We start from the raw sequence: 72,089 nt of genomic DNA on the forward strand, positions 1-72,089 counted from the left end.
TCGACTTAATAAACATCACTTGTTTGCAAGAGCTAGGTAGATAAATAGAGACATTCACAGTGCCCCTGTAAATGTGTTCTGTTTATACTGGAACATGGTTCTTTAAAAGGGAGAACTAGTTAGTAAATAACACTTCTCCAACATATCGCGCAATAGTTAGTGAGTGTTTCCATGGATGATTGTTTTCATATAAAGATGAAAATATGATGCATCATTGTCTTGTCTCACAATACAGCAAGAGTAAAGACCATTTCTCATTAGACCAGTGTTCAATACAGTGGTGGGCCTTTGGTATTCAATCATATTGCTCTTTGCTTATTACCACTGAAGGTGGCACACCATTTGCATCAAACAGGAGATACCGGATAAGATCCATTTTTGTGTGCATTTGTTTATGTAGTAGTGTGTGATTTAAGAATAAGACATCATAATCGTACTAGATTTTAACTTTCGTAACTTTGATCACAGGATATCACATGTTTTTGTCAATTCACAATGTCCGCCTCATCCCCATTCTTTTCCTAGTCCGGTGGTGTGAGCGGATTCATGAGGAGCTTCATCGCCGAGGTGAACGCCATCGTGAGACGCCACGTGGCGGCTCTTGGTGGCAACGCCTTGGTCACCTACACTCTGGTGGACTGTCTTATGGAGGACAACCCTCACAAGAACCAGGTCAGCACCACTTTGCCTCGTTCATGAGTGAAAGGGAAAATGAAATTCTCAAATACTTGCAGAACTGTCGATTTTTGTTCTAAAAATGTACACATGTGCATTAGATTAGAAATGTGTGAAATTCTGCTATGATAGCACAATTTCAGTTGGGTAATGACGAAAATGCAAAATTTATTAAAGAAAAGATTCACCAGAAGTACTCCAGTCTCAGAGCATACCCCATTGTGGTTGGTACATGTATGCAATTTTCTAAAATCAATTAGTGATGATCAACAAATTCGGTCTGCAGCAGCATCTTCCACTCTTCTGCTTTAGAATGAAACACTTGCAGCTTGTTTGAAAAATGTGATTGCTAGGGCATGATCAATCATCATGTAACAGTCTACCTTCCCACTGCTGAATGGGGAGGCTGTGTCAAGAAAAAAAAAATCAATTGAAAACATTTTACCCTTTTGATCTCAAAATACTCCAATACATCTCATTATCCTAGCAAATTGCATTAGCCAGACAAGTTTCTTGGCAGACTCTTTCGATGTATTGCAAGCAACTTCCAAAAGGTGGGAGATGAATTTTAGACCCTTCTGAGAACTATGGTTTGGCTTTAGGCCTTTATTTGCATACACAAAATCTGTGTATCACCATCTAAATCCCTATTTAAAGCAAAAAGATATTTATCCATAAATTCAATCCAGAGATGTTCTCTATAGTTCTAATCATTTATATATTCATTCATATGTGCATTCATTCCTTAATTTGTTTTGTCTGTGGTGTTTGTTTGCTTGTTTATCCATTCATCTATTTATCTGCTTGGAGGAGAAAGGATACCATGTTCTTATATGTCACATAGAATCATGTCGTCAGAATAACGGGAGACAGTTTCACTGTTTAACCAGTTGAGGACTAATCCCGAGTATACTTCGGCAAGTGTCTATGGGAAATGCGTGTTGTAGCAAAATCAGCCTGTCCTCAATGGGTTAACTGCTGCACGAAATACCAGTTTGGTGAAACCAGATGATAAGAATGTCATATATTGACTGAACCCTTCTCAATTCCTGGAGTAGATATTATTTCACGATGCAACTTGCACAGTTCCTTGAAAATGAAAATTATTCTTGAAAATTATTACTTCAGTTGACAATACAAACTTTCTTGTTCACTGCTGATGCCGGAAAAGAAACCACTCTCTGGTGTATAAAGTAAGAGTGAATTGGTTTTAACTCAGCATTCAATCTGTAAGTCTGTGAAGAGTTTGTTCATTGACAATATCCCTGCAGTTTCTGCTAATTTAATAGTTTTAAGAGTCTGTTTCCAAACCAGATAACATTCGTGATGTGAAATCTTGCTTGTGATGTGTGGTATTGAAGACTCACCTTTCTTGGAATGGATGTTTGTGCACAGTGCCAATGCCTGATCAATGTCTGCGGTGATGCGGTCCACATACAGTACGACGACCTTCTCTCACTGCCGGATGAAACCAGCGGCAGCAATTCTCCAAAGATTTCATCTGCCTCCGGGACCAGAAGCTAGACCAGTTCCAACTTCATAATTTCCCCAACCAGCGTAGATCTTGTTTAATAGTGCTTGGGATCAATGCAAAGGTTATATCCAGAACTATTAGATATGGACAATGGAATGGATCTTGAGGATGCCTCTGTATTTCTTTTCCAAATAACTGAAGAAAACTGTGTATCTTGAAAGGATTACAAAGCACATTTCCAGATGAGAGCATATATTTGACCAAGTGAATGAACCTGAAGAAGGAATTCAAGTATATTTTCTTCAGGACTGAAGGAAGCTGTGAGGAATCCAGGAATGGAATTCAGCGAATATTTCCAACAATAATTGTGTAGGTATGACCAAATAAATTGTTGCAGGAAAGGCACAAAATGTTACCAAGAAATCAAGGACTTAACAAAGCTAATGGTATTCAAATCTAGGACAAAAGCATCAATATTCAAGGCATTAGTACTTTATACATTTGCACAAAGCCCAATGCTACAATGTATTTAACTGCTGAACCCAAATGACATGCAGTTTGCCACATGTTTATGTCTGTGAGAACTTACACACATTTCAACTCATATTCTCTTAATGCTTACTATGACTCCCCCTTTTTCACTGTGTGAACACTTTAATACGTGCAGAGAACATCATAATGGCTACATATGTGTAGATGTACAGTTTGTGATATGAACTCTCAATTTTCTTTGTGTAACATGAAACAGGCAGCAGTAAATGTATGTTTCAAAACAAGACTTACTGTCAAAGTGGAAATTTGCGCGGTGTTGAAATTTTCGCGTATTTTGCGCAACCAGAAACTAGCGCGAAGATAAAAAGCACACAATTTTTTTTTCTTGCCATATGTTCCAGTAGTTGATGTCTTGATTCCACGGAATTAAAACATGCGAAACTCTTCTTACCAGGCCGAGCACGAAAAATTAGTTGTGCGAAAATATCCACTTTTACAGTATTCAAAATTTCATGTCTAGCGGTAGTACTGTTCTAGAGGTACTTTACAGAGAGACAAGTATGTTGTTGTGCTGTGATTGCAGCAATATCCTGCATTTTCTCAGATGTTAGTAAGAACAAACTTGCAATATATTTGCTCTCCTGCCCATATTGACCTATGCAAATTTGCCCACATGTACACAGTCATGGAAGGGCAGGGGTGGGGGGGGGGGGGGGGGGAGTAGACAAGGACAGGGAAATTGCTGGGATGAAGGCCAAATATTTGTACACTCGGAAGAGCGACTGTAAGGAGTAAGGAGTGATATATCTTACTATTATGCTATTATGCCATTGTAGGTGTCGGTGTAAGGAGAACAATATATCACTCTTGCCATGAGGTGTATGCACACATTCTATGCTATAATAAATGCATTAATTCTGAAGACTGCCCCCCCCCCCCCCCCCCCCCCCACCGTGCATCTAGCATACAGTCTAAACATCCATGTAAACACTCTGGTAGGATTGTGTCCCAATACTTCAGTTTGACCAAGTTAGCAAACTAATGCATGTAATATATTTGATTCACAATTGATATGGATAATTGTTCGCTTGCACAATTTTATATTGATTGTTCAGGCCCCCCCCCCCCCCCCCCCGCCTCGAAAAAAGAAGAGGTTTTTTTTTTTTTTTCCTTAGAAAGAATTTTAACAAAAAGAACAGCTTGTATTGTCTAATATTTGGCCAGTGTGTCTTGCCCAAGGTAGATGCTTGCATAGCCAATGAAAATCCAGATCGTTGAATTTGGTCAAAAGCCTTAACTATTGATTGATAAATGTAAATGTAATATGCGGGCCAGTTTATTCCATTAGGCGAACAGTAAGTCATGAGACAAAGGCGATGTATATTGCTGCTACTTGGCAGCTTTTTCTCGGCATACATGCATTGGTTTGAAGGGAAATATAAATGTATTATATATACTGTGTATGCTTGGATAAAGTATCCAGAAAAATCATTTGATAGTTCATTTAGCAAATGCAGAGCAGTATTGTGCAGTATAACAATAAAGTAATTATCAGTATACATGAATGCTTGACAGTGACTTTGTTTGTATTCTCTTCTTACATTAAAAAATAAAAAATGTGAGAGTTCAGGACGGTTTCACTGACTGCATACATAATCACTGTGAGAAGATTTAATCAGTTTGTTCACGTGAGTGCTTGTATGTGTGTTTTTGTTTGTTTGTGCTTGTGTTAGAAGACATCCCAATAGTATACTACAGTAGTTCTTTAGCTATACTGTATGTATGTGATCAAGAACACTGTAGGAAGCAGAGCCCATTAATTGCAACACTTGGGGCCCCATTTTATCAAAAAATGCAATCGATTATAAATTTCCTGTCCACACAGGCTGCCATAGACTTACAATAGAAATCAACCTTATAATCAATTATAACTCTCCATAAAACAGGGCCTTGGTTCTATAAGTCGATCAATCCGAGAGTAAAGCCAACATCTCAAGACAAGGAAAGACAAAGTGCAGTAGTTTTTGTGAGTAATTTCTTTATGTGTCATGATTGTGCAGTAAACACTGCAATAGACGTCCATGTAGCTCACTGAATGTATCTGTGCCTGTACGGTGTCTTGTAATCCTTCACCATGAAAGCCATTTAAACCTTTCTGTGTTTAGGACAGTGTGTACAACACCGTGGGATTTACTGTGTCGATCATCACTCGAAGCACACAACGGGTTAAGCAGGGGCGGATCCAGGAATTCTGTAAAGGGGAGGCACCATTACAAAATTAAATGGGGGTGCACGCCCCCCCCCCCTTTTCTTGTTATTTCTTTTGTTTTTATAAGAAATAAAGAGGGGATTCACGCTCGGTGCGCCCCCCTCAGGATCCCATCCGTCTCCTGAGTCGGTCTGCTCAAGTTTTGAAATCAAGTGTATAAAATTTTTTAATGATGTGTTAGTAGTGTTTGTCCCATCTTAGAGCTAAAAGTCCTACTACAGAAGCGCCATGAGAGCTGGTTACCTGATCAACGCATTAGTGAAGTTTAGATTCCGTCAAGCATACAGAAGATCGCTAATTTCAAATCGAATGTATCAATGAAAATACTTGAACGCCATGTTACTAAAAAAAGAAAAAAAAAAAGAAAAAAGAAAAAAAAAACTAACAAGTAAACAAACAATGTTTTCAATCTGCGAACATTCTTGGACTTTGAAGCTCAGGCCAGAAGTTGATGAGCTACGAACTGGTTTCTTTATAATAAACACCAGATTTCTTAGTTTCCAGCAAGATTGATAATCTGAATTAGCAATTTTCTGGACTTCACGATGGCGACTCTCACAGAAAGAAGGTACATGTAGTGCAAAGTCGCAAGTATAGACTGAGCTAGCAAATTGATCTTCACTCAGATTTTACTCCTTTCATATTTATGTACATGTAGTTACATGTCAGTGTTTACGTTACATTGAAGCTCAGGCCAGAAGTCGATGAGCTACGAACTGGTTTCTTTTTAATAAACACCAGATTTCTAAGTTTCCAGCAAGATTGATAATCTGAATTAGCAATATTCTCGACTTCACGATGGCGACTCTCACAGAAAGAAGGTAGTGCAAAGTCGCAATTATAGACTGAGCTAGCAAATTGATCTTCACCCAGATTTTACTCCTTTCATATTTATGTACATGTAGTTACATGTCAGTGTTTACGTTTTTCATCTGGGGTTGATTGAGCCGTGGTACAAAATACAGTATGTAATTAACGAAGGGAGAATATGCATAAACATCACAAGCCCAAGTACAAGATAGTATGCAAAACAAATTGTAAATGGGTTTACTCTTTACTGTATAGAGCACACATTAGTACACAACTGTATAACTGATTATGGTATGTTATTATGCTAATATAGTGTTGCATATCGACACAGTGGTATTTTCCTGGCTTGCTGCCTCCCCGCTCACATCGCCTATGACATCACATTCTTCCATTTAAATCTGGATGTTGGATATATGATAATATCAGATAAGAACGCCATGGACAAACCAAGAACTCAAGATGTAGGTCCCACATTATACCAATTGTACTTTTCTGTCATCCATCTTACTTGTTACCAGTAATTATTTTCAGCACCATCCTGAGTTAGCTTCAAAGTTATGATTATAGGAAATCATTATTTCTCTCAACTTACGAGGGACCGGATAGTTTTTTATCTGTTTTTACAACTTATAATCAAGGGAAACGCTGTGAGATGTTAGGCAAGGTACGGAACGGCAGGGAACACCGTAGGCTGTCCTTGTCGAGACGTATCGTCTTTAAAATTATCCCTCCGAGTCAAGAGCCAGTGATGGGTGGAAAACGAGAACGGAGACGATGTCGACGAGGCCGATGTTTTGTCGGCCGAAACTCATCGTCCAAAGTATTACTCATGAGGTGCTGCCGAATGGTGTCATTCTGGTGAATGTTTGTCCTTTGGGATTCACAACTGTCTTTGTCACTTTCCGATGAAGAATTAGACAGAGCAGACGACCCGCCCAGGCGATGGTTTGGCGCCATTATCCCAGAGGATCGCTCCGATCGTCTGAGCGCGGCTTCTCCAGCTAATCCCAAGGCAATCGACTGTCTCTTAGCGAGTATCATTGTCTCCCTGATCCTTTTCCGGTCGGCTTCCCTCTCCCTCTCCGCTCGGCCCCTGCAAGCCTCAAACCACTCTTCCACGCTCCTACTCTTCGTAGTTCGTACGCGGTGGATCTCTTCCCGAGTGCGCTGCTGCTCAGCGACCATGCCCTCGAGCCGGCGGCTCTCCTGGCGCGACAGGGCGTCGAGATCGAAGTCGAGCCGCTTTCGTGCTGCCTCGTTGCTCCGCATTGTCTGGAGTTCGTTGACGCTGCTGGCTTGTAGCATGGTGGCAGGCATGATCTCCGCTCGTGTCATCGCGTTCAAGCGATGAGTGCGACATTCTAGCAGCTTATCCATGACGTATTTGAATTTCAAAATATCATGCAGAGCGGATAATTTCACTTTTGTTCACTATGACAAGAATGCGATACGTTTTGTCCTTCAAAAAAGGTTTTTGTTTACACAAAAGAGCACATTTTCGGTCATTGCTTAGAAATAGTCAGTTGATGAAATCGGCTTTGCGACATTGTGTTCATTCACCATCTAACTCTGATGTGAACTTGGCGATACAGTCCGCAGTAAATCCTGTAGGAAAATGTCTACATCTTTTCGCTTCATGCACTAGCCAAGCTGTGAGCTTTACACTCAGCTCGCTTTTACTCTTATCAAGTAACATTTTGCCCTCAAATACACCCATTTACTGCTCCGGGGACACAAGCATGACTTCTGTAAAATCTGATCGCTTTTGTAATAGCTTCAATCCTTTCAGAGCACTTGGTTATCAGTCAGATCATTATGAAAGGAAAATCCGTAGAATACAACTTCGACGGGCTTATCGCGTCCAATCTTACTTTTTTTTTCGCGAGTATTGATTGTTAAGTATCATTCCTTTGACGGGATGGTTATTGATGTGCAGTATATCAAGTCAATATAATTATCTATCCACGTAGCATTCTCTACTTGGTGTATAGGCAAGGCGAATGGCGAACTATCTTCTTTCCACACCACGGACACGGCGAAAGAGTGATGTGTGTGTGAGGATACATTACGATTTAATTACTTCTCGACGTTCTGAAATTATGAGACTCAAATAGCCCAGAACAGCTGCCACATACGACTTCGTGAACGTTAAACCGGATGCCAGGCGTCGTAAGATTCCGTCGTTGTTGTTCCCTTCTTTTTCTTTGATTTACACCGTAATTGATATCTCGCTCACTCGTCTTGACTTTCAAGTCTTCGAAGAAGGCAATAACCAAAACGTATGGCATTGGTATCCAGCCGTGGATATTTTATACCTTCGAAATCGACTACGCTTTCTTTTGCTTTGATGATTATTGAATGTTTGACGACCAGAGCATAAAGAACGCGATCAGTCAGAAGAAATTTTCAGCTGGCTGTGTATTGACCGAACGTCCTGTGTGTGGGGGAGCAGGCACGAAATACGTCCATTTCATTGCAATTTTTTCTCCATCATCCCAAATGTGCGATCAATGCAAAGCATGGCGTAGAAACATTTAATCCCCTTGTGAGAGTAGAGTAGTGGGATTTTTTTGTTGTTGTTGGTCAATTCGATACGTGGTATTTTGGCACTGCCAAGTCGGTATTTGAATTATTCCGTTGAAATGTGTAGGCCCTAGATCAAGAATTCATGCTCTGTTTGATAATGCGAGGAGCATTAATATGCACACACACACACACACACGCGCGCGCGCGCACATAATTATTAAACATATTCACAAGTGGAAATGTAGATTACATATATATATATATATATATATATATATATATATATATGTGTGTGTGTGTGTGTGTGTGTGTGTGTGTGTATGTGTGTGTGAAAAGTGTATGTATGTAGTCCTACACGCGTGAGCAATGAAAGCGTTGCACCAATTACAGATTACATTTAAAGGGATTATTGGTTGAGGTGAGAATTCAGCTTTTTATCTTTTGTTAAGATACTTAGAAACCACTTTATGGAATGTTAAAAAGCATACATTTCTAAGAAGAATTCTAAGTTTATTTGATGAAAATCGGTTTGGAAATGGCTGAGATACCCTAAAACAAGGTAGTACAAATCGAGCCTTGTAAAATGCGGGTCCCACCTTTTATAATGATCGCTTTGTTTTGGCTATCTTATCCAGTTCATTGCACAACTGATTTTCATCAAATAAACTTTGAGTTCCCCTTAGAATTATGTGCTCTTTCATACTTCATAAGAGGTTTCTCATTATCATAAAAAATATCATGAAAAACAAACGTTGGAAACCCAAAGGCCAGCTCAACCAAAATTGTACCATTCATTTGATACGGGATATATTAAGCCTATTTGTGTGTAATTGACCGGGTGTCATTCTGTCCTGAGCAGAGCGTTTCTAGTTATCTCGTCTAAGTGCAACAGTGATAGAAGGTCTTAACTTTGACCAAGTGTGCGGGTCTATATAAGAACGATATGTGATAACATAGAAGAGCGATTCATCATAATGTACGTACATAAACCCTATGCCGGATTTTATTCCTCCACGAATGTAATAATCACGAGCCAAATACACGCCAGATGTGGAATATGCCAACGGAGCATACGGCTTATGAGAGGTACCGAACACACCGTTAAGGGCTGCAAAAATAGAACGGGCGGGGGGGGGGGGGGAGGGGAGTGATGTAATAAAATGGCACTGTTACGCTCACTCGGGATGCCGAAATCATAACGATTATTTGCTCTTGCCCGTGTTTCTTTATCATGTTTATAATACCATGTTTGCTGTTGTGTGCCAGAAATACATAGGGGAGTAACAACGAGGCAAATCGCACGCATTTTCTCGGACTATACAATGATCATGTACCAACACCTGGAAGCTTGGATTCGAGGCTTGAATCAGAGAGTATACGCAGTCATGCTAAGACTGAGTTACTAATTTTATAAGGTTTTGTCTTCATCATAGCGTGGTATAATGCCAGCTACTGCATAGAGTGCCGTTTTACCTTTTCACACGAAAATCCTGACGGGAATAACTATGTCAAGAGACACGACCTGCCTCGTGGTTTACTTGTCCATGTACTTGATGTGGTTGACGGTCAGTAGAAGTCAAACTGAAAACACAACGGGTAAGTAGCAATTATTGTTTGATTCCCCTCCCCTCCCCCGTCCATTGCATTTAATCGCTGTAGCTTCGTCTTAATGAAAAAAAAAAAATGCAGAACGACAGAATTTTATACTCTTTCCCTTTCCCCCTCTTTTTTTCTCTCTCTCTACATATACATGTGTATCTTTATTTATTCATTTATTTTTGAACATGACGTGTTTACATTTATTTATACAATATATATATATACACACATACAGAGTAGGCCCTATAAAATGCCATATTGCTTTTTAAAGGTGTAATGTAAAACTTGACACACACGCATATATTATATATATATAATATATGTGTACATATTATGCGTGTATGTGTGTATACTAATATGCTTTGGAATATTATTTGTGCGTGCATGCGCGTGCTTTGATTATTTGTGAATATGATTGTTTGTTTTCTATGAAACATGATTGACACTCTTGGCAAGAATTCACTTTGAAAAGTCTTTGATGCGTTCGGTAAAATCATGCCTGTGTCACAATTTTAGATGTCTCTGAAAATCAGTTGTATAAGACACCATCATTAAAAGTCCTGTGTATGGAAGTCGACATGGCAATATTCACAGTCTTCCGTGAAAAGGATTGTTGCCTGCATCTAACCTAAATTTGATTAACAAGTTGCCTTACATCCACGTAAAAACCGAACTAATCAGTGTTTTAGTATTAGCCATGATAACAACTTCATGGGCAATGGTACTCGGGCTGGATTCAAACCTACAACCTCCTGTTCATCGGACAGGCGTCTTGCCCACGGGACCACCGAGCTTCAGCCCGACAGCAAAATGCTGGTTCTAATTTTTATGGTATGCAGCGGGTATTCATTCAAATTACCATGAAATCGCGTTGGTTTAATTGAAACTGATTGTCAGTTGCCCTATACATAGACGCAGAATAAGCAACTGATTGCTAATCACTACCATAAAAATATCTCGACGTAAGGACGTCATTTACTTGGAGCTTTAGATTGTACACAATGTACCCAATCAGTATTCATGCACGATCATTACACTAGATAACTGTGTGGAATTGAATTTAACGTTGGGTCTTATATGGAATGATAAACCCTTATAATATATAATAGGTGAAAAGGACTTGTAAGTGTAAGAGCAGGAGGAAGGTAGAATCACTATACGTATTACATCAAACAGTGGTAGATAAAGAATTCATGTGTAGTTATGTCATGCAATAGATTCAAATTCAAATTCAGATCTATTTTTTTCCATGAAATAAACAGAAAAATTATATACAATGTATAAGCGGAACATATTTGTAACAATTGCAAAAACGTATAGATTAACAAAATACATGTGAAAATGAGATCACATGATATAGATACCGACATGGCGACCTGCAAGTTCATATCTGTGTGGCGTGCTTGTGTGTGCTTTCTGAGCTTTATTCGCAGAGGTCTCATTTTGATTAGACCTACGCGCGAATGGTTGCAAGACAAGATTGTACATACGGCTCCCCGTTCCTTGCTGATTTTATCTGTCATAACCAGTATGTCTATGGTTTGAGAGTAAAAAGACAGGTGAACAAGACACCACAATATAATTTCAGTGCGAGGAACTGAAGGCTTCAAAAGAGATACAGATTTCAGAATATTGACTCATTTGACGTCATTTTTTTTTATTTTTTTTTTATGGTGAGTAAGCAATTTAGACTGGTCTCGTGTTTGCTCATCTCCTGTGTACTTCTCTCGCAGAGACTGAAGAGTGACTAATATAGATAAAGGGACATGTAATGTAACGACCGTAAAGACCTTTGGTCCGCCGTCCCTTCGTAATGGTGAGCAATAAGGAATAGCTATTAAACCTCTATCAGGCCCGTAATTAGGGATTTTATGGGGTTTCAGAATTTAAAAAGAGGACCTTTTAGTAGTTTAAGTTTAATATGTTCAGTTCCGTTATTTTACGCATACCGAGCAATACCAAGAAGTAATATGGGGCGGGACCCCAGCCTGAACCCACCCCCCCCCCCCTTACGGGCCTGTCTATTGATAAAAGGTGATGACGTTGATATATGTTGGAATTCGACCTGATTCAACGTATTTATATGCTAGCAAGGTGCAAGTGGCCTGCAAATCGCAACATTAAGACAAAGAATTACTACAATTGTATAAACCTACTTTGATAAAGGACGTTCGTTGATATGAACATGTAGGAATTAGACCCGATGTAACGTACAAGCAAGCTAGGTGCAAGTGATGAACACCGTCTTAATAGACCTGCAATATTCTTTTGAAGGGCCAACACATGCTATTCATCGTCATGAATTACTCATGAAATCATCAGAAAAGCAAAGGAAAACATAACTCATTTCACCGGGCTCTATACAGAAAACGACTCGATTCTTAACAACAGGGGATAACCAGCGTTTGAATTTTTGTTTCGTCACACACTGTAACGAGACATCAAAGTAACGTGAACAGGTTACTAGGGTTTAATAAACGCAGAACAATATTTTGAAAATTAAAATAAGTTGTGAACATTCAGCAGTCGGTCCAGCAGAATGGATTACAGTGCATTTATGGTGCATTCATTCTCCGAGTCGTTTTTTGTTAATGCTGTGTACTTTTGTATAAGCGTAACCATCAGTTTTTCTACCGTGATTACCCTACAACCACAATCACTACCCCAGAACATTATTGTATGAGGTTACAAAACTCTTCGAAGCACGAGTCTACAACCGTTTTCGATCAAAAAATGAGCCCAGTTCATTTTAACAGTTTCACAACTACTGAAGAAGTGGGTTCACAGACCTTGATTTGCTTCCTCATAAAAAGCAGCTACATGCAAATAATCATACAGATAATCGTTGCCGACTTGAGCAACTCTGATCTGTGCCGTTCATCAGCTGTCTATGAATGTTGAAGATGATATCTGTGCTTTTTAATGCCCTGAATATAATAGACTGAGTACAGTCGTCGTATAACAATTAATTCTCTCTTCGGTTGAATTGCAGCTCCCTGGTCGGTTCAACTCGTCGACGGCAGCGTTGACTCTGAGGGTCGTGTTGAAGTCTTTCTTGACGATACTTGGGGAGCAATTTGTGACAATCTGTGGGGACCCAATGATGCTGCAGTCGTCTGCAAACAACTCGGATACGTCGGGGCTGACGTGGCTCTGGTAGCTTCACCATTTGGGCGAGGAAATAGCCCCGTACTCTTGGATAAAGTGCAGTGTAATGGCCTTGAATCCAACATATCAACCTGTCAGCATGCCGGCGTAGGCGTCAAGAGTTGCCACGAATCAAAAATTGCTGCCGTAACGTGCACAACTCAAGGTAAAGAGCCATGTATGTCGCATTCCTCTTTTAGATGCATCCATTGATTAAGTCTTAAGTTGATGAATGCATAAATGAAATGAGCAGCAGAAGGCCACTCGCTTCGAGCATTCCATAGTTACAGTTCGTAATTCCGAAGAATCCAACTATAGATTTAGGGGGTTTTTTTGCCGAATTTTCGTTATTGATTCATAAAACGTAAAAGGGTTCCGGCCTTTTTTTAAGCTTCGTCAATCCGAAAAGGAAATTAAAAAAAAAGGTTTGTCAATTTAAAAACGATGTATATAGATATTTTTTACGTTAACGGACCTTATTTAATTTTCAGATGAATGAATCTACGGAATAACGAAACGTATTTCATTTTCGAATTTACAAACCCTCTGAATGACGAACCTTATTTCACTTTCGGAATTACGAACCTTGGGAATAACGCTACAAAATATAATAATATTCGAATCAACGAACCTTTTTCATTATAGGTTTAGTGAACATCGAGGTAATCAACGAAACTTATCTAGCATTTTCGGATTATGACTCTTCGGAATATTCGGCAACATCACCCATTCGTAACAACCCCATCGTCCTGGGATGTGATGAATCTACTTATTTTCGTATCTTAATTGTTCTGTGTACGAGTAAAACCGGTAACTCCAAAAATGAAGAAGTAAATGAGGTTTAACTGATTTTCATATATAGCTTTCGGACTCGTGAATTTTGCAGATAACCTAAGGGTAAAGAGGTAGATACATAGTGTGACTTGATGCTTATTTTGCTATGTCAATTCCTGATGCCGATAAGTTATGAATTTGTGTGCTTCAAACAACGGCGTAAATCCGTACTGAGGAGTGGGGGGGGGGGGGGGATGGTCACCATCACCACGATTACAAGCCCATAACCGGACCGGCGCAGCCCTGGGGGGGGGGGGGGGGGGGAGAAGCTTGGTGCCCCCCCCCCACACACACACACGCACACACTTTACAGGGATCGGATGTCCCGCTCTTTTGCACGAAATATAAAGTGGGAGGAAAGTGGCAGCAAAAATATGAAGACTTTTTGTTCTTGTTGCTTTTTTTTTTTTGCTTGTCAGATGACTTTCGGCGGAAAATCAGACCTTAAAAGTATGAAAACATTTTTTTTTTTTTTTAAATACCTGTGAGAGGGAGCGGAACGACCGAACGGGGGAGGGTATGGGGGGGGGGGGTATCCCTCTCCCACACGTGGAAGATTTTGCATTTTCAGACCTGAAATTCAGCGATCTGGTGCACACTTTTGGTGAAAATTTTGTTTTCTTTTCTTAAAAAAAACAATAAGAAAATGAAATATTCACAATATATTATTGAATGACTAAATCGTGGGATTTCAGCTCTTGCTCCGCCTGTGCGACATCACTGTGAAGGCCTACTAAATAATGGGGCCTATCACCGGCGTAGACAGGATTTGTATAGGAGGAGCGGTTATGTGAGGGAGCGAAGCAAGCGGGGGGGGGGGGGGGGGAGGGAGGGAGGGTATGGTAGGGGGATTTCCCCCTCCCACGGTGAAATCTTTTTGCATTGAATATTTTGACATTTTACAGTCCCCAAACTGCCGTTTGTAACTATATTCTTCGCTTTGGAAATTAAGGGGGCGGATGCGCACCGGGCGAAAACTGCTGGCAATTACTGGCAGCAACATCAGGAGAATGGCATAGCGATTAAATGCGAGCGAGCGAAGCGATCGAGCTTGAAAATTTTGATATTTTACAGTCCCAAAACTGCCGATTGAAGCTATATTTTTCGCTTTGGAAACTAAGGGGGGGGGGGGGCGCACCGGGCGAAAACTGCTGGCAATTACTGGCAGCAACATCAGGAGAATGGAATAATGATTAAATGCCAGCAAGCGAAGAGAGCGAGTTTGAAAATTTTGATATTTTACAGTCCCAAAACTGCCGTTTGTAGCTATATTTTCGCTTTGGAAATTAAGGGGAGCTGCCAGTAATGTTGCTGCCAGTAATTGCCAGCAGTTTTCGCCCGGTGAGCCCCCCTTAATTTCCAAAGCGAAAAATATAGCTACAAACGGCAGTTTTTGGACTGTAAAATGTCAAAATTTTCAAGCTCGCTCGCTTCGCTCGCTCGCATTTAATCATTATTCCATTCTCCTGATGTTGCTGCCAGTAATTGCCAGCAGTTTTCGCCAGATGCGCCCCCTTAATTTCCAAAGCGAAAAAATATCTACAAACGGCAGTTTTGGGACTGTAAAATATAAAAATTTTCAAACTCGCTCTCATCGGGCGAAAACTGCTGGCAATTACTGGCAGCAACATCAGGAGAATGGAATAATGATTAAATGCGAGCGAGCTTGAAAATTTTGACATTTTACAGTCCCAAAACTGCCGTTTGTAGCTATATTTTTCGCTTTGGATATTAAGGGGGCGCACCGGAAGAAAACTGCTGGCAATTACTGGCAGCAACATCAGGAGAATGGAATAATGATTAAATGCGAGCGAGCGAAGCGAGCAAGCTTGAAAATTTTGACATTTTACAGTCCCAAAACTGCCGTTTGTAGCTATATTTTTCGCTTTGGATATTAAGGGGGGCGCACCGGAAGAAAACTGCTGGCAATTACTGGCAGCAACATCAGGAGAATGGAATAATGATTAAATGCGAGCGAGCGAGGAGAGCGAGCTTGAAAATTTTGACATTTTACAATCCCAAAACTGCCGTTTGTAGCTATATTTTTCGCTTTGGATATTAAGGGGGCGCACCGGAAGAAAACTGCTGGCAATTACTGGCAGCAACATCAGGAGAATGGAATAATGATTAAATGCGAGTGAGCGAAGCGAGCGAGCTTGAAAATTATGACATTTTACAGTCCCAAAACTGCCGTTTGTAGCTATATTTTTCGCTTTGGATATTAAGGGGGGCGCACCGGAAGAAAACTGCTGGCAATTACTGGCAGCAACATCAGGAGAATGGAATAATGATTAAATGCGAGCGAGCGAGAAGAGCGAGCTTGAAAATTTTGACATTTTACAATCCCAAAACTGCCGTTTGTAGCTATATTTTCGCTTTGGAAATTAAGGGGGCGCATCGGGCGAAAACTGCTGGCAATTACTGGCAGCAACATCAGCAGAATGGAATAATGATTAAATGCGAGCGAGCGAAGAGAGGGAGCTTGAAAATTTTGACATTTTACAGATCCCAAACTGCCGTTTGTAGCTATATATTTCGCTTTGGAAATTAAGGGGCGCATCGGGCGAAAACTGCTGGCAATTACTGGCAGCAACATCAGGAGAATGGAATAATGATTAAATGCGAGTGAGCGAAGCGAGCGAGCTTGAAAATTTTGACATTTTACACTCCAAAAACTGCCGTTTGTAGCTATATTTTTCGCTTTTGAAAGAAAGATCTGCTGCACACTCTTTGATAAATTAGGGAAATATACGTCAATGTCAAAATTGTACAAAGTTTATCGAAATGGATCCTGTATAGCGGAGCTTTTGCATGTTTATGATTGGAATACAACGATCTGGTGCAGAGTTCTGGCGATTTTTCGACAATTTTCCATTAAGAAAGTTCGAGATTTGTCCTCATCTCGGGAATTGCTTGGGGGATAAATTATTTGTCTGCCTAAACACTTCCGCAGGGGCGGGGCAAATGCCCCTTTGCGCCCCCCCCCCCCATAGATTCGACGCCCCTGATCTTCCCTGGGTATTGCCCATAGATGTATCCTGACTGAGTCATTAGTCACTGTCGTTTCTCAGGAATGATTCAGGAAATGGAGGGGGTTCAATTATGGCGATATAGTTTTTGTTACTGTTTGTTTGTTTGTTTTCGTACATATTTTGCAGATGGTCCCCAGTTACTCGCGTCATAGCATGTTTAGGCCTACATGTAGGCCTATATTGACGTTGTCAACGTCTGAGCCATACCTTACAGTGTATGTCAATGTTACTTTCTTCGCGAGCGAGCGAAGCGAGCGAGCGCTTGAGAAAATGATGTATACATTTTCCTACAAGATAGAATACTGTTCAGCTCTGTTACCTGTCTGAAGGCCGGCGTACAAACGTCATGCAATATGCCAAAATTGATACAATCACATTTCTGCTTCCTCCATTTTTTCCCCTTAAAATTCAGGGGGGATGATTGTACAGGCCATCCCCCCCCCCTCCTCCATTTCAGGGGGGGGGGGGATATATCCCCCCATCCCCCCCCCCCCGGGATTTACGCCCATGGCTTCAAATCAAGTGACATAATACCCACACTTCAATAATATTGCGATCATCAGTCACGAGCAAGTTTTTCATGTGGGAGTTTTCTTCAACGTTATCATTAGGAAGCCTTCGGCTGGTCAACGGCTCAACACCTTCTGAGGGACGCATAGAAGTCCTCAGCGAGTCTGGAGAATGGGGAACTGTGTGTGATGACGACTGGGATATCTACGACGCACAGGTCGCATGCCGAGAGCTGGGTTATCCCGACGCGTTAGAAGCTCGTACAAACCCTTCTCCATCTCGTTCTGAACCACCTTTCGGTCAAGGAACAGGCCCGATTCTGCTCGATGGGGTTGCATGTAGCCACTACTACTGGCAGAGACAGAGACTTTTGCGACATTGTCCAGTGGAAAAGGGGTGGGGAATCCATGACTGTTCCCATAAGGAAGACGCAGGAGTGGTGTGCGACGACATAAGTAAGCTTGAGAATTGTTTCTTACCCCTCTCCAGTGTTACCACCGCAACACAGTTGCGCCCCTGAAACCCACCCACCAATAACGCAAGCGGTGAATCAATGTACCCCATGGGGTACAATGCGGATCAAGAAGATTCATTCGATGTCTGCATGAGTACTCCTAAGATCCACGTTGATCCCCCAATCATCATACAAACACACGTACCAAATGTTTGTACCTTTGTATGAGCAGCGATCGAGGAGTAAAGCTTCCATAAAATTAATGTTCGACCAATGAGGTAGGGTGATTCCTCCCTCGTTCGACATAAACTTACAGAAAGACGAGATGATTATCGTCGTTGATTGAAGTAGTACCGCTAATCATTAAATCCAGTTTTGTGCATCGATGTCGCGCCGTTCCAGAAGTATGAATATTACGTTCCATGGACTCTCATCTTTGTTAATTTGGCATCATCATGTTTGCCGCTTAAGCTTTCTTCGTTTTTTATAATTTCTTTGTTGATTTTAAATTGGATTTTGCAATCCCATTTACCGGTTTTTAGCTGTTCGTCTGGTGGGCGGAGACTACCCGGATGAGGGTCGAGTGGAGGTGTTCTACGGAGGCACGTGGGGGACGATCTGCACACACGAGTGGAGCATCGAAGACGCGCACGTATTCTGTAAACAGTTGGGACATCCACTGGGAGCTCGCTCGATAAAGGCAGTGCCGAGTGTCGATACACCCGTGTTACTAGATGGTTTGCAATGTAACGGAAGCGAGGCTAGTCTTTCTGACTGTCCGTCAAGTGGATGGGCCAACAATGAGAACTGTAATGCCGAGTCTGCTCAGATGGCAGGTGTCGTATGTAACGGTAGGATGACAGGCCTTCCTTTGATACATCTTCATAATTACGTTCTTTGTACATATAGGAATCACTTTGTGTCAATCTCTCAATACATGCGCTGCGAATGTAAACAGAATGAGGTTTTATTTGAGGACGAAAAAACATGTAAACTCATATCATTTTTCTAATTAATCTTCATGTACTCAAATCATTTTCCAAATCAATCTTGATGTTCGTTAAATTATTTCCAAATTAATCTTGATGTACGAAGTTAACCAAATGTTTTTATTTATAGGACACAATAACCCCTCACGAATACTCGGTGGAATAAGATCAAATAGTGATTGTTTTACGTCTGGCCTGTTGGTAGAAGTTGATAGAAACATGATCTTGCGTATTTTGTACTTGCGAGGTGCAGTCTCTTGACGGTGTGTTTGTGTTTTATGTTTGTTATATTTGTTTGTTTTTATCACCAGTTCCTAGTGAAGTCATAGACTTACTCAGTGGATCGAGCTCCTTTCAAGGGGTCGTGAGATATCGAGAAGACACTACTAACGGTTTGATCTGTGACGAGGACTGGGGGAGCAGGGAAGCAACCGTTGTCTGTCGCCAGCTGGGATACACGGAAGCTAGCAGCTCGAAACCAGTCTCGCTCGAGAGTGTGAAGGGAAATATATTTTACAGGGATTACCAATGTGAGGGGACGGAATCTCAGTTACGCGACTGTGCCTACAGGACACTGAATTTCGCGGAGTGTGATTCTGATCACATTGCTCAAGTCACATGTGGACCTCCCAAAGGTAAGATCAAATCATTCCAACCTGGAAGAGACCTGTGATCAATATCACTATTACACTTGCATTCTCGTGAAAATTCTAGCGATAATATTATCCAAGGTTTTGGCCTCCGGCATATACAGGATCTACTCTTACTAATCAATGTCTTTTCTCTTTGGTACACACTACATCACGTACGGCAGCCTTCCTTCACTCTTCTTATGTAGAACCATCATACTGTTACAAGGAAAAAGTATAGCTGTAGGGTAGTAGGCCAATTGGCTGCAAAGGGGTTTATCTACGTAAATGATGTAAGCCCTTATTAATTCATCCAATCAAATTCGCGACGCTGTTCACTTTTATTGCACAGCCATAGCAAGTGAAGGTTTCGGAACCTCATCTAAATGCTATGACAGCCAACTAAAAATGTAAAAAAAAAAAAAAAAATTCCTGTAATAACCATCGTGTTTGAGTCATTGGATTGACACAGATCCAACATGATTAGTATTTTCTCTGTAAACAAATGGTAAAGATCAATCGTTTGTGGCCAGTATACTCGCTGACTCAGGGACCATGGTACGTTGTTCGTATTGGTGGATATATCCACAAATCACGCTAAAATGCAAGTTTATTGCCCAGTCATTTTTATACCGAAAGTAACTTTTGTCAAACTTGGCAATATCATTTCTGTATCCAATGAAGTAATCTATATAAGCCGGAGTTGCGCAAGCCAAGATTGATATGTTTTTAAAACATGATTCCTGATTCCCATCGTCCACAAAGGGGGTATGGAGGATCAGACAATTTGACTGGAAAGTACCCACAGGGTGATTGGTTCTCATTAAAACTACCTGCGTCCGAGTTCGTGATTTCCGTTTTGCTATGGATAGTTATACTAGTATTAAGTTATCGTCTTCAAACAGTGCAACTTTAAGTCGCATTGTCGCATGTCACGTCAAAATCAAATAAGCGAAGTGGATGTTAACTAACTGAGGCGATTCTACTAGGTGTTACAAAAACATTTCCCGCTTTTGATTCTTAATAGTTCAAAAACTGTATATCAGATAACACTGTCATTGATATGAGTAATAGCTGAAAAGTGTACAATTTAGTCGGAGGTGATTTGAATATCAAAGCCTATATTAGTTTCATGAAATCCATGATTTATTTCAATGTTAGGTTCCAGATTTTGATATTTTAACCCTCTGTACAAAACTTGAATTTGACACAGGAACCAATGATGTGTATGTGAGTGTGTGCTTACAATGACCCTGAACAATGGACATGGCTACCACCTGTTCAGAGCTCTGCTCAAAGGTACATGATTTATTAATTATTCATGTGGATTGCCCTGAGCAGTGCTCGTCTGAATTCATGACAAAGGGTGAATTGCATGCACATTAAAAAAAAAAAAGTAAACACATGTTTCCATGTGCTTGCATACACCACATTTTAGAATGAATAAAGACTAGTTGTGAAAGTGGAATTCCTCATGTAATAGAGCATTCCAATCCAGGCCATTGTCCAGGACCATTGTCTGGGGCCCGTTGCATAAAAGTTACAATTATGGTAACTTTGCCATCCAATGGTAACTACCATGGTAACAATACTCAACAGCTAATCAAAATCAAGAATTCCATGGAAGTTACCATTGGATGGCAAAGTTACCATGAATAGTAACTTTTATGCAACGGGCCCCTGGGTGTCAACTACAGATTGTACACACCAATACTAGTAAGCCCTGTGCAAACTTAAAGTTTTGTACGGAGGGTTGAAAATAGAGCAAAATCTGAAACCAAATAAAAAAAAAATAATGTTGAATTTAATGAAACTGAATCATGGTTGCATTTTCAATTTACCTGAAACAAAATTGTACACTATTCAGCTATTGCTCCTACAAATGTAAGTGTTATCTGATATATAGTTTTTTAACTATTGAGGATCAAAAGTGGGATTTTTTTTTGTAACACCTAGTATTTTGTCTAATTTGTTACACAGTAAAGTGATCAGATTGTAAAGATATGTATTTCGCTCAAAGAAGATGATCGCAGACACAACTCCAAAAGGTCTTCAAATTATAGAGATAATATATTTGTATTCTATGATGAATGATGGCTAGATTTCGATATTCGACTGGACGGCAGCCAGTTTTCCGAGCAGGGTCGAGTGGACGTCTTCTTGAACGGAGAATGGGGTTTGCTGACCGATTCCTTTGTGTCCTCTGAGGTGCGAGAAGTTTGTTGCCGTCAACTGGGTTACGCCGGAACCACTGTTGGATATCTTAGCCAACTTATTTTTCAGCGAGGCGTGAGCGATATCCTTATCGACAACATGGATTGTTTGGGCTCAGAGAAACGAATCCAGGATTGCTATAGAGTGGATCTGGTGAGTGACGGCGATACGTATAATACCCCTGATGACGCTGCCGAAGTGGTGTGCTATCCATATGGTGAGTAGGAAGCATTATAGTGAACCACTTACCTTTTAACCTGACACTTCTGTATGTGTCCCTATACTACGGGTAGGTATAGAGTAGGCTATTCCTTATCACTTTTATGTATACATAATTTCATACTACGTCTACACACACATTGCACATAGTCACATGAGGACACATTGAAATCCGTATAATTATTAGAGTACTAACAACTTTGTATTTCCATGTATCGAGTGTTCATTTGAGCTGATATGGTTGTTGCAACAATTTCCATTTTCATAGTATCATGTAAGACATTGTAACACAAGTTCAAAATAATGCTAACGTATTCATGAATCAATTCATCCTACATAACAGTGCTATGGCTCTGATTTAAGCAGGTCCATGTGTCATAAAAACATAACCATATAATTATACATTAAGCATGAACGTTCATACGTTAGTACTGGTAAATCTAATTGAAACCGAATTGTACGTAGGATAAAAACAAGGAAGTACTAGCGACTCGACTATAGTAGCTCTTTGGTTGTATGAAATTGTGCACATCTTTTTTTTTCTCTCTATCCTGCATTTTTTTTTTTCTTTGGTGGTGGCTGAGGCAGAGTCTGTTGCGAATCATCCTGTGAGATTGATTGACGCCAACGGGAACAGCAATCAAGACTTCGGAATGGTTCAAATATTCAAAGACGGTCAATGGGGCGCTGTATGTGACTCCACTTTCACCGGAAACTACGTGAGTATGTCGACTGCAATGATACTTCATATCCGGGAGCTTTCTGTAGGTGGTATATAGGTACTCATGTTGCCACGCTTTAGAAACGATCCGCCATTGTTTTTCCCCTGCGTTAAGATTATTCAATTATTTCCTAAACTTGTCTAGGTTCTGTGTAGGGAGCTTGGCCACTCCAACGTGATTGACTCGAGGTACCTCTACAGCTACGAGTACGACGAAACTGCGTGGGAATACCCTAAGGTTTGGTTCCAGTTTTCCTATTGCCCGTCTGACGTCGACAAGATATTCGAATGCTACCATGAGCCGTGGGGCCACACCAGTGGCTGCTCCGACATCAACTCCTTAGCCTTCGTTACGTGCGTTCCCTATGATCCTGTAATAACTTATACAACTACGGGTGAGATAGCGAAGAGAATATTTTGTCAAACTAATTGACATGTATCACGTTGAAGTACAAGGGCAAAAGCTCCGACCTATACATATTCATTTACCCTGATGTTATGCTGGATGTGTCTGTGAAGATACATAAATATGAAGAAAATGATGGGGAATAAATAAATATCAAGACTAACACTAAAAATATAAACAATACTTGTGCATTACGATTAAAAAAAGAACCAGTGCCAGAGAACATTGTACTTGAGTCAGAATTCTGTATGATATCATCTGTCTGTATGCAATTTGCACTGTGTACTTTACTGATTGCAGTTATAATGGAAAATCCCTCTTCCCTTTAAACAGCTTACTACTAGGAACGTGGTTAATCTATTGACCGACGAATTTTGAGCAAAAATAAACAACAGCTTAAAGCACATAACACATAGCGTATTGTTATAAAGTGCTAAAGAAAAGGAAAAATTCTAACAGAATAAACAATTAGAATTACAATGTACTGCTATAATACCTAGAAAAGTGATGAATGTGATAACAATATATTATTACCCAGGTCTAATCTATTGATGGTATCTCTCTTAAGAGTAATCGCTATTCTCCAGGAGGGTATATACTTTTATTGTGATTACCTCAAGCATTGCTGGGTTCTCATACATACACATTTTGTCCAGTGGGAAATAACAAGTACCCGTCTCCGTTGTCCAGTGGGACATGAGTGGGACATGTTCACCGAGGATATGAGCGCCAACTAACAACGACAAAGCAATGTTCGAACCAAGAAGCAACTGCTTTAAAGTCAAGGGCCTTATCCCATCATGTATATACCATAAGATGACATTCCCGCTCATTTATAGTCCTATTTTACGTCTCTATTATTCTCGATTACCTCTATCTTAGATCCTTGTCCTGAAAACTCAAGTATCAGTCTGGAGGCGTGGCAGATAATCATCATCACTCTTGCGGCTTTCGTGACGCTCTTCTTCATCGCTTATTGTTGCTGCCGAGGAGGAAAGTCAAAGCCATCTCCCTCTGCTGTAGACGGCACCGCCAACGCTACATACGTGCACTCGACGAATTCAACACACCTTGAGGTGGTATCGCCGTCGGACCCATGTCCTCCGCCACCCTACGTGCCGCCCTCACCGGATCCGATTGAAGCGCCACCATCGTATGAATCGGTGACCCCGGACAGTGTGTCCAGAGATACCGTAAATGATTCTGATGACGTGTAGCATCTACACGTAGACATTTTGATTGTAAACTTTTAGTGGGATTTGTTCTGAATGGGTGCCATATATTCGTTCATATAGCAGTATAGTACAACGTATAAAAAGAGTTATAAACATTACTCGATTCCAGATGATGTTTTTTACAAGTGTGTCATGGTAATAGATGAAATGCAACGCAGTTATTGTAATATTAAGTATCCGGTAAGCTAATATATCTAAGCACGAGGTATAGGGTTAAAATCCCCAAAGTGAGCCATACACACACGCACGCACGCACGCACACACACACACACACACACCACATACCCTAACATACATGCATACATACTGTATTTCATTGTTTGAGACTGAAAAAAATTTGAAATTTGTGACAGATTTGGTATGTCGTTAACTGCGTAACCATTTTTTGTTCACGAAATTTTTTGCATGCATTAAGAAATATTGCGATTAATCTTATCTGCATGACAACACATAGCATGGTGGAATTTTTTTTTTCTCGCAAAGACAGCGAAGCTCTGTCCGCTGCCTCCAACAAGGTATGGTCAAGTATGCAAATATCCGTCAGCGGACACTATTCGAACATTGTCGAAATGGCAAGTTTGACTGTAATATAGTCATAGTATTGTATACTACTGCTTCTCCCTTGACAACTTATTTTTAGGCAATATGGTATAGATTATTATATCCCACTGTTTTGTAGTAAAAAAAAAAAGAATGCTCGCATAAAAAATCAGATCAAAATCGTTTTACATCAGATCTTTCATACTTTTTATCAACTAATTTAACAATCTCGGTTTGAGAGCCTGCGTAAGTTATTCAAGCGTTTTACTAATGATTATGAGCAAATCCGATTTGACGGTGCGATTTGATATTTACAACAAGCGAAATATATGACCGACTGTTGGCTTACAAATACCCTTTCCACAAACATTGTGCTATACGGCAACCTCTCAAAAACTGTTCTTTTTCATTCATTATACCGTGATTATGGGATAACCCGCTATGTAACTGCACAGTCTGTATCTGTTTCTGTGTCTGTATCTGTTTAACCATATCATATTCATATTGTGTCGTTATCGATGGAATGTCACGTGATGAAATAATATGTAAAATGGCTACAATAATTATGGCGCTGCAATGAGATTTTGAGATGAGTATTTGTGTTTCAGACGTCAGTGGCTTCCATTCTTTCACCCAATGAACTTATATAAAAGTTTTCAAAACCGACGATATTACAAAGACCTGACTGTACATTAATTATGTAGTACACATTCATGATTCATGTAACAAGTAACTTCAGTGTGTCACTATGGTAGAATACACGGAATATAGAATAAAGTTTAAACCTACATTGTATACCTCGGAAATAATGAACTGACTAATAGAACTGTGTCAGGAGATTCCAATCTGAAGAGAACACATGTCTTGAATATACATGTGAGTCTACGTTTTAGTTACATTTATTTAATATTTCAGGTCAAGTATTTAATTGAATATTATAGAAATGCCACAAGATGTTAAAAGTAATACGTCATGAGCGTTACATATTCCAACAAGTATTGTTATCACGTTTACAGTAGTGACCTCATCGTGGTTTGCCTGGAATATTTCTTTGATATACATATACTGGTACCGGTAATTTTATAAAGTTCTATGACAGAATACACTTCTTCTGTCCATGAGGATGTGTAACACTGCAAAAACGACCGTCAATGATTTGTGTTTTGTGAAAAGTCTTTCATGTAACTGAGATGTTCTTACAATACAAATGTGACCCGTATAACAGAGAGTCGAAGATGGCTGATTCATAAATACTACGTCACTGTATAACACAGTCTGGATTCCATTGCCATTGTGTCTCCAACATCTAGTTTGTTTTGTTTTGTTTTGTTTTGTTTTGTTTTGTTTTGTTTTTGTTTTTCATTTCCATCTGAGAAGATGGCTGGATTGCCCATTTTCAGCTATGCTAAGCTGGTCTTCCATGGGGTCCAGTTGGATGTGAGGTGGGACCACTTCACCGGGTTAAGAAGCGGGATCTTTTACGTGCATGAGTTGTGACTCTCTCATATACGGGACCTCCATTTTATGTCCTCTCCGAGGGACAGATTGTTTTGCCTCTTGCTAGGGGGGATGGTGTGATTACACACAACATTGCTCAGTCCAGACTCGGTTCAAACCCAGATTCCTAGGATCGTGAGGCAGACGCTGACTGAGCCAACTCACCGCCCTATCAACACATCGTCCATAATCAACACTGGTCACACATAAACAGCGCTATAGAAAGGAAGTGTAGATCCAGTCACTAAACTGGAATGCATAAATGAAGGATCATTTACACACACACATACACACACACACACACACACACACACACACATATATATATATGTATATATATATATATATTAGATGACGAAGTAGGGTGGTATAATGCATTTCAGACCAACAGTGTATATATATATATATATATATATAGTAAACGAATCAGTAGAAGAAGAACGCCGTAAAAAATAATAAATCCTAGATCTTGAAGATCTTAAAAACGGAGCATAGCTCTCAAATACTGAAAGGCAAGGTCACACTCTTCATCAGTGCCCATGGTGTGACAAAAGATGTTACTCAAACCCGTTTCTGAAACAGACATGAAAACACGTCTGATCATGGGCAGACGGATTTTGAAACTCACCTTTCAAAGAAGTCACCGCGCTAAACAGATGGAGGTAGCGCACAGTGTCCATAGTGACGCATCCAATGACGCGTAGTCATGACTGCAAGATGACATGGCAAATCTCCGGCTCCAAAACAGTGAATCTGAAAAGGGCCTCATCGCCAACAGTCGGAAGAGTAGCAGAAAAAGTACACAGTACAGAAACGTAATAAGAAAATTGGTCTGCTCGGCATCTTGATGATAATAAGTAAACGAATCAGTAGAAGAAGAACGCCGTAAAAAATAATAAATCCTAGATCTTGAAGATCTTAAAAACGGAGCATAGCTCTCAAATACTGAAAGGCAAGGTCACACTCTTCATCAGTGCCCATGGCGTGACAAAAGATGTTACTCAAACCCGTTTCTGAAACAGACATGAAAACACGTCTGATCATGGGCAGACGGATTTTGAAACTCACCTTTCAAAGAAGTCACCGCGCTAAACAGATGGAGGTAGCGCACAGTGTCCATAGTGACGCATCCAATGACGCGTAGTCATGACTGCAAGATGACATGGCAAATCTCCGGCTCCAAAACAGTGAATCTGAAAAGGGCCTCATCGCCAACAGTCGGAAGAGTAGCAGAAAAAGTACACAGTACAGAAACGTAATAAGAAAATTGGTCTGCTCGGCATCTTGATGATAATAAGTAAACGAATCAGTAGAAGAAGAACGCCGTAAAAAATAATAAATCCTAGATCTTGAAGATCTTAAAAACGGAGCATAGCTCTCAAATACTGAAAGGCAAGGTCACACTCTTCATCAGTGCCCATGGTGTGACAAAAGATGTTACTCAAACCCGTTTCTGAAACAGACATGAAAACACGTCTGATCAGACGTGTTTTCATGTCTGTTTCAGAAACGGGTTTGAGTAACATCTTTTGTCACACCATGGGCACTGATGAAGAGTGTGACCTTGCCTTTCAGTATTTGAGAGCTATGCTCCGTTTTTAAGATCTTCAAGATCTAGGATTTATTATTTTTTACGGCGTTCTTCTTCTACTGATTCGTTTACTTATTATCATCAAGATGCCGAGCAGACCAATTTTCTTATTACGTTTCTGAACTGTGTACTTTTTCTGCTACTCTTCCGACTGTTGGCGATGAGGCCCTTTTCAGATTCACTGTTTTGGAGCCGGAGATTTGCCATGTCATCTTGCAGTCATGACTACGCGTCATTGGATGCGTCACTATGGACACTGTGCGCTACCTCCATCTGTTTAGCGCGGTGACTTCTTTGAAAGGTGAGTTTCAAAATCCGTCTGCCCATGATCAGACGTGTTTTCATGTCTGTTTCAGAAACGGGTTTGAGTAACATCTTTTGTCACACCATGGGCACTGATGAAGAGTGTGACCTTGCCTTTCAGTATTTGAGAGCTATGCTCCGTTTTTAAGATCTTCAAGATCTAGGATTTATTTTTTTTACGGCGTTCTTCTTCTACTGATTCGTTAACTTATTATCATCAAGATGCCGAGCAGACCAATTTTCTTATTACGTTTCTGTACTGTGTACATTTTCTGCTACTCTTCCGACTGTTGGCGATGAGGCCCTTTTCAGATTCACTGTTTTGGAGCCGGGCCGGTATTCCATAAACTTCTAAGACAAATTGCTTAAGTGTAAGCAATTTGTCTTAAGATTTTTGCTTAGCTAAGAAAATCGCCCTAACGGTATTCCATAAACTGTAAGGCATTTTTCTTAAGTCGGGCGATTTGGCTAAGCAAAAATCTTAAATTCTGATGACGTCATTTGACATAAGCAAGATATTCATGTCATCACTGTTCGCGAACAGCTGCCCCGCGGTGAAAGTCTATGTATTTTACGTGTTTAAGCAACAATCGCAACTACCTAGCCACCCATGGAAAAAGATACCTAGGCCTAATGCACACTTTTTCAGAGGCTTTTTTTATATATATAGGAGCAACGTCTTCATATTACTCTAGGTCTCACAGTGTCTAGAATGTCAGTAAACGGCCTACTTATTTAGTAGTAGGCAACCTAGACCTAACAGTTACGTGTTGTTTTGGATCTTTTCGGCCAAAGTTACGGCCTTATAAGTGAGACTCACACCGCAATCACATCACACCACATTTCAAGTACAGTACGACACCGAGTGAAAAAAGAAACATTATGAAATCACGAGAATCAAAATCAAAGCGAGTACTTATGTTTACACCCTAACGTAGTTACTAGGCCCAGATAATTAGTCCGTACTCACCGATCAGGTATAACGTACAGTAGAGCCAGAGAGGACGCTTTGTGACAGTATGGTAAGGGTCCAACCCACCGACCGGGTCCATAACGACCGACCGCGCATTATAATGGCATTGCGCGTACAGAAAGAAAATGTACGCATGGGACTACGCGCAACGGTGTTCGATTCTTCACTGGGCTACGCTACCGAGTAAAATGTGGCGAAAACAACTAAGTATTCCCTCTAAATTACCGAAATTTAGCAAAATCGAATAAGGTTTATCGTGTAACTACATATAACTAGGCCTACCTTTGCTGACTCGTTGTTAGATGTAGAGTATCCTTCCGTAATAAATTTGACGATTTTGACCGCAAAATTGTCACCGCCGCTTGTACGATCGTGCACACACGTTACACATACACATGACATAAACATTTTGTCGCCCGCTACGACCGTACGAGTTGATGCAGAAACGAGAAATGAATGTGAAAAAACAAACCGACTCATCTAATTTATTTCAATTACGATGAAAAGTTTCCTAATGAAAATCAAGTCAAATTCATCAAACAGTCCTTCAAAAGTAATATCGAAGGATTCAAAATATATTCAAATATTATTGGGGAAAAAATTACGACTAGAAAAAAACAGCAGCTTGTCGAAAAAACGCGTTTAAGTACGCTTTATACGTATTGTCAATTGAGGGCGGGGTGGTCGGTCGATATGAGCCCGGCAACTGAGTGCGGAAAAAATGACACCCCACGCGTTCGAAGCCGCCATCTAGAGCGCGTACCTCAGATCGCATTTTCAGTGCGCGCTTGTGAATCCGGAGTATTTTCTCCACACGTGAGTAAAATTTCAGGCAAATTGTGAGATTTTTCACGTTTCTATTGATAGAAAAACGTTAGGTGTCCGATATTATGAACACCCAACCATACTCGCCTGTCTCGATACACAAACTGTGATAGCCGCACGTGTATAAGCAAGCTAGGGCATACGTCTACGTAATGTAGTGGGTTGTGGCATAAACGTAGACTTTATATCCGGGCGGCTATGTGCGTTCCTCTAGCTGCGCGCTCCACTCCGCCGCTAATGCGCGCTGAGAAGGAGGTCGAGGGCACGCGTAGTATACGCGCAACACATACCCCCCCCCCCCCCCGATTCCCCGTGGCCCATGGCCGGCCCACCGAGTTTCTACCGTATTGTTACTGTGCAAGTTCCCACGAGACGCAAACGAGACGCTTCGTCAAACCCTGAACTCATTTCATTTACATTACTGATTACTGATGAACTTCTTTATTTAGCAAAAAGATGAAAAATCATGAGCTAAAGCCGCCATCTTTTCTACATTGTTATGCTACACCCATAATTTTTTCTTACTGGAACCCAAGTTAAGACAGCTCAATAGCTGTCTTAGATTTAGGGTAAATTTCTTAGACAAATGTCGTTTTGGAATACCGACGGCACATTTTTAAGAAAATATGCTTAGCCAGCAAGCCGAAATCTGTCTTAGCTAAGACAAAATTCTTAGCAAAATTCTCAGCAAAATGCTAAGACAAATTCTTAGCCAAATTTTATGGAATACGAACTCAAGCTAAGAATTTTATCTTAGCCAGAAAATAAGCAAAATTGCTTAGATTTTCTGACTTAAGCATGCTTATCTAGTTTATGGAATACCGGCCCTGCCGGAGATTTGCCATGTCATCTTGCAGTCATGACTACGCGTCATTGGATGCGTCACTATGGACACTGTGCGCTACCTCCATCTGTTTAGCGCGGTGACTTCTTTGAAAGGTGAGTTTCAAAATCCGTCTGCCCATGATCAGACGTGTTTTCATGTCTGCTTCAGAAACGGGTTTGAGTAACATCTTTTGTCACACCATGGGCACTGATGAAGAGTGTGACCTTGCCTTTCAGTATTTGAGAGCTATGCTCCGTTTTTAAGATCTTCAAGATCTAGGATTTATTATTTTTTACGGCGTTCTTCTTCTACTGATTCGTTTACTTATTATCATCAAGATGCCGAGCAGACCAATTTTCTTATTACGTTTCTGTACTATATATATATATATATATATATATATATATACATACATACATGCATACAATTTCACGCATTACCATTGCATGTGCGCAATGATAACGGCGCACCAAAAATGAAGACAACAATGAAAATTAGGGTACGCCTGTCTTTGTCAATATTGATAGGGTTTGATTTTGTCCTGAGCAGGGCAATAAGCTGGTTAAGTATGATAGTGATAGGAATCAAGGCTTTAATTTTGACTAAACGCACCGGTACCATGGATCTATAGGTATAAAAGTGCTTATATCGCGCTAATATCGCGCCTCACGTTACACCATATTATAATCCAAAGGCCCCATTCAACTCGCCTTGCTGGAGTTTATTCCGCCACACATACAATGTGTGCAATGTGCCAACGCTATAGCAAACCGTTTGACCTTACTCTCTTGCGTTGTAAACGGATGCCAAAATAGAACGGGAACAATTAAAGCAAACAAACAAATAAGAATATCATACGCTCCCTCAAGGATGCAACGCTGATATTGCGATTATTTGCCCTTGCCCTTTTTTCCCCCTTTTTAATACGTTGATGCGGTTGGGTGCCAGAAATGCATGGCGATGTCACAGCGAAGCAAAAGGCACGGTCATTCTTGTGTGATGAGCTGTACCAAGTCCTTTACAACGCAGAAACACTGCTATCAAATACTATACTAACGAGTTTGGATATTGAGGCTGGAAGAGGTGAGCATGCACAGTCGTGTTAAAGTCTGCTGAGTGACTAATGTTATCGGGTTCTATTTTCATCAGAATTAGTGTGATGCCGCCCACTACATAGAGTGTATGCCATTTTACCTTACACGAAAATCCTGACAGGAGCAACTATGTCAAGAGACACGACTTGGCTGCTGGTTTACTTTTGCATGTACTTGACGTGGTTGACGGTCAATGGAAATCAGGCTGAAAATACAACAGGTAAGTAACCCCGATTCAAATTGTATGCTCTCCTTCTCAGTCCTTCGACATTCTCGTCGCTTCGTCTGCTCCATCTAAAAACGAAAAATAAATATCCCCATCAACTTTGTTCCACTGTCATTAGAAGAGTCTTTTTTTTTTTTCGATTGACGGCGACACATTTTGCAGAACTATCATAAAGAGTATTGAGGATCAACTGACATAGCAAAAAGAGCATCAAACTATGCTTTGCCCATTTTTTAGTCCATGCCCCCAAAGCCAAAAGCGTCCACGCTCTTTAATTATGTATGTATGTAATATACACATATCATATAAATACATTATATAATCATATGATTACATAGTATGCATATAGGTTTGCTATAGATTGCCTTTTCGAGGAATACCGCTCAACACTTAACACACACACGCACACACACACAGACACACACACACACCCTCACAGGTCTGTAGTGTATGTTGTTTATAGTCATAAATGCAAACAGACATGATATAGATTATTGGAATGTGCTTCTATTCTGTATGTGTGTGCCTTAATGTGAGTATACGAGTGTTTGTTTTCCAGTAAACATGGACACTCGCAAGGATTCACTTTGAACAGTCTTTGATGCGTTCGGAAAAAAAAAATCATGCCTGCATGTGTCAAGACTTCAGATTCCTCTGAAAGTCAGTTGCACGATGGCACTAACCGTCTCGTGTATGGGAGTCGACAAGACAATATGCACAATCCTATGTGAAAACCATTATATGTTGTCCGTGTCAAATGTCAAAATGTTCGCACGATTTACCCTCAATCTGTCCAATGAGCATGATGAGTATCATAATAACGGTAAATGGTGTGTCGAATTGAATTTAAATCTGGCTTTTTGATGGAAGATAAACCTTTACAAATTGGTTAAAGGGACTGACGGGAAAGAGTAAGTGGAACGCTAGCTGAGTAACTCATGCGCATTGTATGTACAGTATGTATATCAAACGGTGGTGTAGATAATGGTGATGAACTTAACACACCTGACTCTGCCATGATAGTTATATAGGCGTAGGTAGACGATGACGTGCTCAATTCATATTCGGTATTGTGTGTCCGTGTGTATTTTCCGAGCGCTGCTCATCGATGTGTCACTTTGACCGTGAACCTGGTCGCTAAAGAGGTTGCAAGCCAACACTGTATCCGCTCTCTATTTCCTCGCTATAAATGACCAGTGGATACTATGCATAGTCAGTATGCCTATGGTTTTTTATGGTAAAATAAAACACGGGACATGAAATAAATGTCAGAATATTGACTGAACTTAATGACATCGTGACGAAGCAGTTTAGTTTGTCCTCGCGTGTGCTTACTGGATCTTCTTAATTATATTGTGTTGCTGAGAGAAGGGGAAATAAAATGATATGAATCAATGGATGGGCATACTTCATGTAACAACCATAATTCAATTCGATTCATACACTTACGTCGTTCGGAAATACAGCTAATGCAAAATGTTCGACCCATTAACCTTTTATATAATTTATATAGACTGTTTGGGCACGAGTTAGCTGTTCGGAAACAAAATTTATAGATATCAGATTAATGTCGCGTGTTTTTTTGAGTGAATTTCATTTTGATGTTATAAGTATTTCCTGAAAGCAGGTAGTAGCTTATCATAGTTTAACTAATTCCTGAAAATCCCTATCTTATACGAAGCTTAATCAGGCAAAGCTAAAACACAGAGGCGTCGAAATAGGTTATCACACGGTAATGCGAGCCCGTGGAAAGACAAACAACCTGCCTCTGCAACTGATCGACAAATTGCCCTACATTAACGTAAATATGGATAAGCACTGTCTTGATCAGTGTTTTAGTAGCAGCTATGACAAAAGAAATTATGGGCATAAATTTGAATAACTACGCAGTGCCCGCTGCATGCTACAAGAATTGGAACTAGCACTGCCTGACGGGCGGAATCTCGGTGTTAAAGTGGAGACGTATTTCTGATGATCTGGGGATCGCATATAGGTTCGTATCCTACTCCAGTATTGTATATGCCCTTGATTGGAACTTGGAAATATAGATACACGACTATTGCATCAAATTTGCTCGTCAGATTTATTTGTGTGAACATGAAAAGAGATATCATTTCATTTCATTTCATTTTATTTCATTTCATCTCATTTCATTTATTAATTTTTCACACAAATCATACAGTGTTGGATTTGTAACATACATCATCAAAAATCAATGAAAAGTAACGCGTATTTTGTAAATCCAGGATATAAAGACCAAAATGATATTACATAACACAAAATGTATCTAAAACAGTCTTAAGTACGTTATATTCATATTGGATAATTGAGATTATGTACGGGGGAACCTACATCTTTTGTACGCCGAAGCAGATGATTGTGGGGGTAAATCTATTTATTTTTATCATAACTAAATTTCATTTATTCTAAGAAAGTGAATGTTGACCTATTGCAAGAGATCAATAATGATACAGCGAAAGGCATTATGTTCTTACCTTTAAACACACTTCGTTTTTCATATTCATTGTGTGTGTGTGTGTGTGTGTGTGTGTGTGTGTATGTGTGTGTGTGTGTGTGTGTGTGTGTGTGTCTACTGAATGACAAATCCTCTGATTCAGGAATTTGGATGGGTTGTTCAGTTCGTTTTATATCCGTCATTTTTTTGGAGGGGGGGGGGGGGGTGCTATGTGCGTTTATATTTGTCTACCACCGTTTTCGCTTTTAAACATCAATTCATTTCAACATTTTCAAAACTAGGAATATCATTTCAGTCCAAACTAAGTTCCCAGAACCCGATTATGTTTCCTGCTATATTATCTGCTGTAAAGCAGCGACATGACACACGGATAATCGTTGCTGTATAGTGAGAAGAATTCAAATCTAAACCAACTTGACTTCATAAAAAAATGTAATTGATAAATCAAAAAGATAACTATTCATTCTGTAAACATGACACATAGGATACAGTAGTCCTTAATTTTTCTCTTGAATTGTAGATCCCTGGTCGGTTCGGCTAGTCGACGGCAGTGTTGACTCTGAGGGTCGTGTTGAAGTCTTCCTTGACGATACTTGGGGCGCGATATGTGACAACCTGTGGGGACCCGATGATGCCGAGGTCATCTGCAAACAGCTCGGCTACGTCGGGGCGGACCTGGCTCTGGTAGCTTCGCCATTTGGGCGAGGAAATAGCCCCGTACTCCTGGATAAAGTGCAATGTAATGGCCTTGAATCAAACATATCAACATGTCAGTATACCGGTGGAGGCGTCAAGAGTTGTCACGAATCTAAAATAGCCGCCGTAACGTGCACGACTAGAGGTAAAGAGCGAATTGGGTCTCAATTCTTGAATACAGTCATCTTCTTATTGATTTTACGTCTCCAAGTTTATGAAGGCATAATCATGATATTATGTAAACAGAAGCCAGTAGGTCTTTCGCCGCCACTATTCCAGCACCCCTGTCCACATATGATGGACACGAATCTGCTTATTTTCGTATCTTGCAGTGATGTGTGTGTGTGTGTGTGTGTGTGTGTGTGTGTGAGACTCCAAAAGTGAAGAGGTAAATGAGACTTACTGACTCTCACAAACCTATGGGGCATCTTAATTCGGCAGATTATCTGTAGTGTCATGGAATGATACAGTATACTACGAGTCTCAAAATTAGGGTCTGAATTATAGAGAGTTATTATAAAGAGTTCCGGTCAGTCGTTCCACAAGAGCAGCAGTTTGCTCAGCAGTTGTCCACAGCAGTTTGCTTATAGTTTGGGTTTCTTGGACAATCAGACGAAGTCCAACAATCCAAGGAACCACTCATTCCAACACAGTTGTTGAATATATATATATATATATATATATATATATATATATATATATATGTATCACACTAGCAAGCGCAAGTTTGCAGTATGCACAGTTACACATCGCCGATACATGCTGTGTAACAGAATAAAGAACCCACATCACGTTAAACCGAGGAATTCTTTGTTCTTTATTGCAACAACGTGTCCATCTGAAGAGATTGCATACGAATCCATCACATGTAGAGTATGACTTTGGTACATGATATAACTTGATGCCTTTTTTTTGGGGGGGGGGGGGGCTGTGACTTTTAAGTTGTGTATTTTGTATGCTACATATCGAGAGAGATATAAGCGATAACTTATTCAATCTTTCCAACACTCCCATCATACTGTGAGTCTGTGATCATCCATCAGGTGCCGCATTTTTTTTTCACTTGTGGGTTGTAATTTCTCCAATGTTATCCCTAGGAAGCCTTCGGCTGGTCAACGGCTCAGCACCGTCTGAGGGACGCATAGAAGTTCTCACCGAGTCTGGAGAATGGGGAACTGTGTGTGACGACGGCTGGGATATCTCCGACGCTCGGGTCGCATGCCGAGAGTTGGGATATCCTGACGCGCTAGAGGCTCGTACAAATCCTTTTTTATCTCGCTTTGGACCACCTTTCGGTCAAGGAACAGGCCCGATTCTGCTTGATGAAGTCACGTGTGGCACCCGACAGAGACTTCTGAGAGATTGTCCTGTGGCAAAGGGGTGGGGCATCCATGATTGTTCTCACGAAGAAGACGCAGGAGTGGTGTGCGACGACACAAGTAAGCTTGGGAATTGTTTCTTACCCCTCTCCATTAAGCAGTCACAACTCCGATACGCAATGAGTCGTTTACCAAAACAATTGGTCCGTCGTTTAGTTATAATTATGTTCGTTTGCGCATGTCGGTCGCCTCATCCGTTTATTTCAATATCAATTACAGTTCTGTGCTAATATTTTCTTTGTCGCTTTTATCGCTCAATTTACCGGTTCTTAGGAATTCGTATGGTGGACGGAGAGTACCCGGATGAAGGTCGAGTAGAGGTTTTCTACGGAGGCACGTGGGGGACGATCTGCACACACGAGTGGAGCATCGAAGACGCGCACGTTTTCTGTAGACAGTTGGGACATCCACTGGGAGCTCGCTCGATTAAGACTGTGCCAAGTGATGGTAGACCAGTGTTACTAGAAGGTTTGCAATGTAACGGAAGTGAGGCTAGTCTTTTCGACTGTCAGTCAAGTGGATGGGCCAACAATGAGAACTGTGATCCAGAGTCAGCTCAGTCGGCAGGGGTCGTATGTAACGGTAGGACGACCACGCCTTTCCCCATACATCATCATAATCAATACACTTTTTATTCGCATTTGTGTAGGTCTCTCAATCTCTCGTATTCGGACTGTAAGAGAATGGCATCTCATACAAAGAAGAACAAACAAAATTGATATTATTCATTTTGTAAATCAGTCCTCGATACTAGTAGATGTTGTATGACGTAAGCCACATGATGTAATTTACGGTACACTAGAACCCTACGGAGAAGACTTAAAGGAATTAGATCAAAATGATAATTGTTTCACGTCTGGCCTGTTTAGGTTGAAGGTACCACCCGCTAGATTATTTGGATGATGTAATTTTGGTTTAGACGGGGGTTCAGGTTTTAACTTTTTGTGAGATAAATGAGAAACCGCTTTATATTAATAAGTATGAAATATGAAAGTGCATACAATCCTAAGGAGGAAGTGTATTTAATGAAAATTGGCTTTGATATGGCTGAGATATTCAGAAACAAAGAGATCCTAACTAAGGTGGGACCCATCTCTTTTGAGGACAAAACTTTGTTTTATTTCGTTTTTGGATATTTCAGCTATTTCAAAACAGATTTTCATCAAACGAAACTTTATCACCTCTTTGAATTGTACGCTCTTTAATATTTCATAAATGGTTTCTAATCATCTCGAAAAAAGTTAAAATCTGAATCCCCCATCTTAACCAAAAGTATACAATTTCTTTAAGTCTTTTTAGGGACTTGTTTGTCTATAGGTGTCCTATAACAATTTTTAGCGTTGTTTGGTTTGGTTTTCCTTTTTATTCCCAGTGCCAACGATTGTCATAGACTTACTCAGTGGCTCGAGCTCCTTCGAAGGGGTAGTGAGATATCGAGAAGACACTACTAGCGGTTTGATCTGTGACGAGGACTGGGGGGACAGGGAAGCAACCGTTGTCTGTCGCCAGCTGGGGTACGCGGAAGCTGCCAGCTCGAAACCAGTCTCGCTCGGGACTGTGAAGGGGACGATCTTTTACCGGGATTACCAATGTGAGGGAACAGAATCTCAGTTAAGCGAGTGCGCCTACAGGACTTTAAATTTCGCGGAGTGTGATTCTGATCACATTGCACAAATCACGTGTGGACCTCCAAAAGGTAAAATCCAGTCTTCCTATTTCAGTGACAATAATAACTTAATCAACCAGTCTTCCATTGCTTTTTGGGTCTTTTGTAAGCCATAAATGGCATGCCTATGTTCATATTGCTTGTGTCGAAACATCCGTACAGAGCTGTAGGTAAATCAGCATACATCCTGGCTGCAAAGTGGTTGATCTATTAACTTGCAGTTTTCCTAACTCTTATAGCACAACCATGACAAAATCGAACCTCATCTTAATGCTGCAACAATCACTAAAAAATGCACAAATTTCATTACCTGCAATGACCGTCCTGTTTGAGTCATTGAAGTGATTCATTTTCGGCATGATTACTATATTCTCTTTTGGAATCAAATATTTGTTTCGGGTATACACGCTAACTCAGGGACCATGTTATAACAATGTTGTTCGTACCGGTGGATATCCCATGATACATCACGTTCCAATCAAGCAACTATGCGTCTTCTATCACTGAATCCATAATTGTCTTAGAGTCCCTTTTATACCGGAAGTCTATGTGTCAAATTTGGCGCTTGGATACTTCCGTATCCAATGGAGTATCTAAAGCCGGAGTTGCGCACGCAGCCAGGTTCAATACAGTCACTTCATAGCTATGAGATGCGTTTTACTCACACGTTTCCAGATTCCTGTAATCTACAAATAGAACCGCTATGGAGGATCAGACAGGTTGGGAGAAAGCATGGACCTAATACACATGGACATTCATCGTATCGTTAATTAATTCATGCACCCGTACATCTCAAAAGCGCCACAAAGACATTTTTAGCAAGCTTCACTGCTTTGATCCCATGATCGTCACCGCCAGCAAGTCCTTTGAAGAACAAGACGGAGATTCGAGAAATCTATAACTATATGCGCAGAAGAAAATAACTCATAAAAATCAAGTAAAGTGAATATGCAGTTGTGGTGTATGTTAGGAAATCATACCTCAAACAATTTCGCTTGGGAGAAGCAAGCAGTTTTTAAAAGAAAGCTAACATTTTGGCAGAATGATTGTCATTTGTGATCTCAATATTTCACTTTTCTCCAGCTTATTCCAGAGCAAAAAGGGACGGTAATGGTAGAGAACAGATATATCTTGCCATTAGGCAAGGTCTTATGCGTGTACAAAAATGTGCGAATCAGCAATTACCCATCTTTTGACACAAAATTTGTAATGATTTCAGGTTTGCTGCTCCTCATCATCTGTATTTATTCAAAGACATTTCCGTTTAAAAAAAGGCACATCATCGAAACAAGACTGAAATGAAGGAAAATATTCTTCTGTTAGTGACGATACATGATCACACAATTGTTACTATCCAGACACCTGAATGTACTCATTAAAATGCTCATAATTAGGGGTCGGCGACGATTCTTACATCGAAGAAAGAACAGTCCATGTATATCAGGTCCATGAAGAAAGTAAACAGAACGGGACAGGTTCTCGTTAAAGACATTTGTCGTTAGTTCGTGATTTTCATTTTTACTGCTCATAGGTATTAAGTTGTCGACTTCAAACCGAGCTACTCAAAGTCGCTATCGTGGAGGTCATGTTAGAGCAAAATCAAAAAGACGAAGTGGTTGTTAACGATCTCATGAGGTGATTCTATTTGTCTTATTTGTTCCACGGTTGAAGTGATGAAATTACGAATGAGCCTCAAACTTATAAAGATATGTATTATGTTGAAAGAAGATGATCTCAGACACAACTCCAAAAGGCCTTCGAATTCTAATAATAATAATCTTTACTGTATTTCACGATGGATGATGTCTAGATTTCGATATTCGACTGGACGGCAGCGAGTTTCCCGAGCAGGGTCGAGTGGACGTCTTTCTGGACGGAGAGTGGGGCTTGCTCACCTCTTGGTCTTTGAGTGCCAGCATCCGCGAAGTTTGTTGCCGTCATCTGGGCTACGCCGGATCAACTGTTCGATATCTTGACGAAAACGCTTTTCAGCGAGGAGTTGGCAATATTCTTATCAGAAACATGGGATGTTTGGGCTCCGAAAAACGCATCCAGGATTGCTATAGGGTGGATCTGGTTAGTGACGGCTTTGGGTATACTACCCCTGATGACGCCATCGAAGTGGTATGCTATCCATATGGTGAGTATATGAAGCAGTATACCATTCAACTTGATACTCCTGTGTGTGTGTCTACCCACTGCGGGTGGGAATGTGTGTTCATGCATAAGTATGCGTTGGTATCTTGTATGTTATGAATGAACAATGTGTTATTCTCCATCAATACGCTACTTACACAAATATGTGCACAAGTGCGGGCTCGCACAAACTCTCAGCCACGTGCTGATTGGCACATTGATAATCGTTCACTAATTTTTCTTATAATAATTAACGTGTCATCAGTCGTCCCGTCTATTCAACGGGGTCCGGCAGATTTCTTTCGTTATATCAAATTTTCGTTGTGCCACAACAGCAAAAGAAATAAAGGTGTATATAGATAAGAATGTTGGAACCTGAATTTTTACCTCATTGTAACTATAACCGTGTTTGCTATGACGGGAGTGCACACTACAAATACTATAGTACACCAATTCATGTTTTTACTCGTTCAATCTATTCACTGACAATTACTAACATGAGCCTGTGGCTTATTTAAGTAAGTCCGTGTCTCAGAAACACAATGCATCAATCAGTTATACAAACTAGAATGAAAGCATAAAATACGGACAATAAGAATGTCATACCGTTGTATAAATTGAAAGTAAGATACAAAACATGAAAAATATTTTAAGAATAAACTTGTCGTCTCTTTCTTCCCATTCCGTTTCATTGTTCCCTGTGGTAGAGTCTGTTGCGAATCATCCTGTGAGATTGATTGACGCCGATGGAAACAGTAATCAAAACTTCGGAATGGTTCAGATATTTAATGATGGCCACTGGGGTGCTGTATGTGACTCCACTTTCACCGGAACGGATGTGAGCATGTATTAGACTGGCTTATTGTTTTCATTAGCGGAAACCTATTTTAGCTATACTAAATGATGATATTATATATATATATACGTGTGTGTCTATGTGTGCGTGTGCGTGTGTTTGATATATAGTCGAGACGATGAGGACAGAATATATATATATATATATATATATATATATATATTATATATATATAAATAAATATATATATATATATATATATATATATATATATATATGTAACATTATTACTACATGACGGTCGAACAAATCCCTCCACACTTTTAAATAATTCAATAATGCTTCCCCTCCATCACTGTCCATTTTCATCATTTTCATCAACTTTCAGTAAATAACATGTATCTATAGCCTTCTCATTTGATTGTATTTGCATTATATTTCGATCTATGTAGATTGTGTATACATGCATGTTGCTCTGTTCCATACTATGTTATGTACACTGATACTCTTTGTTGAAAATGAAAATATATAAAATGTAATGAAATGAAAATGTTCAGAAGATAAAATACCCTCCGTATTCTGCGCTTAATTGTCATTTCTTGTTCTGTCCATCTTTTTTTCTCTCTCTACTCTTTCTCGATATACTTACGTCTTTTTCTATGGACGTCTGTACCATGTCAGACATGTTAATCAATTATCATTATTGTTCCCGATGAAAACATAATCTATCATGCATTGTTATCCTAGGTTCTGTGTAGGGAGCTTGGCCATCTCAACACAGATGACTCGAGGTACCTCTATAGCTACGAGTACGACTCAACGAAGTGGCGATACCCTAGGGTTTGGTTCCAATTTTCCTATTGCCAATCTAACGTCGACAAGATTTTCGAATGCTACCATGAGCCGTGGGGCCACACCAATGGGTGCTCCGACATCAACTCCTTAGCCTTCGTTACGTGCGTTGCCAACACTGATCCTGTAACTAATCCTACCTCAGGTATGAAAGCTATATAGCAAGGGAAAAATTGTGCAAAAGATCTTGTTTTATTGACCAGTATAAGGTTGCAAAGACCTAAGGTTTCCTAATAAATGTTGTGCTCGATATGTTTGTGAAGATGTTAGTGTGAATGGATGGGAGGGGTGAATATCAACATTACCTACGAACGGTCATCAAAACTTACATATTGAAGTAAATGAAATCTCCAAACTATCTAACAGTGTTTAATAGAGGATAACATTATAAACACTGCCAGCTACGTACAGATATTTCAGTTGGGAATCTACACTCAGAAAAAAAAAAATAAATAAGCGCCTTTTCCAGTGCATATTTTTCATAGAAGATTTTGACAAAAATCTTTGTGTCATATACCATATTAAATGTTATTCAACCGACCGGAAAGGTTAACACAAAGGGAAGTTTTGATCATTATTGACCCCGTTCGTTTTTGTCTTTCAAAGCGCAAAGTAAAAATTGCAGAATTTGCAAATTCCCTTCAAGATAACAATGATGACAGAAGACCAATTTCACACAATGACAGACATAAATTGATGTTATGTGATTGTCACTCTGCTTTAACTGCAGTTGTAAAATCTCCTTTCTTTTAAACAGTATAGGAACAAAGTCAAAGAAGACAATTGCAATGAACATGACTTCAAAATGTTGAAACAGGCCTGAGATAATGATTAAGTGGAGATAATGAGAGAATAAAAAGAAAATGATGGATTGCTGGCATTGAAGGTTGCATGGTGGATAAGACTCCTGACTACCGGTCGGATGATCCAAGTTGAAATTCAGTCCAGTATAGTATACGTCCTGCACAATAAGTTCTACCAATCATTATGACCCTCTACACCCATATGAATAGATTAATTCCTGGCAACCCTAGGGTAATGATAATGACATGTCCTAGTAGAATTATGTCAACACTGTGGAGGCTATACCATGGAAAAGAAGACTATCGTTTTTATCCGTGAGATAAGAAATTATCATTCCTTCGGTTTAATCTGCCTCTGCAGTATTATGATCATTTTCCAGAGAGCGTTATCATTTATGATTATCCCAGCATTATTATTGCAGGCTTATACCCGTGCATACGCCTTTGCCCAGTGGACACCAATGCATTCACCTTTGTTCAGTGGGACATTACAGATTGCGCTTTTGTCCGGTGGCACATAATGAGAGCAGACATGTTTTTCCAAAGGTTTCAGCACCAGGAAGGATACAATCAAAATTCTTTTGTTAAAGACATAGTCGTATAGTCCTTATCATCACAAAAATATGGGTCAGATAACCATACACGCATTTGTCCAGTGGAAAGTGAGTGCAATGATATGTCTACGAAGGGTGAGTGAGTGCTATGATATATCTACGAAGGGTACTAGCGCCAGGCAAGGTTCTATCAAGAATCATCTATTTTCAAGTTCAAAGTCTATCGATATATTATCGTGTTTCCCCTCAACTACGGTCTTTACAAGATTCTGTGTCTCTTGATTACCCGCCTCAGGTCCCGACCAGTCGAGTAATCTCGGGGCGTGGCAGATAACTCTCATCGCACTTGCAGTTATCGGGGTGCCATTCCTCTTCATCGCCTGCTGTTGCTGCTGCTGCCGAGAGGAAATGTCAAATCACCAGACATCGTCTTCTGCTGTAAGAACCATCAGTGCTACATACCTGCATTCGCCGAATTCAACACAACTTGAGGTATCTCCGACGGAGGCCTCGTGTCCTCCACCAGCCTACGTGCCGCCTTCACCGGATCCGGTTGAAGAGCCGCCAACGTACGAATCGGTGACACCGGAAAGTGTGCCCAAAGATACGGAAAATGACTCTTATGACGCGTAGCGTCTACACGTAGATATTTCGGTTATATTACGGGTCTTTTTTTTTTTCCTGACGGATGACATTCCAGTGTAACAACGGCGTCGGTATCATTGAAACCTATGTACCATGCATGATCAGCTATTATGATGATGTTATTTTATCAGCCTTGTTTACTGATAGCACACAACGCGGTAAGCTTATCGTTTAAGGCATGAGATATAAAGTTGAAAATCACCACGTAACACAGCCCACGCACACACACAAGCCACATTTGCTATAAACGCGCATACATGCAGACTCTGCGCCGAAGATTTAAATTTGTGAATAAGTAAGCCGTTAAATGCATGATCATTTTGGTTCGCAAACAGTGCATGCATAAACGTAAACAAATATTGCTGCATCCAACAGCTTGTCAACATTTTGAAGGATCATACCAGTATCTTAATCTCGTAAGGACCTCGAAATCGGTCCACTTTATTGTTATGAAGACATGATATCGGCGGTCAACTGTCAGTCAGCCGACCCTATTCGAGAGAGCAAGAACGACACTTTTAGTCCAAAACAAAGCACATCGATACTCAGACCGAATTATTTTAGCTGACGTATCGAGGGGTGTTTCATCAACCTTTGTCAGCGCTGACAATCACCATAGTAACAGTGAGAGACCAGAGCATCTCATCCAATCAAAACCAAGGATTTTGCTGAAATTGTCAGCGCTGACAACGTTGATGAAACACCCCCCCCCCCCCTGATCTCATATTAGGCTTTCAATAGCCTCGGCTCGAGAGCCGGCATAGTGACTTAAAAGGTTATTAAGCTATGATTTGTCATATTCTTCCCTTCTCTTTCCTCTTATATTTTTTCCTTTTTTTATCATGTACCAATATTATGTTTTTATTATTATTTCTATAATTTTCAATTCATGTATTTCATAGTTTCATATTGTGGTGTATTTGTAATCTATACTGACCTCATGGTAGACGAGCGATATCATGTAAGCATCGTTGATTTTGGGCTATCCAGCCGCTGGTTTGTTTTTTTTTTTGGTTTTTTTTGGGTTTTTTTTTTGGTTTTTTTAATACGGAAAATAAAATCGATTATTGTCTCCCGTTCTTACACCTAGTGAATTTCATATCTTATCATATACTTATTGTATCGCTATTGAATGAACGTCATGTGCTGCAATAAGTAAAGAGACGTAGAAAAGAAAGTAATAGGAGAAATCGAGGTGCCGCAACGACATTTTAAAATGCGTATTCAAGTTTTGAGTCCTCAATATATATCTCCCGTACGTTCGTAAACAAAGTAAATTCTATATATCACCTTTTCTGAATCGACTATTTCACTAAGACATGACTGTGTCATCACAGTCCATGCATTTATGTCACTAATTGTGGAATAGGATACAGCTTACATTGTATAATATCTCTGATATACTATACTGTCGAACCCCCTCATTATTGTTGAAAGTGCGTGTGTGAGAGTGTTTAGACGTGACAAACTTAATAAAAGATAAATAAATGTGTATTTTAGCAAGAAGACTTTGGCATATTCAAAATGAAACCATGACACTTAGTGTTTTGAGGTCCCTCTTCACCGTCACATTAAATTTTCTCTTTTAAAATATCAACTTTGAGAGTACTCTGTATAACCAAGATCTCCATGTATCAATTTGCGGTTTATATACAAAACTTTACATACAAAACAAAGAGATATTGCTCATGGTGTGTGTGTGTGTGTGTGTGTGTGTGTGTGTGTGTGTGTGTGTGTGTGTGTGTGTGAAGAAACCAAACGATCGTAAGTTAGCTTGATGCACCAATAAAACAACAAAGCTGAAAAATAGATAAACATACAAACAGACCTAAAATCTATGAATAGGATTCGATAGGAATCAAACCCCAGGGGAGGCCCGGATTGCAATCTGTAGCGTGTTTATAGGAAAATGATATATGACAATTTAATTTTATTGTATAAGACATTGCGCATTTATTCAGTGTGTGCAAAATATGCATTCCATGAAAACTACTTTAATTTGCATTTAAAGGAATACAAAAACGAGCAGCTTATTTCGGGGGAGAGGTCATTCCAGAATCTGGGGCCTGTATCTTGTTTTTCCGTGAAAATTGCTCGAGTACGTAGACGATAGAAGGTGAAATGCGTCAATTTATCTATAGTAGGATAAATGTGAATAAAATTATTTTTTAGGAACATACAATAAAAGTATCCCCGTGGTGGAAAATTGATACATAAATATGTGACGACGTTATAACTGAATAGATTTGATGATTTTATCATTTTGTGTTTGAAGAATAAATTGTTGACATGACGATATCGGTAGATATAATCATGTTTACCTTATATATGTGATGAAAACCTAAAATGGCATTAGACTGAAAACGCTTTATCCTGGCGAGGAAAGCCAGGATTTCATATTCAAACACAAAATGATATCATATAATATATATATATATATATATATATATATATATATATATATATATATGATGCTTTCTGGGCGCCGCACAGTGGCGACCATCACTGGTTCGTCTGCTTACTGACTTTGTCTGTTTAAAACTTGTTTTATGTTTTATTCGTGTCAACCGGACGACAAAGATGTTGCACACATCTCTAAGAACAGTCATGGCGCTTTTTGTGACATTTCTGGTCTTTGGAACTATGTTTATGACCACTTTGACCTTGGAATTGGATCCACAACCTGCCAGTCATATACACACGGACCGAGCTGCTCAACCTTCGCTGCGCTACGGCGGATAACCTACCTACTGGGTATAAGGACTTCCCGAGTGATATCAAACCACGTAAGCGAGGTAAGCGGGGCGGGATCAGGACACGGATCAGGAAAAGGGGTACAAAGACATCCCTTCCCACGATTATTCTTGGAAATGTACGTTCATTACCTAACAAGGAACTTGAAACATTAACTAGGTATATGAATGAATATAGAGATTCTAGTCTCTTAGCTTTCACTGAAACTTGGTTGAACGATAGTATTCCTGACAGCGCCGTTGAAATCCCCCATTTCCACCTCGTGAGAGGGGATAGGACTGAGGAGTCAGGGAAAAAGAGAGGAGGGGGTTTGTGTTTGTACATCAACAAGAAATGGTGTCAAAATTGGTCATTGAAATATACTGTATGCACGCCAGATATTGAACTCATCACGGTAGGACTACGGCCCTTCTATCTCCCCCGTGAGTTTCCACAGATCTTTGTAACAGTAGTGTACATACAACCACGAGCTGATGTTACTGTAGCGAGTGAATGCTTAGCGGAAAAAGTACAACAACTGGCATCTGGGTCCCCCGATGCCCCCATTCTCATCATGGGCGACTTCAATCAGTGTCGCCTGAAAAATGTATTGCCAACTTACGACCAGTATGTTACAATTCCAACAAGGGGCAACAACACACTCGATTTGTGTTACGGGAATGTGAAGAATGCATATACCGCTAAACCATGTCACCAGCTGGGGAAATCTGATCATCTTAAAGGGATAGTACAGTATTGGTGGAGATTAGAATTGGGCTTTAAACTTTTTGCGAGATACCAAGAAAGTACTTATGATATAGTACAGAGCATACCATTTTAAGAGGAATTCAAAGTTTATTTGATGAAAATCGGGTTTGGAATGACTGAAACATCCAAAAACAAAGTAAAACAAAGCAATCGTAATAAAGTGTGGGTCCCACACTTTATTAGAATCGCTCTTTTTTGGATATCTCAGCCATTTGAAAACCAATTTTCATCAAATGTTGAATTCGTCATTAAATTACATGCTCTTTCATATTTCATAAGAGGTTTCTCATTATCTCACCAAAAAATGTTAGAAACCTGAAATTAGGTCTCAACCAAAACTGTACGATCCCTTGAACGTACAACTATTGCCGACCTATAAACCGAGACTGAAACGCTGCAGACCGGTTACCAAGCAACGATATGCCTGGACAGATGATGCAACTGAGAAACTCCGTGCTTCGCTTGACTGCACGGATTGGGATGTATTGTTCGATTCAGCCGATTTACTGGAAGAGGCCACGGACATAATCTCCAGCTACATTAAGTTCAACGTTGATGCCATCGTGCCCCGAAAGATTTTTAAGGTTTACCCAAATAATAAGCCCTGGGTAACAAAGGAACTTAGGGACCTGTTAAAGGAAAAGAATGCTGCATTAACAGGAGGTGATAAAACACGTGTAAAGGTGCTGCAAAAAGATATAAAAAGACAGATTGATAAGTGTAAGCTGTCATATAAAGAGAAGCTGGAAAGAAACTTCAGTGAAAATAAGCCGGCTTCTGCATGGAGAACAATGGACATGATCACAGGGTATAAACAGAAGTCGGCTACCGTCGACTTCGAGGTCACACAAACTTTTGTAGATGATTTAAATGATTTCTTTTGCAGATTTGAGGTGGACTTCACCCTGCAGAATGAGGCTATTGTTTGTAGTTTAAGAAATGCACTAACTGAAATGGGTTCTGAAAACTATGTAAACCTCACTGAACACGAGGTTAGGGTTGTGCTTGGTTCAGTGCGTCCTAATAAGGCCCCTGGGCCTGATGGTATCAGCAACAAAATCCTTGCCCTATGCAAGAGTCAACTATCGGGTATCTTAACTAAGATATTCCAATGTTCATTAGACCATGGATCTATTCCCCGCCTATGGAAGATGTCATTAATCAAACCCATCCCAAAGAAAAAGAAGGCATCGGAGTTAAATGACTTCAGACCGATCTCACTTACCTGTAGTGTGATGAAGTGCTTTGAGAAGGTAGTATTAAAACATCTTCTTAACTACTCTTCCTCTCAAATCGATCCCATGCATTTCGCATACAGAGGTAAGAGGGGCGTCGAAGATGCAGTTTTAACATACTTGCACAAAATGTACTCCCACTTGGACAAAAGTAAGACGTATGTAAGATCTACCTTTGCTGACTTCTCTAGTGCATTTAACACTATTGTAACTCACCTTTTGATACAAAAATTGATTTCTTTTAATGTGCCCCCTCGAATCATCCTTTGGATCCAAGATTTCCTCAGTAACCGACCTCAGAAGGTTATAATGGGTAATGTTCAATCTAGTATGAAAATTTTGAACACAGGAGCACCGCAAGGATGCGTCCTGTCCCCAGTACTTTTTTCATTGTACACCAGTGACTGTCGATGTTCCTCAAACCAGTGTAGCATCATAAAATACGCAGATGATACTGTCATCACAGGTTATCTTTCATCTGATGATATTGAAGCATACACCAGCACAGTTGAAAGTTTTGTAAAATGGTGTGATGATCATTTCCTACTGTTAAATGTGTCGAAAACAAAGGAGTTGATCATAGATCACAGACGTAATGCCACTGAGCATAGGGCAGTTACAATTCACGGGGTAGTAGTGGAACAAGTCCAGGAATACAAGTACTTGGGTACGACCATAAGCAACTCACTAAACTGGTCAAAAAATATTGAATCATTGCAGAAAAAAGCAAATCAGAGGCTTTACTTCGTTAGGACCCTGAAAAAGCTCCATGTGGAAGACAGACTTGTTGCTCTATTCTACAACTCCATCATTGAGAGTGTTCTAACTTATAATATTGTGTGTTATTTTGCCCAAGCAACAAATGTGATTTGAAGAAGCTAAATCGTCCCAGAAAAATAGTCCAACGCTTATTAGGGCTAGACTTCCCATCCCTCGATGATGTCTATCAAGAGAGAGTTGCTTCCATACTGCGGAAGATTATGCAGGACCCCACCCACCCACTCAACGAAAACTTTACCTTCAACCGTTCAGGTATTCGCTTGTGTGTTCCACGTACTCAGAAAACCCGTTTCAGGCAATCGTTCATCCCTAACGCCATACATCTCTATAATGCGCAAGTCCGAAGGTCTGTGTCACACCCGTCATGAATACCTTACCCAGATATCAATTGATTGTAATAATTATGGATAATCTCATTTTTCTTTTGGTGTATCAAATGTAACATTGATGTAACATTACATTGATGACGTAATTCTGAAATATTTGTGTGTAAGAAGAATTTACTCACACAGACACAGACACACACACGCGCACCCATACACACACTCACACATACAAAATACATACCACCCTTACTCACACTATATCTCATATTACTCTCAAATGCTATTGCACACTCATACATCTCACATATGTATATATATATATTCGTAACTTAAACTCATATGTTGTAATTAAAGATCATTATATTTTCTTTTTCTTTAAACGAAAACATTTTATGAGCAATTATTGAAAATTTTCTTTTCATGACTTATATGATACAGAACTTTTTGGCCAAAATTGATTTACAAGATAGTTGTATATTATCCATATTTGGTCTATTTCATATGCTATCCTTATGTATACATTGGGCAAGCAGAATTATATGTTATGCAATATGTACCTTTGAACTAATATGATGAATTTGTCAATTTGTAATATGTAATTGAATTTTTTTTTGTCTTGTTCATTATGTGGACTACATGTAAAAAAAAACAGTGAAAAGAGAATTTCCTTTATGGACAATAAAGCAATTCATTCATTCATTCATTCATTCATATATATATATATATATATATATATATATATATATATATATATATATATATATATATATGATTGTGTACGTGCGTGGTCACGGCGCACCAAATGCAGACAACAATGAAATGGAGGGAACACCCATTTGTGTAAACTGACATGGAGTTTTTTAGGAATTCGTGTAAGCGCGACACTGAATGTTGTGACTGTGACCGTACGATTCTGTAGGCATCAGTTATAGGTGTAAAAATGCGCATAATTATCTACAAGACTGTGTAGGACCTACATAACGTTTTATACATCTCTTTACTATGATAAAATAATGTGTGTAAACACACTCCCGACACCTTTACTCCGCCGATGTATAACGAGCAAACAAGACATACGCCAGATGCTCAATGTGCTGACATAGCGTACGGTTCGTAACAGGTACGGATCACACTCTCGTTATGAAACGCTGCCAAAATAGAACGGGGACAATACAAAAGCAACCTAACAAATATGACACGCTCTCTCGCCGGTGCAACAATGATCGGGATGAGAACTCGCTCTTTTGCGGCTGTGTATTTAAATAAATAGGGTAGTAGCAGCAGAGACCGCACGCTCATTCTCTACATATACCAAGGCCTGGCGGCACTGCTAAACAAGCTGTTCGGATATGAGGCATGAGGCCCTGAACATGCATGTACAGCACAGTCGTGTTAGTTCTGAGTTAAGAATATACTGATCCATCTTTATCATAATGAGTATGATGCTGCTCACTACCTAGAGTGCCGTTTTACCTTGCACGAAAATCCTGACAGGAATAAATATGTCAAGAGGCACGACCTGGCTCTTGGTTTACTTCTCCATGTACCTGCTGTGGTTAAAGGTAATTGGAAGTCAGGCTGAAAACACAACGGGTGAGTATAGTTGAATAAAACTGAAATTAAAAATCGGATTAAAATAGTTAGATTGCAGATTGATTGAAATTGTTGGATTGAAAACAGTTTATTTTCGAAATAATTATTACTGTCGGTGTACAGCATGATCAGTTTTCCGGAGGAGTTCTTGCGTTCTCCTGCTTTTGATATTGTTGGGCTAACTCACTGATTACGAATTACTGAACATGTTCATATGTATGTATATATATATATATATATATATATATATATATATATATATATATATATATATATAGTTGAGACTTAAGATGACAGAGGCGTGCGGTAGGAATATCAGCATCATCACACACTATATATATATATATATATATATATATATATATATATATATATATATATACATATATATATATATTGTCCTTACGACAAATCACAAATGCACACAGTACATACAATATACATTAAAACACATAATACATACTCACGTAATACACACAGGCACACACACATTATGATAGTGTATGTTGATATAAACATGTTGATTATCTTTATGTGCATGTTTGTGTGTGTGTGTATTTTTGTTACTTGTGAATACAAGTATTCAATTTCCAGCAAACATGATGAACCCTCTCGCAGCCATGATCTTCAGTCCTTGATGCATTCATGATAATATATTCGGTAAAATTATGCCTGACTTAGATGTCTCTACAAGTCAAGTTGTACAACAGCGTTAACCGTCTTTTGTGGGGGAGTCGAATGGCAGTATTCACAGTCCTATGTAAAAAACATTTGTTGTTGCCTGCATTCAACTTTAGCATTATTGTTCACGATGTACCCCGGATCAGTATATCATTGCATGTGCATTACACCAGATATTGTGTGGAATAAAGGATTATTTAATTCAACGTTTGCTATAATGGAATGACAAACCCTTGTAATGGGTGAAGTGGATACTGGTACGTCTAAGTGGAGAGTAGAGTCACAAAACGTATCATACATTAATATATATCAAACGACGGTAGATAGACAACTTGCGTATTGGTCTATATCACGCAGTGGATGTTAACTACACTGCAGGTCTACACGACGACTGCATGGTATGCTGAAATTCATGGGTATTATATCTGTGTAGTGTTAAGCATTATTCGCAGAGGTCTCACTTTGACCATGGACCTATGTACACTGTATAATAAGGTCCATATTTTGACTAGTTGTACGCGCGAGTGGTTGCGGCCTAACATTGCACACACACACACACACACATACTTCTATTTGATTAAATATCTATGCATGTATATGCATGTATATAATAAATTTTACATATATATATATATATATAGATGTGTGTATATATATAATATATATATATATATATATATATATATATTTCCTCGTTTTTTATCAGTCATAGCCAGTATGTGCCTGTAGAGCCTAAGGGTGAAAGACAGAGCAATGCAATTTCAGTACGAGGAACTGAAGACTTATTGCAGTATAAATATCAGAATATTGACTCATAATACGACGTCATATAGTGAGTAAGCAGTTTAGACCGGTCTCGTGTTTGCTTATCTCCTGTGCATTTCTTTCTCTCGCATCACAGAGAGACTGAAAAGTGATTGATGTATAAATAAATGGACATATTATACCATGTAACGACTAGAAAGACCTGCCGTCTACAGTCCTCTTCTAATAATGGGATATTAAAGAATGATTACTGTAAACCTCTATTGATAAAGCATAATGATACATGTACATTACATAGGGGTTCGACCTGACGCAAAGTACAAGCGAACTGTTTACAATTGTGGCTAACACCCGTAAAGCCTTGCAGTATTCTTTCGTAGGGCTAACACATGAATATATATTACAAATCACAAAGTAAACAAAAAAGAAAAGAAAAAAAAAACGGAGAACACACCTTTATTGTCTTGCCGTTCTATGGAAAAAAAAATCCTTAGCTAAAAGAGATGAATGCCTGCGTTTTTCTTTCCATGTATTGTATTAAGACATCTACGCAACGTGAACATGTGATTAAGGTTGAATAAACGCAAAATGATGTTTCGAAAATTACAAAAAGTTGTGAACATTTGGCAATCAAACCAGCAGAATGACATTACAGTACATCCGCTTCGCTTCATATTCATCCTCCGAATCATTATTTTGATGATGTGTACATTTTGTATCACCGTAACCTTCAGTCTTTCAACCGTGACCCCCCCCCCCCCCCTCCCCCTTCAGCGACAATATAGCTACTTCAGAATAATGCTAGCGCAAAGTAACGATCACTCTTCAGGGCAAGAGTGCACAAAAAGTCGGGTCTACGGTGTAAAGTTGCAGTAGGATTCCAGTAACAACACTAAATAGGGGCTGATACAGTGAAAAATATGAATAACAGTCAAGCTTATATGAACATGATACGAACGCCGAAAGAACGATTCAGACCATTTCGTAAGACCTTTTTTAAGAATTACGGACGTCGCAAAAACAACGTAAAAATGCAAGATTTTGGTAGATTTCCCATATAGGATCGCGAGACAATTCTAGAAGAGTGAAATTCTTAGGATGATCACTAGAACGTTAACAATACAAAAGAGATATGATCTCACCTATAGGCACTTGGATTTCAGTCACATGGTATTGCCTATAACAAAGCTTTTCTTAAACCAGCAGTTCGGATGGGTGGTTCAGTTCATTCACATGATTGTATTCCCAATTTTGTTTATGGGTGTTTTGTGATTTTATTTTATAGTCTATCACCGCTTTCGCTTAACAAAACGAACAAACACACACACAAAAAGTTCAAGACAACAGTTTGACCACTACTGAAGTGTACGGTATGAATGTTGCTGAAAAAAAAATAGCTTACATGCACACAGGAATATTAATGCTTGCTAGAGAAACTCAAATCTGTGTCGTTCATTACATGGCGATGAATTGAAAAAAAAAAAGAACTATGCTTATACTCTGAAATTGATAGTCTGATTATGGTCTTCATAATTTACAATTCATGTCTTTTCTCTCTTTCACTGAATTGCAGTTCCCTGGTCGCTTCGACTTCTCAACGGCAGAGTTGACTCCGAGGGTCGTGTTGAAGTCTTCCTCAACGATACTTGGGGCGCGATATGTGACAACCTGTGGGGACCCGATGATGCCGAGGTCGTCTGCAAACAGCTCGGCTACGTCGGGGCGGACCTGGCTCTAGTAGCTTCGCCATTTGGGCGAGGAAATAACCCCGTACTCCTGGATAAAGTACAATGTAATGGTCTTGAATCAAACATATCAACTTGTCAGCATGCCGGTGTAGGCGTCAAGGATTGTCACGAATCAAAAATTGCAGCCGTAACGTGCACAACTGAAGGTAAAGTGCCAATGGTATCTCAGTCCTCTCTTCAGTACATCTTCTTATTGATTTACATCTTCATAAGTTTATGAACTCATACTGATATGCATGAGCAGCAGGAACCATTCGCTGTGAGAATTTTATTTACCCTTATCCACTTGTGAGGCATGATGCTGGGCACAAATTTGCTTATTTTAGCATGCTTCGATGTGTGTGCACGAGTAAAACATATAACTCCACAAAAGTAAAGATGTAAACGAGTCTTGTGACTCTCATAAACCTATGTGACTTCTTAATTATGCAGATATCAATAGGGTATAAGGTTATAAATACAAATCTATACATGGTGTTCCTGATGCTTCAGATATCAGTGGGATGTGATATTATTAAAGGTAAGTTAGGCCCTATTATGTTGTAACCTCATGCTTGTTTTGTTAAGTCAATTCCTCACGCCAGTAACTTGTGAATCTGTAGATATCAGAAGATACAGTATACGATCCGGTACTCACAATAATCACTATAATACCAAGGCTCCAACAATATAATGATCATCCGTCACGTGCAAGTTCTTCACCAGTAACTTGGCGTTTTCCCCAATGTTATCACTAGGAAGCCTTCGGCTGGTCAACGGTTCGACACCTTCTGAGGGACGCATAGAAGTTCTCAGCGAGTCTGGAGAATGGGGAACTGTGTGTGATGACGGCTGGGATATCTACGACGCTCGGGTCGCATGCCGAGAGCTGGGTTATCCCGGCGCGTTAGAAGCTCGTACAAACCCTTTTCCATCTTACTTTGAACCACCTTTCGGTCAAGGAACAGGCCCGATTCTGCTTGATGAAGTTGCATGTGCCTCACAACAGAGACTTCTGAGAGAATGTCCAGTAGAAAAGTCGTGGGGCATCCATGACTGTTCCCATAAGGAAGATGCAGGAGTGGTGTGCGACGACACAAGTAAGCTTCTTGAGAATTGTTTCTTACCCCTCTCAATCCACGGGTGATGTTCGTTATTCTGAAGGTTTGTTAATCCATAAATGAAATATGGTTCCGTACAGGGCTTGTATAGTTTTGGTTGTGATGCAGATTCAGCTTTTTACTTCGTGCGAAATAATTAGAAGCCACTCATGAAATATGAAAGAGCATATATTCTGAGTGGCATTCAAAGTTGTTTTTCTCTTTGAAGAAAACCGTTTTGAAACAGCAGAATTACCTCAGGTAGATCCCACCTTTTATTATTCTATCATCACTTTTTTTTTTACATATCTCAGCCATTTCAATACCAATTTTCATCAAATAACCTCTGAATCCCTCTTAGAATTATATACTCTTTCATATTTGAAAAGAAGTTTCTCATTATCTCACAAAAAAAGCTGGCAACATGAAACCCCATCTCAAGCAAACCTATACCATCCCTCTAACCTGAAGTTTTGTCATTTCGAAAAACACCAATTTCCTATACCTAGATGTTCGTTAATCAGGGAAGAGGAAAAAGTTTCGTTAATCCGAACATTTGTGAAGTTATTTCAAAGCATCGCTATTCCAAGGATTTGTTTATCAGAAAATGAAATAACCAAGGGTTCCTTTCAAATCCAGTTACAAAAGCGGTGAATCAATGTGGTAATGATGTAATACAGTGCGGCTCAAGAGGATTCACTGGTGGGTGGAAACCACGAAAGGCAATCGAATCTAGCTGAATCCTCGACGATGATTGGGTATTGCTAGATCCATGTGAATTCCCCTCAAACCATCATACAAAATGCACTGTGCAAACATTTGCACTTCTCTCTGACCATCGAGGACTAAAGCTCTCATATACGGTCGACTTAAATTCACAGCACGATGAGTTGATTATCGTGGTTGACTGAAGTTAGAAAGCGTAAGGTCACACCTCAAAACCTAGCCGGATGTCAAGAGTACTTAATGAAAAGTTATTCGTCTTGAAAATACATTTGGCGAGATGTAAATGTAGGTTATGATATTTCTATGAATAAAATTGTGACATTGTTAGATATTCATGTTCCATTAACAGTGTTATAAACAGAATCAGAAACTTCTTGTTTTTCGAAGTCGTTATTGCCTACTTTATCTAAAATATTAGAAAAATATACTTCCCAATTGTGGAATTTTTTTGATAATGATATTTTGTTAAAGAATCAAGTTGTATTTTGCAAAAACATAAGAGGGCCTTCGTCATATTATGCAGTGTCTTATTTTACTGAAAAAAAAAGTATCTCGAGGCATCGATAAGTTTCAACATACTGCCGGCGTCATCTGGGTGGTTGAGAAGTGATTCGAAAGACAGAAAACAATTCGTTTTCTTTTAACAATGAAAAATCTTCTTTCAGCCAAATTTATTGTGGGGTTCGAAAGCGAAGTGTTGTTGAACCGTTACTGTTTATTATCTATGTCCATTTTTTCTGAATTCTTCAAATATTATCCCCTTTACAATATTTGCAAATGCATCGATCCCATAAATGTAGAACTCATGACAATAATTCAGTGGTTAAGAGCAAATAAATTACGTTCAATCTACTACAGAAAATACATCTGACATTGTTCAGTAATAAGTTGATAAATTGCCGCACGATGAACTTCTTAAGAATGAAATTATCTAACAGGTTTATTCTGTTAGATTTCTCTGTTTAACAGTATAGATATTATTTCATTGGAAACATGTTCTGTCGACTGCACATTGCGTATAAATTCTAGAAATTTTGGTGTAATCAATAAAGAAAAGTACCACTTCCCTGTTAAAACGTTACTATGTTATTATCAACATTAATTTCACCTAATTTAACTTATCAAATAATAGCATAGGATACTACACATTAAATTCATTTGGATAGAATGTTTCTCTCACCAAAAATGCACTTTGAATAAGTATTGATATTTATAAATATTGTCATACTGCAATGATGACTTATTTGTGGAAAATAGTATATTGAAAAGTAGATAGCTCGTATATCTTTATCATTGAAATTCGGTCAATTTGTGTATACCTTACAAAATATTTTTGGATCCTTAAGGTTTCGAAAAACAATATGCTTAGTAAAACAAAAGCATTCATAAATACCATAATCGTTATACAGATGAGCACCATTTGCTCCTTACTTGAACTGTCTTCACCAGATCAACGTTTATTTTTGGTGACTCTTAATTGTGGACGTCCCTAAATGAAAACACAAAAGGCTCTCCCAGTTTTAAACCAACCATTTTGTAGAAGTTTAATGAATTTTAAAATTTATTCCTATATCCCATTATTAGTAAACTTGGAATTGTTCCTTTTCTACGTGCATCGAAGATATACTAAACTTGGCTTACACTCTTTCAGCCCCGCTCCTCTCTCTCTTTCTCTCTTCGGTCGCTACCTTTTCCCCATTATTCTGTTCTTCATCGTTCTTTACTTGGTAAACGCACTATTGTTTTCTGTCTCTCTTTTTTTTTTTTTGGACAGTGTAGATGTGCGTGTGTGCGCCTCACGTTTACCACGATATAATGACATGTGTTTTTTGGCACTGGTTTATTTATATGTTTACTTATGTTGTAATTTTTGTATTTGATAAAGCTGTAGTGATGTACCGTAAGCGAGGGGACTGCATTATATATGTAAGTTCACTTTTCAGCAGCCCGACAATTTTCATTTTAGTCTTTAGTGAAACAAAGGGTGTTTTATGTTATATCATGTTGCATGAAATATGATATTATTTTGATGGATGTAATATTCAGGTATATTGTTTGGAGATTGAATTGAACACGGAGTAATCTAGTTTTACGTATCGATCGAAGTCTCACTATCACAGTAATCTAGTTTTACGTATCGATCGAAGTCTCACTATCACAGAATGAAAAGTACAAATTACGTTCCATGCTGGACTCTTATCTTTGTTATTTTGTCATCATCATGTTTGAAGCCTTGTTAGTTTCGTTCGTTATCTATAGTTTCTTTGTTGATTTTGCAATCCAATTTACCGGTCCTTAGCTGTTCGTATGGAGAACGGAGAGTACCCGGATGAGGGTCGAGTGGAGGTGTTCTACGGAGGCACGTGGGGGACGATCTGCACACACGAGTGGAGCATCGAAGACGCGCACGTATTCTGTAGGCAGTTGGGACATCCACTAGGAGCTCGCTCGATAAAGGCAGTGCCTAGTGTCGATACACCCGTGTTACTAGATGGTTTGCAATGTAACGGAAGTGAGGCTAGTCTTCTTGACTGTCCGTCAAGTGGATGGGCCAACAATGAAAACTGCGATTCCGAGTCAGCTCAGGTGGCAGGTGTCGTATGTAACGGTAGGATGACAGGCTTCCCTATAGATACATTCATGTATACCTCCTTTAATAGGTATCATTTGTGTGTACTAATCTCTCAGTAAATGTATTGCGACTGTAAACAGAATCAGATTTGATTTGACTTAACAAACATATTCAACACCCATATATGATTTTTATTGTCAGAACTTCAACAGCTTGTAAAATGTATATCAGGACCGTGATGCAAATCAGCATGCTGATCGAGCTATCCTGAATAAAGATATTTCAATAAGTAAGACAAAATATCAAAATACAAGTTCATTTTGTTTACCGGTCATGGATATGAAGTTAAACCACATTGTGTTTATTTATAGCACACAATAAACATGCGAAGACTTAGGGAAATTAGATCGAATAGAATAATGTTCTATACGTTCAGCTTGTTTCAAGATGATATGTACATGATGATCATCGCTGCGAGATAAAGTCTCTAGAGCGTTGGAGTCTATTTATAGGTATCCTATGACAGTTTTGCGTTCAGTTTGGTTTGTTTGCTTGTTTGTTTTTTATTCCCAGTGCCAACTGTTGTCATCGACTTACTCAGTGGATCGAGCTCCTTCGAAGGGGTCGTGAAATATCGAGAAGGCTCTACTAGCGGTTTGATCTGTGATGAGGACTGGGGGAGCAGGGAAGCAACCGTTGTCTGTCGCCAGCTGGGATACACGGAAGCTGCCAGCTCGAAACCAGTCTCGCTCGGGACTGTGAGGGGGGCGATCTTTTACAGGGATTACCGATGTGAGGGGACGGAATCCCAGTTAAGTGAATGCGCCTATGGGACTCTGAATCCCGAGGAGTGTGATTCTGATTACATTGCTCAAGTCATATGTGGACCTCCCAAAGGTAAGATCCAGTTACATTCTTACATTATGCATTCTCTCAGTAGTATTCTACCATAGTATTCTTCCGATTTGAGCACAGGTGCTCTGTGGTAGGCACTACATCATGGCAGGCGTAATTTCACTCTTTTTATATTCAATCATCATACTCTTATAGGAAAAGTATACGTATTGGCTGCAAAGGAGTTTATCCACACTGTGATATGCAGGGCATAATCTGCCTGTCATTTCACATAGGTGATGATGAATTTCATTACATTTTTCCCCCTTGTTTTCAAAGGGAGAGACTAAAGAGTTATGAAAACTTAGGTGCCCATGTGCTTTGCACATGATAAACTCTTTGATGAATGAAGCACTAGCCTGATTATGTCGCAATTTTCTCAAAATTCTCAGAGAGAAATTCGTTCCAGCACCGTAGATGGTACAAAAAAGAGTTGGACCTACACGTACACCTTACGGTTGGATAGTGAAACAGCCTGCTTTGTTTAGTTTGTGAAAGACTGTTATTTACATGTAGATTGTCATGTACTTTCTCTTTACATGCATCTGACTCATGTTGAATTACCACACACCACAATTCTTTATATCGTTTGTGTCATATGTATAATTTGCAAGAATTTTATTCACTGGTCTCTCACATTATAATTCATATTATTTGTTTGTTTGTTTGTTTGTTTGTACTCTCGGATGCCCCGAGAGGAGCTCGAAAGACGCAAAAAAAAAATCTGAAAATTCTACATTCAGTTAGAACGAAAGTTAATGCATCTGTATTAGCGTCCGAACAAACTAGCCTCAAACTAAGAAAGAAAAACGTATTGAGAGAAGATAATCTCAAGGGAAACTCCCTAAGGTCCTTTAATGACCATCTTGTCCCCCTTTTTACGATGAATGGTGGCTAGATTTCGATATTCGACTGGACGGCAGCGAGTTTCCCGAGCAGGGTCGAGTGGATGTCTTTCTGGACGGAGAATGGGGTTTGCTGACCGATTCGCTAGTGACTGTTGGCGACCGACAAGTTTGTTGCCGTCAGCTGGGTTACGCCGGATCCACTGTTCGATATTCTTTCGGAAACGATTTTCAGCGAGGCGTGAGCAATGTCCTTATCAAAAACATTGGATGTTACGGCACAGAGAAACACATCCAGGAATGCTATATATTGAATCTGGTGAGTGACGGCGATGCGTATACTAATCCGGATGACGCTTTCAAAGTGGTGTGCTATCCATACGGTGAGTAGGAAACGCTTGGGTGTCTAGGTTCATGCGTATGCGTTTGTATAATAAAGTGTGTGCTGGCGGACCAATGTTATGTTCTCCATCCGTACCACACACAAATCACACTCCCGCGCACACACATAGTACACGCGGGGACATTGAAGACTTTAAAAATCTTTAAGAAAAAATATTGTAAATATTTCCATGCAACACTTTACATTTAATTGTCTTTACCATCACTTTGTCAGTGACGTTATCTTACAGTTACAGTTGCCAATTCATCGATTAATCAATTCATTTAATTTATTTACTGGCGGTTTCTAATAGCAGCTAATGACATTGATTTGTGTAATAGTTATAAAAACACTTTACAAATTTATACAAAAGAATAAATCGATAAGATATATCGACATATCAGTATTGAAATTAAGATAATAGAATATGAAAAAATGCATATAGATTTAATGGGCGAAATATCTTTAACCCCATCCTGCTTTATTGCTCTCTGTTTTAGAGTCTGTTGCGAATCATCCTGTGAGATTGATTGACGCCGACGGGAACATCAGCAATAACTTCGGAATGGTTCAAATATATAATGGCCACTGGGGTGCTGTATGTGACTCCACTTTCACTGGAACTGATGTGAGTATATAGATTGCTATTTTGTTTTTATCTTTTATATACTAGATACAAATGATACTTCTCAGACGAACAATTTTATCCCTCCCCGCGTTTAGATAATTCATATGTTGATAATTTTATGATGATATCCCTTTTCTGACCATCTGTGGAATATCATGCCAAACATGTTTATTGCCCCTGAGATGAATGCGTTGATCGTGCATTGTTATCATAGGTTCTGTGTAGGGAGCTTGGTCACTCCAATACGGATGACGCCAGGTATCTGTACAGCTACGAGTACGACGGAACTGCGTGGGAGTACCCTGACATTTGGTTCGAGTTTTCCTATTGCCCATCTGACGTTGACAAGATTTTCGAATGCTACCATGAGCCATGGGGCTACTCCAGTGGCTGCTCTGGGATCAACTCCTTAGCCTTCGTGACGTGCGTGCCCTATAATCCTGAAACTAATCCAACATCGGGTGAGCTATTTGGAAAAGGGACGATTTTGTAAAACAGATTGTTTTGTTGACTAATATAATGTCGCAAAGATAGAAGGTTGTTCTCGATGTGTTTGTGGCAATGTATGTGTAGGAAGGAATGGGAGGGATGACCCTCAACGCTATCAACCATTGGTCATCAGTACTTGCACATTCAAGAAAAAAAAAGATATTCTCGAATTACATGCGACATTGTCGACCCTGAGGAAGACGTATGTATTCGTTGAAAATTTGGTCTGAATAAATAGCACTGTTGGACTGAAATGCATTACCACCCTACCTCGTCATCTTTTATATATATATGATATAAATATACATATATATAATCTTTGTTTTCGGATGGTGCTATAAATTGCAGGCCTAATCTCATATGAGCACCTTTGTCCAGTGGGACATAATGGACTCGATATTTTGGGGACCCCAAGTCGGTACCCAAGACATTCGAGTTAAACTCTAAAGACGCATCTAGCAATCAGGCGAAGCAGACGATCCCTCATGCCTCAATCCAGTATTTTATTAGAGCTCGAGTCAAGACTGCAGGACTGTCTCATACCAGTACTGACACCAAACTGCCTTTCTCTCCAGTCAACTTCAGAGGAATTACTGCTCAAGACTGACTCTTAATTTCTTACCAAACCCAGACATCGTTCATCACCTTCGTGTATCAATAAACTACTTTAACAACGATAACTGTATTCTACAGTGACCGTAACCGATGACCATTTGTGGTCTGGTCCGGGGACAGAGAATCTACTTGGGGAGATGATGAAATCTAGGGGGCTCGTCAGTGGTAAGGGGAAAGGAAGAACCATAGACACAAACAATGTTCTCAGTAAATGTGTCCGCCAATAAGACTTGCCCTACCAAACTTTCAAGTGGAGTCCCAATTTGCCTAACTCTGTGATCGTAACAATATATGTTTCCAAGTTTAGCGCAAGGCAAGGATAAAACCACAAAGTTGTCCATTAAATGCCTTATGTTCCGAATCAAAAAGATACGGGACATATTGGGTGCTCTTTCGTACACCTTTGTCCAGTGAAACATGATAAGCGCAAGGTGTTTTCCTAGGGTATGAGCGCCATGCAAGGCTCGAACCAAGAATCACTGCTCGTAAAGGGAAAATCCAGTCCAAATATAAGTTTGTCTGATAAAAAAAGAGTAAAATCTTACGAGTTCAATTGTAAAAAAATTGACTGGATTCAGATGAAAAATAAGGAAGTTATGACATTTTGAAGTTTTGATAATTTCTCCAAAACAGTTCTTGTACAGTGGGTATGTCATACCCTCACAATTTTGCATTGATCGTGTACAAAAAAGAATATGAAGAAAATTGGAAGCGTCTGTCATTGAAGTCTGAAACATGACGCTATTCCTGGTTGAATAACTTCGGAATAGTGATCAGTTAGATATGAAAGGATTTGAGCCTCGGGCATAATTACGTTTGAATGAAAAACTGGAAATTTCAAAATTGTATGCACAAACTATATGGGGAGTTGTGAGGGAATGACATGTGCGCTTTGTAATTTGCATATTCATATTGACTGTTCAAGAACCGTTTCCCCCAAGAATAGCGAAACTTCAAAATGTCATAACTTCCTTATTTTTCATCCGATTTCGATCAAATGTATACCGTTGAACTCGTAATATTTTACTCTTTCTCGTCAGACAAAATAGTTGGACTGGATTTCCCCTTCAAAGTCCAAAGCCTACCCAATGACTAACTCAATGACTAACTTACTTTGCAAGACTTTTCTCTTGATTACCCATATTCAGGTCCATATCATCCTGACCAAGGTGCGAGTGGTCTCGAAGCGTGGCAGATAATCATCATCGCAATTGTGATTTTCGTGATACTCTTCTTCGTCGCCTGTTGTTGTTGGCAAGGGGGAAAGTCGCAACCAACGTCCTCTGGTGCGAACGGCATCGTTAGTGCTGCCTACGTACCCACAACGAATTCAACTCACTTTGAGGTGTCACCGGCGGAAGCATCATGTCCTCCACCAGCCTACGTCCCGCCTTCACCGGAACCGGTTGAAGCGCCGCCAACGTACGAATCGGTGACACCGGGCAGCGTTCCCAAAGATACTGCAAATGACTCTGATGACGCGTAGCTACTACGAGTGTAAGAAACTGCAGTTATCTTACGGAAGATTTCCCTGATGGATACAATTCCAATATAGAGATTTTTTGACGTCGTGACTCGAACATTTTTTTTTTACGTTTCTACCAAAGATATCAAAGGATTTTTATGATGACATATGAATTTTATGATGATGTTATTTCATGTGCCATATTACCTGATGAAACGCAATCTTTGTGATAGAAAGTAGGCTTAGCTTTCAAAGCACAAGGTACAGTATATGGGGTTAAAATCTCCAGCGCAAACACTCATTCACTCACACACCCACACACATGTCGTATAATTATCATTCTAAGACACATGCATACAGACTGTGTGCGGAGGATCTCAAATTTGTGAATGATTTAGTTAGCCCTTGATTGGATGACCATTTTCGTGCTCTTGCAGTGTGCGTACATCAAGAATCTCTGCATCCACTGACTTCTCTGTACCACAATACATGAAAGGATAATTAGTTTTTAGTTTTTTTTTCACGCAAGGACCAAAAAAATGGCCCTCTTCGTGTTCATTCTTAATGAAGACATAATGACTATGGTCGATTTGCGGAGTCTATAATCGATAGGGCAAGAGTGCCTTAAATGCAAACACCTTGACAACTCATTTTGAAGCTATATGATATAGATGCTTATTTCGGAATGATTTTGTGTGTGTGTGATCCAAAAGGAAACAAAACTCAGACAAAACCATTTCATATCAGAGTTGTATTACATTTTCGGCAGTCTCAGTTTGAGAGCCCAAGTAAGGGATTTTGATATGAGCAAACACTCCCTTAATGGTGGGCATCATATTAATGTATAGCAATAGTTACAACAAGCGTAAAAATAATACGACTGAAAAGGATATAGCTCAAAAGAGATACATTAATGCTTGTAGTGGAAATGCTTGTGACATTTGCTTAAGTGCCGGGATTTTTATTCTGATGTTGCTTTTACTCTTTTTACAAATGGACTACATGGCATTCCCTCAAAACTTTATTTAATGCAATCCATACAAACGATTTATATCATGAGGCTCGACATTGACTTCATTCTCTGGTGTGGCACATTTTATTTCGAGCCACTAGAATCTGAATAAGCTTTAGTTGCCCGAAAATAGAAATGTTGTAGTACGAAAGAAATGGAAACATAATCGATTCTGAATTTTGTTGCCCGCTCGGGCTACCAAAAGATATCCTTTCTGGAAGTAAAGCCCTGTTAACCCATTATAACTGCATTCTTTATCATTAACTATTTAACAGTCTTTCATCGTATCGTTGCTATGTTAAAAATAAATGTTATGTGCTGAAATAAGTGAAGTGAGTGGAGATAGATAATTTCGTGGTGCTGCAATGAGATTTTAAAATGCATATTGTGTTTGAGTCCTCAGCTTACACCGAGTGGATTTTCTTACACCGAGTGGATTTTCATATCATGTGTCATCACAGTTCATATGGTTTCACTATTGTGGAATGCACGGAATAGAACTCAATTTACATTGTATACCTCGGAAATACTCGATGTACTGAAAGAACGATAAAACTGTGACAAGCAAAGGTGCACGTCACGAGTGCGACATCCACGAGTCGAACAGTCTACGAGCCACCCAGCCCAAGAGTCATACAGCTCACGAGTCATACAGCCCACGAGCTCGGATTAGGCTAATAAGGCCCATGAGTCCAACACTAGGCATATAAGGCCCATGAGTCCGACAGTAGGCAAAAAAGGCCAATGAGTCTGACGCTCATTACATCACGGGGCGTTGTACGCAGTGACAATCTCGCGGGCCTTTTTTTTTTGCCTGGTGTCCGACTTGTAAGCCTTGTTTTATTAGTGTCGAGCTTTTTAGTAGTATGACTCTAGGATGTCGAACACGTGAATTGATTCCCAAATGAAAATGACATAATAGATATACCATGATCTAAAATGACTTTCATAAAGAGTGAAGTTACGAGACATCACTAGTCTACTCAAAATCACACGGTACATAATATACGAATGTTGTCGACTTTCAGAGTTTGCAATGTTCTGACACAGTAATATTGACAACAACAAAATAAAAATATGATACGTTAATAATTGTATGAACAAACTTTTCATTGTCTACTTCAACAAGGGGAAAAGGCGCTTCTTGAACATGAGGAGGAAATCCACAGTATAGAGGAGGGAAGAGGTAATAATCCACGATATATCAACTGCCATAACAAAAGTAGATGGATCCCGGAGCAGCTGTAGAGCAAAGTGTAGAAAATCTGATAGTAGTATCAATGTTGGTACTTTTTAATGATATATAATTGTTTCAGATTTCAGTCTAATCATGTATCAGTCTAGATTAGCAAATATGTAACGAGCATAGACATCTCAGACAGATTGCTTCCACTTTTTTTTAGGGAAACATTTTAATGATATTGTGTGTACGAGATTTCCGTTGAAGGACTATTGCATCCCTGCATGTGTTATTGTTGATCCAGGGGTAATCAAAGACAGCATGATTACACGCAGCGTGTAGGGATTTTGATTCAGTAAACTGCAATATATGTTAAAACAAGACCGTAGTTTTATCACTTTCTTGTCTGCTGCATTGTCAGGTTTAATAGACATCGATTGGTACGTGTGATTGGTGAGTGAGTATTCTATCAAACGTGACAATAATTGTGGTGTCCAAGTATAAGAACAGAAAAAGAGGTTGTTATTTGTCTAGGCCCTAGGCACCCAACAGATGCACAAACACACAAGCACAAACGAACAAACTGTGTGTATACAAGGTATGATAATTATGTCAGTCGTATGGATCCTCGGATATCGTGTAGAAATGCAATTATTGCATGTGTCACACTGATATACTATTCGAATAAACGTGTTCGTGCACTCTAAAAAAGAAAATGGTATATCCAATATCTTTAAAGGGCTTACTCCTCTAAACTTTTCTAAATGTTAGATTTAACACTCAAAATCGTGAGTTACCATTTTATTTCTGTTTAAGTAAAAAAAAAAAAAAAAAAAAGATAAAATAAGCCCAACATTTTGAAAATGCTCGTCATCTATAAAGCTGGGACGCCACCAGTGCCATCTTGGTTTTGCAAATTACGTTCAAAAGTTCAAAGACTGACCTTAAAACACGTAGTTTAATGGTTTGATCATGCCAACGTCCTCCTGCTGAACACACAGTAATGAGGTTTTATAGCACAGACACATTCTCACACAGGCAATATGCTTTATTTCATAGCTTAGAAAATGTGTGCCAAAATATGCATAATTTTGTGCTTGTATAGAACTTGGCAAGATAAACGTTTCTCAGGATAAGTTCAAGTCCATTATACCATATCTTTATGTCGCCTTCATGGTCTTGTCAATGAGTCAAAATTAACGTTTAAAGGATGCGATGCTGTCTTTTGTAACGGCATGCTTTTCATAATGTACATTTAGGTCTAACTGCTGAACTGGTTTCATCATAATCAGCTGGTCACGTTCTATACCTGCCTACATAACTTTATACGGCAGTTGTGTATATTAAATGCGCTCTCATACAAAACAAAGGGAACACGCCTGGTGCTTGTGTATAAGATATGTGTGTGTGTGTGTGTGTGTGTGTGTTTGTTTGTGTGTCGTTGTCGGTGTTACAGGCGTGATAGGCGTGATATTCCTTGCAAGAGGATTTCAACAAGGACGAAGTCGAACGATCGAAAGCTTGATGTATCAACGAAACCAAGTCACCATCAGCTGGAAAAAAAGACCCCAATAATGAAACAAACCCACATTTTTATCAAATGGGGGAGACCGGGTCCAGCTGTTACAAACACAACTAAAGGTCCACTGAACAAACAAATTTCGCACTTCATTTTTTCTCTTTTAAAAATAATAAATGAACCTAATCATTTATCAATTCATCAATAAACTATAACGTATACCGGTAACCGCTCAGACATAGAGTTTCTCTTTCTTTGTTTAGGAAACATCTTAATGACAGTTGTGTGTTTGAGACTTCGGTTTTACCATTTGTTTTTATTCTAATTGCACGTTTCACCATTGATCCAGGAATACTTACATACGAAGTGTGAGAGATGCTGATTTAGAGAAGGGCAATTATTGAGCACTTAAATATATATGTTAGGCCCGTCATAATAGTTATCGTATTCGTGTCAGCTGCATTGTCCAGTTAATAGCCATCGACGGGAGCGATTTGTGAGTGAGTGTCCCATCAGTCCTTTTAAAATGGAGTAAACGAAGCATTAGCACCGAGATCGCCGTGACTACTTTTTTTTTTTTTTTTTGGGGGGGGGGGGAGGGGCAGTTTAAAAATTGATACGGCATCCACGGCAATGAGGTCCATCCCATTTTGTCCGCTGTGGCTTGAAACCGAACAGCCGTGGCTGCCATGAACATGGTGCAAACGCAGCATCTAGGTAGGCAGACGCCGTGAAAAGGCGTCTGGCAAACGTGGCTGTCGTGGACAAGGAGACATGGTGCAAATCAAAATTTCAATTGAAATTATGGTGTTGGTCTTGTCCGCAAAACGACAGTCACATGGAGCAAAATGTGGAGTTCCACTTTGAGAGATTTTAAAGCCACCCGGAGGCAAAAAAAAAAAATAGGAAAAAAATACTAACACTTTGATGTACTTTACCAATAACACGTACTGATGTCATTACACAGATAAACTTCTTGGCAACTTCACGCGCTCATGAAGTTCTAATGAGGTGCGTCTGGTGCCTAGCAGCTCGGATGTGAATGTAAAATTCAACGTCAAAACATGGTTGACATAACGACACCCAAATAAACATGATAAAAGCAAAACAAATCAAAGTGAAACAAAGAAAATGTCTTAGCCTTAGATTTTCGCTAGTGACGCCGGCTGCATTTTCGTCTCGCTTCGAGTTTTGTGACTAGTGAAGAAAGAAAGCTGAAGTCGAAAATAAGACAAAAGGGAAAAAATGACCCATTCTATGGCAGGCATTATGTTACATAAAATCACTTTTCTTAGCTGGAAACTTGGCCTCCTGTGGGAAAGGATATTTCCGATGGAAAATTTTGTTCATGCAGATGGAACAGAATTAGAGGTTCATATGAAATGTGCTGGACGGTGCTCTATCAGTAAAGCTCTTTCTATATCATGACTATTTCTTTTTCAAGTTTTCTACAATGAAAACATTTCGGCAATGTGAGAGGAAATATATGATATCAAATTCAATAAATCCTGATGGTATTCAAAAGAGTGTTGCCACAAACTAAAATTTTCACAAAGATTAAAAAACGGATTCACACACGACACCTGCAGGAACAGCTCTAAAAGACATTCTGGCTATCGACAGAGGATTGAGTGCATGAAATCATTCATAATTGTCTGTCACATACATCAAAATGTTAAAACTTGTTATTATTAGACGAATTAGTCAATCTCGGCTGATCCATTGCTTTGAGACCAGAAGTACTAGAATACAACAAGGCGATATCTGTAGGTAGGACAGAGCAACGAAGAGAGAGACACAGAGAGAGAGAGAGAGATAAAGGCCACAAGAAATTCAAACAGTGACATGGAGATGTTGTTATGACAACACACTGTATGTGACCGACAAAGAATTGGTTTGTAAATCCCTCTCTTGTGTAGAAGTGTAGTAAGGAATCTGCAATGGCAAACTCATGTCGCCTTCACAGCATCACACCTCTGTCAACACTACTTTCATAGCAACCGCTAATTTGTGTCTACGTGGTTATTATCTTCCTTTGATTGTACTTGAGAAGAAAATCTTGTATACCCCGAATACTATAATAGTCTTTTTTATATAGTTTGGTATTCAGTTGATATAGCCGTGCTCCTCATCCTGTTATTCACAGGGCCGGCGGAGCGATTTCAAAAGCGTTGGGCCCACTTCCGGGTTTCATGTGCAAACAAGCAAAAAAAAAAAAACAAAACAAAACAAAAAAAAAAGCACCTCAGCTCATCCCTCCCCTTCCACTTCCGGTTTCGTTCAGCTGACAAGCTAAAAAAAGGCTCTTCAGCTCATCTGTCTCCTACCACTTCCAGGTTTCTTCAGCTGACAAGCAAAAAAAAAAAAAAAAAAAGGGTTTTCAGTGGAAAAACAAAACCTCACCGCCCTCACACTTCAAGATCTCTATCTCTATCTATTTCTTTTTAGTGCCACTTACGTATTTCTGGGTTAAAAATAGTGGGGGGGGGGGGGGCGCCCAAAGCGATGACACACCTTATGTATTCCTTTGTATGGTTCACACCAGGCTTCTGTTAGGACCTATACACTCAACAAGTTTGCTTTGCTTTTATGTAGGTTCCATCGTATTTCTCTACTGCATTCTTTTACTTTGATTGAAACTGACATGTCAACCATTATGTTCAACGTTTGTATTTTTATTCTTGTATATTTAAGTTGGACAGTATGTTTTATCATTATTTTGTTGTACTTTCTGCATGTTTCGAGAAATACGAAAATTACTTTGATATTGGAATGGAGAGCGGATTTAGATCTCAAGATAAAAACGTGACTGATAAGAAAAAAAGATGAAGAAGCAGTGTAGTAAATACACTAAAATATCCGGGAAAAGGTAGAAAGATCTAGATATGAAGAAAGAAAGAAAGAAAGAAAGAAATTCTCCCTTTCTTATTAATGATGGCAAACACTTTGTCATATAAAACGATGGGCAGATTAATGTATTTTATTATCGCATTCCCTTCTTCGCATTCTGATGTCGCAAACTGCCCTGAATGTCCAGGATTTATTTGCCCTTTTAACTGGATCCAAAATTTTTTTGCAGTTTATGTTGTTGGTCTTCTCTGCAAAACTGCATTCATGATAACCAAAATGCAGAATTCAACTATTCTACTAGTCTACTTCGAATTCGTATGAAACCATGGCCGTCTCCCTCTCCCCTCGAAAAAAAAAAAATCAACTTTTTCGACAAAATTACAATTCGGCGAAGGAACTTTAAACCTTATGAACTTCACGCTCTTTTGATTGTGATTGTATTCGATTTTGAATTGATGTACATAATTATGAACATCAAAGTATGGTTGTCGTAAGTCATGGACCTAAACAGTAAAAAGTAATCACAAAGGTCCTATCTTTTGGCAGGGAGCTTATGGCATATGAAGCGTACGTGTAAATGTGTCTTGCAACAAATGTTCCTGTCAACAGGTCGATGTAAATTTAAAACGCTGGTGGGGCTTTCCGTCAAAAATACATGTCTCATATCGTTCCAAAAATGATATCACATCCGTCACCGCCAAAAGTTGGAAACTTGGTCTGTGGTACGAAAGGGTGCATCCTTACACCACGTAAGCTCTCAAAATGATTAACCAGTATAATGAAATAATTTGGCGCCAATCTTTCAGTTAAATCATATCTTTCATTCAATGAAAACCCTCGAAAATGTCACAACGAACTACTTGTTGTTATCAAAGTTAGTAAAATATATACATTGCATGTGCATCCACAAGAGTCGGAACTAGCTGAAATTAGTATGAATTTCCCAATTGTTGATCCAAGCTTTTATTGTTATTGTTTTACTTTTGTCAGATTTATTCTCTAGCAAAGCTTTATTATACCATTGCTATTCAGGGAGGAACGAAAGTGTTCAACAAAAAGATGCAGCTAATCATAGAATATTATTTTGTGTG

At 39.5% G+C, this 72,089-nt stretch overlaps 4 protein-coding genes across 5 annotated transcripts in view; all 4 read left to right on the forward strand.

The window, feature by feature from the left end:
* Positions 1–3,754, forward strand: part of LOC140229360 (C2 domain-containing protein 5-like) — a 36,896-nt gene extending 33,142 nt beyond the window's left edge. For both annotated transcript variants that reach the window (XM_072309648.1, XM_072309649.1), the window contains 2 exons: positions 526–672; positions 2,071–3,754. In XM_072309648.1, the coding sequence (XP_072165749.1) occupies positions 526–672; positions 2,071–2,199 (276 nt within the window). In that variant the 3' untranslated portion in view covers positions 2,200–3,754. The remainder of the gene's footprint in view (positions 1–525; positions 673–2,070) is intronic.
* A 5,997-nt stretch (positions 3,755–9,751) lies between these two features.
* LOC140229867 (scavenger receptor cysteine-rich domain-containing group B protein-like) lies at positions 9,752–24,217 on the forward strand. Its single transcript, XM_072310106.1, has 9 exons — positions 9,752–9,842; positions 12,838–13,158; positions 17,470–17,823; positions 18,365–18,673; positions 19,123–19,446; positions 21,542–21,871; positions 22,462–22,592; positions 22,740–22,989; positions 23,883–24,217. The coding sequence occupies exons 1-9, from the start codon at positions 9,752–9,754 to the stop codon at positions 24,215–24,217; spliced, it is 2,445 nt and encodes an 814-aa protein (XP_072166207.1).
* A 7,796-nt stretch (positions 24,218–32,013) lies between these two features.
* Positions 32,014–44,101, forward strand: LOC140229387 (scavenger receptor cysteine-rich domain-containing group B protein-like). The gene is made up of 9 exons (XM_072309650.1): positions 32,014–32,104; positions 35,107–35,427; positions 36,380–36,721; positions 36,935–37,243; positions 38,034–38,357; positions 40,138–40,467; positions 41,171–41,301; positions 42,007–42,256; positions 43,764–44,101. The coding sequence occupies exons 1-9, from the start codon at positions 32,014–32,016 to the stop codon at positions 44,099–44,101; spliced, it is 2,436 nt and encodes an 811-aa protein (XP_072165751.1).
* Positions 44,102–51,457: 7,356 nt separating this feature from the next.
* On the forward strand, positions 51,458–64,458 carry LOC140229401 (scavenger receptor cysteine-rich domain-containing group B protein-like). Its single transcript, XM_072309658.1, has 9 exons — positions 51,458–51,548; positions 54,568–54,888; positions 55,480–55,821; positions 58,847–59,155; positions 59,693–60,016; positions 60,912–61,241; positions 61,741–61,868; positions 62,083–62,329; positions 64,121–64,458. The coding sequence occupies exons 1-9, from the start codon at positions 51,458–51,460 to the stop codon at positions 64,456–64,458; spliced, it is 2,430 nt and encodes an 809-aa protein (XP_072165759.1).
* Positions 64,459–72,089: the final 7,631 nt, after the last annotated feature.

Source organism: Diadema setosum, chromosome 1 (assembly GCF_964275005.1).
Source record: "Diadema setosum chromosome 1, eeDiaSeto1, whole genome shotgun sequence".
In the NCBI taxonomy this organism is placed as follows: domain Eukaryota; kingdom Metazoa; phylum Echinodermata; class Echinoidea; order Diadematoida; family Diadematidae; genus Diadema; species Diadema setosum.

Coding starts and splice junctions, on each gene's coding strand:
- LOC140229867 (XM_072310106.1), top strand. CDS start 9,752: ATGTCAAGAGACACGACCTGCCTCGTGGTTTACTTGTCCATGTACTTG. Junction 9,843..12,837: donor TCAAACTGAAAACACAACGG/GTAAGTAGCAAT, acceptor GTTGAATTGCAG/CTCCCTGGTCGGTTCAACTC. Junction 18,674..19,122: donor GGCAGGTGTCGTATGTAACG/GTAGGATGACAG, acceptor TTTTATCACCAG/TTCCTAGTGAAGTCATAGAC.
- LOC140229387 (XM_072309650.1), top strand. CDS start 32,014: ATGTCAAGAGACACGACTTGGCTGCTGGTTTACTTTTGCATGTACTTG. Junction 37,244..38,033: donor GGCAGGGGTCGTATGTAACG/GTAGGACGACCA, acceptor TTTTATTCCCAG/TGCCAACGATTGTCATAGAC. Junction 40,468..41,170: donor AGTGGTATGCTATCCATATG/GTGAGTATATGA, acceptor TCCCTGTGGTAG/AGTCTGTTGCGAATCATCCT.
- LOC140229401 (XM_072309658.1), top strand. CDS start 51,458: ATGTCAAGAGGCACGACCTGGCTCTTGGTTTACTTCTCCATGTACCTG. Junction 54,889..55,479: donor CGTAACGTGCACAACTGAAG/GTAAAGTGCCAA, acceptor TGTTATCACTAG/GAAGCCTTCGGCTGGTCAAC. Junction 55,822..58,846: donor AGTGGTGTGCGACGACACAA/GTAAGCTTCTTG, acceptor ACCGGTCCTTAG/CTGTTCGTATGGAGAACGGA.